Source organism: Rhinatrema bivittatum, chromosome 2, assembly GCF_901001135.1.
Source record: "Rhinatrema bivittatum chromosome 2, aRhiBiv1.1, whole genome shotgun sequence".
In the NCBI taxonomy this organism is placed as follows: Eukaryota; Metazoa; Chordata; class Amphibia; order Gymnophiona; family Rhinatrematidae; genus Rhinatrema; species Rhinatrema bivittatum.
Window position 1 is genome coordinate 440,334,846 of NC_042616.1, and position 72,089 is coordinate 440,406,934.

Genomic DNA, 72,089 nt, shown 5'->3' on the forward strand with positions numbered 1-72,089 from the left:
CTTTATCCTCCTCTCACTCCAGCATAATGATTCCCATAACTGGTCAACTATCCTCAACTGACTTAATTACTCTACCATCTCAGACTGCCACTGTACACCAGGAGGAGCTTGGACCTACTGCTGCGCCCTTGGAGGGGCTTGAACCAGTCCTGCTGCCGTCCCCGGAGGGGTCCAAACCGGGCCTACTGACAGACTTTCTTACTCAGCCATCTGAGCCTACTGAACCGGTCCTGCTGCCGCCCCTGGAGGGGCTCGATCAGGTCCTGCTGCCGCCCCCGTAGGGGCTCAAACGGTCCTGCTGCCATCCCCAGAGGGGTCCATACTGGTCCAGCTACCGCCCCTGGAGGGGTCCGTACTGGTCCAGCTGCCACCCCTGGAGGGGTCCGTACCGGTCCTGCTGTCGCCTCAAGAGGGGTCTAACCCTGCCTCCTTGCCCCAGGAGGGGTTATGGACTATTTTGCTGCCGCAGGTGGGGTTTGTGTCTGCCTTATCACCCCAGGAGTGGTTGTGGACTACTTTGCTGCCTCAGGAAGGTGTTGAACCTGCCGCCTTGCCCCAGGAGGGGTCTGACTTCATTATTGAGTGCCCCCTGCAAATATGGGACCCAGGAGGAGGGGGAGGCCTTGAGGGGGGGTACTCTTATGGCTATGGCTGCTGTGCAACTGCCTCACCACCAGGGGTCCCTTTAGAGCTGGCTCTACTGACGGGCCCAGTCCATCTCCCTTGTTCACTCTATGTTCAGGACTTCCCTTTATCTCCCTGCCTGGCAGTTCCCTCAGTGCTTCGGCATCAAGCTCGCCTGGGCTCCCTGCTCTAGCCTTCCTTGCTTGCTGTGCGTGTGGTCTTGGACCTTGCTTTGCCTTGCGCTGTGTGTGGCCTTCGGGCCTTCTATCCTGCTTTGCCTTGCCTTGCGCTGTGTGTGGCCTTCGGGCCTTCTACCCTGCTTTGCCTTGCCTTGCGCTGTGTGTGGTCTTCGGGCCTTCTGCCCTACCTTGCCTTGCTTACTGCGCGTGCGGTCCTCGGGCCCTCTGCCCAGCCGTGTGAGTTAGGCCTCCGGGCCCTCTGTGCTGCCGTTTGAGTGAGGCCTTCGGTTCCGCTGTCCTACTGTGTGTGTGTGGGGCCTCCTGGCCCGCTGCCCTGCTGTGTGTGTGGCCTTCGGGCTCTCTGCCTTGCCGTGCATGTGCGTGTGTGGCCTTCTGGCTTTCTGCCTTGCAGTGTGTGTGTGTGTGTGGCCTTCTGGCTCTCTGTCTTACTACTAGGTGCCCTGACCAAGGCTGGACTCTGACACTGTTGCCTTCCGCCTGCCTGGACCCAGCCTGGACCCTGACACTGTTGCTTGCCACCTGCCCTGACCCAGCCTGGACTCTGACACTGTTGCTTGCCGCCTGCCCTGACCCAGCCTGGACTGACACTGTTGCCTGCCTTGACCCAGCCTGGATTTTGACACTGCTCCCAGCCATCCCTATCTCTCTCCACCTGGAGCCACCCTTCTGGGTGGTGTTCACAACACCAGAACACAGCCCGAGCGTAACAGCCTGTTAAAGATGGAATTATTTGGTGCCGCTGAATCTTGCCATATTTCTTCTCTTTTTCCCCTCCAAATAACCATGATATCAAATCAGTATTATGGTTACTTTCTTTCTCATCACATGATACAGGGCCCATGATTAGGAATTAATAAAGAAATATCATTTGAAATGCTTTTTAAACCTTTCATTTTAAAATGTTTCTGCTACAATAATCACATTCCTCTAAAAGTTTAAAGATATTGCTTCAGTAATTTTTGTTCCACTTGAAGAAATATTACTGTTCCCGTGTGTTATATTAGCAAAGTTTTCATGCAGATCGTTCTGCATTTGAATTTAAGGTCCCTTAGTTTTCCCCTGTTAGCTAAAAAAAAAGGTTCCTAAATAAAAAATATAGCATCTCCAAATAAAAGGCAGGTACTGTAGAGAGAAAATGAAAGCTTCCTATAAAATAATGTTGAGCCTCACTGATGCAGAGCAGACTGAGTTCTACAGCAGGGTATTGAACCAATGCTTATTCCACTTTTAAGGGCTATATTGTTACAGTATCTCAAGCTACAATTTGCATTGGAATTTTTATCACAGGAAATTCTATTGTGTTATTTTCATGCTTGCATCATAAAAATTGCATAATGTATATATACAGGCAATATATACAGCCAAACTATGGTTTTTGTTTTTTAGTTTTGTTTTTTTTTTTGTACATGTAAACTTTTTGCTGTCTTTAGAGTTTAAATCTGCAAGACTAACATGCAATAAAATAATTATTTTTGCCTTTAACTCAATCAAAATCATAAATAAACATTGTTTTTCTTGTTGTATTGTTTTTTGGTTTTTTTTTAATATGTCCACTTCTGCTTTTATAAAGGATGTGGTCAAATATAGTATAGACTATATTTCAAAATAGTGTAATTATATATTTTCAAAATAAATAAATAAGGGAAAAAGTGGTACAAGAAAATTTGTCACACACCAAGTAAGTTAAAATTTAAAGGGGGAAGTCTATGGTGTTTTAAATGTACCTTTCTGGTCATCTTTACAAATATCTGGTTTCATAGTTACATTGTACTTAATTACAAATTAAACTATATGAACAATTCCCTCTTATCAAAAAGGAACACATTGTCTAACATTGCTAATATCACTCTTTGAGTGGATACTGTTATAGTAGTTTATAATAAACATCTCCAGATTAAGATCTGTTTCCAAATTATGCACTCTGTAGCATCTCAGTACAAAAACTCCTTAGAAGAAAAATCTGAAGTTATTATATATCAGTTTTTCTCAGTACATTTCACACTCCTTAATGACACATGCAATCAAATGCTTTGTTGTAGCTAATGATACAGAGAGACTTTTTTAAATATTATTTTTCCATTATTCATCTTTTAATTGTTGTTAGTATATTTACCTCTCCTGAATCTGGCTTGCTCATAAGGCTTTTCTCTTTCCATAAAAAGCTCAAAATTTCTCTGCCATGTGGGATCCATGCAATCATACAGTTGTTAGTACATTCTCTATCATCTCTATTCTTTGGCAATAGAAAATGCACTATTCATTTTTATTCTTTCTGCCAATAAAACATATAAGATTATTATGCCTAGATTCTTCATTTTTATTTATTATTTTTGTATACTGACATTTGATCTGAGATATCACATCAGATTACATTCAGGTATTTCCCTATCTCCAAAGGGCTTACAATATAAGTTTTTGTACCTGAGGCAATAGAGGGTAAAGTGACTTGCCCAAGGTCACAAGGAGCACCGATTGGACTCAAACCCTGGTCTGCTAGTTCATAGGCCACTGCTCTAACCACTAGGCTATTCCTCTCCTCATTTTTCTATAAATATACCAAAAATACTTCTCGTGATAAAAAAAAAAAAAGAGAGAGGCATGATTAGACTAGGCTAATTTTCCTGGTACTGCATTGGTATTTTTTTGCAAAAACACTTAAAGAGAGAGAGAGAGAGAGAGAGAGCCTTGATTTGGCCAATGTTCTCTCAACCTAGCTTGATGGACACTCTACCTGGGCAACAACAAGCTAGTTTGAGAGAACATTGGCCAAATCTCATTTTGGAGTGAGTTTCCTTACTCCGAAGGCCATCACATCTTCATAAGAGACCACTGTTCTGTTCGTACATCTCATGTTGAATGTGAAAGTGGCCCCAACCCCCTACACTAATACCTAATCCCCACCTCGAGTTACTAGGTGGGCCTCCCATAGGGATACAAATACCTGTAAAGTCGCATTAACAGCTGTTAGCGCGATTTGCAAACTTATCTCCTGCGGTAACTTCTTGGAAAATGACCCCCTTTGTTACCAATTGAACAGGATTATTTTGCAGTTTGGGCTGCTGGGGGGAGAGGGAGAGAGAGACCCTATGTACAAAGTCACAAAAAAAATTAACTATTAAGCCACTGTAAGAGGGGCCACTAGTAACTCGGGGTGAAGTTTGGGGGAGGAGTGGGTTCTGGGGGTAGTTTTGCATGCACAGTCATACGTACGGACAGAACAGTTACCATCAGTGAAGTTTTAATGTGATTTGGAGGGATGAAAGTTAAAAGAAGAGTAGATTTGTTCACTTTATTCTCTACCTACCTTGATTGCAGCTAGGTAGAGAGAGCATCAAGCTAGGTAGGAGAACATGATACAAATCTACCGGTACTTTTCTTTTACCTTTCATCATTTCAAATCACAACGAATCTTCACTGGTGGTAACTGTTCATGCATATGACTGTGCATGTTAAACTGACTCCCAGAACCCACCCTACCCCTGCAAACCTTACCCCAGGGTCATAATGTTCTCTCTCTTCGGTGGAATAAAAAGTTCAAATACAAGTGATTCTCCACAGAGGCTCTCTCTCTCAAGTGGAATACTAATTATAAATTTGCATATGCATGTCACAATTTGGTATTTATCGCATGCGTTACTGCATTATCGCAGGTGATAGTGCCCTAACAAGCATAATGCCCTAATGAATTTTGATAAATGACCCTGTTAGTGATGGATAACTGTGACAGTCACTATCTTCTATTGTAATTTCATACTGTTTTATGTATTTATATAGCTATGTCTTCAATCCCTGACACTTTTCTGTTTGTTATTAATTTCAGTTCATACCACACTTCACTCTTGTATCATAGGTTTGTAGCTTAACTCTTTTCTCAAATATTTCTGCGATGCAGCATTCTCGATTATAAAGGCTATCAGTATATTCCTTCCATCTTGTCTTAATCTAATTTTCTGTCAGAGAGGTGGCTCCAAATGTATTTGCTTGTTTTGCACAAACCATAGTATGGCTCAGTCTATCAAATTTACTGCTTGTCATCTTCCTAATACTTGCATTGTGCCAAAGAGAGTTTGCTTGGAAGTTTTTGGGTTTGTTTTTTTTAATCAAGTCAGTGGCACTCAGTATAATTGGGACTATTTCATATTGTTCTGCCTCATTTTCTTGGTCTCTGTTTGCATTTCTTGGTACTTGATGACTTTCTCTTTCTCCATATGTAGTGAAGAAAACTCACTTAGTACTGAAAATTTTATTAGTAATACCATTCTTGTGTTTTTTCCCCCTTTTTCACAAAGTCTGTTTTTATTTAGCATCAAGCTAGAAAACCAGACATTGAAATGGAAATGCCCAAGTGACAGCAAAGTCTTCATTTTCTACAATTATAATGGAGAAATAATCTCAGTGTGGGTTTGTTTTTTTTGTTCTGTTACAGTGATATTAGGGTGTCTTCATAGTTTCAGTTGATTAAACATTTTGCCTTATTTTGCCTTTCTGTATATAGATCTACTAATGTTTCCTCCAGTAATGAGATGCGTAACCATTTTCAATTATTTGCTACAAAATTTGCATTTCTCTCTTTTATGAGTTTATCTATATTGGCTGTAAATGATCTGTAGTCTACTGTCCTGTGCTTTAATTGTCAATATCTTATCTTTAGGTATAAGTTCACTTCTGTTTAACTATTCCTGTATCACATAATGAACTATCTGTGATTTTTGATGTAACGTTTTGCAATTCCTACTATATCTGTGCAATTGCCACTTGTTTCTCCTTACTTGCTAGTCCATCTTTTAAAAGTAATTTTTGTCTTGTTTTGAAAATTCTGCTTCTACTTTTTCAGTCTGTGCTAGTAGATCATTATGCATATCCTCCTTTAAAAAGGAGATAGAGCAGCTTTTAAATTAGAACAAAGTGAAAAGCTGACAGTCGCTCAGCAGCACATGGTTCAGAGAGAAGTATCTTCAAAGGATACAAATGATGCATTAGAGTTAGGGCATCCCCACAGTGTGGTTCCAATTAGGGATGTGAATCGTTTTAGGACGATTAAAATTATCGTCCGATAATTTTAATATCGTCTTAAACCGTTATGGAACACAATACAATACAGATTCTAACGATTTATCGTTATAAATCGTTAGAATCGTGAGCCGGCACACTAAAACCCCCTAAAACCCACCCCCGACCCTTTAAATTAAATCCCCCACCCTCCCGAACCCCCCCCAAATAACTTAAATAACCTGCGGGTCCAGCGGCGGTCCGGAACGGCAGCGGTCCGGAACGGGCTCCTGCTCCTGCATCTTGTCGTCTTCGGCCGGCGCCATTTTCCAAAATGGCGCCGAAAAATGGCGGCGGCCATAGACGAAAAAGATTGGACGGCAGGAGGTCCTTCCGGACCCCCGCTGGACTTTTGGCAAGTCTCGTGGGGGTCAGGAGGCCCCCCACAAGCTGGCCAAAAGTTCCTGGAGGTCCAGCGGGGGTCAGGGAGCGATTTCCCGCCGCGAATCGTTTTCATACGGAAAATGGCACCGGTCATACGCGCCGGAACCCTCGCTGAACGACCTCCTGCAGTCGATCTCCTGCCGGCGCCATTTTCCGTACGAAAACGATTTGCGGCGGGAAATCGCTCCCTGACCCCCGCTGGACCTCCAGGAACTTTTGGCCAGCTTGTGGGGGGCCTCCTGACCCCCACGAGACTTGCCAAAAGTCCAGCGGGGGTCCAGAAGGACCTCCTGCCGTCCAATCTTTTTCGTCTATGGCCGCCGCCATTTTTCGGCGCCATTTTGGAAAATGGCGCCGGCCGAAAGACGACAAGATGCAGGAGCAGGAGCCCGTTCCGGACCGCTGCCGTTCCGGACCGCCGCTGGACCCGCAGGTTATTTAAGTTATTTGGGGGTGGGGGATTTAATTTAAAGGGTCGGGGGTGGGTTTTAGGGGGTTTTTAATGTGCCGGTTTTTTCGATTTTTCGATTTTTCGATTTTTTAACGATTTTCACGATTTTTCACGATATTTTACCCCCCCAAACGGCAACAATACGATTCCCTCCCCCTCCCAGCCGAAATCGATCGTTAAGACGATCGAGGACACGATTCACATCCCTAGTTCCAATAATTAGAAAAGTAGTCCAAGTCCTGTAACTAAAAACTCACCTAAGCTAAAAAATTCTAACTTATCCCTATCAATTAAAAAGCAGAATGAAAATACAAACAAAAAACAAACTGAAATGTTTGTATGCTAATGCCAGAAGTCTAAGAAGTAAGATGGAAGAATTAGAATGTATAGCAGTGAATGATGACATAGACTTAATTGGCATCTCAGAGACATGGTGGAAAGAGGATAACCAATGGGACAGTGCTACACTGGGGTACAAATTATTTCACAATGACATAGAGGAACATCTCGGTGGCGGTGTGGCGCTTTATGTCCAGGATGGAATAGAATCTAACAGGATAAAGATCCTACATGAGACTAAATGTACAATCAAATCTTTATAGGTAGAAATCCCTTGTGTGTTGGGGAAAAGAATAGAGATAGGAGTATACTACCATCTAGGGATGTGAATCGTTTTTTGACGATTTAAAATATCGTCCGATATTTTTTAAATTGTCAAAAATCGTTAAAGAGTGTGATACAATAGAAATTCCCACGATTTATTGTGCAAAATCGTTAATTGGGTTTGTGTCCACTAACGGGAGTTATTTGTGTGTGTGTGTGGGGGGGGGGGGGGCGGGAAAACCGGCACACCAAAACAACCCCTAAACCCACCCTGACCCTTTAAAACTAATCCCTTACCTTCCCCCACCCTCCCAAACCCCCCCCCCAAAAAAAAACGTTTTAAAATCACCTGGTGGTCCAGTGGAAGCCCCGGGACTGATCGCCCGCTCTCGGGCTGTTGGCTGCCACTAATAAAAATGGCGCCGATGGCCCGATAAGCACTGGATGGCCGGCGCCATCTTTAAAGATGAATTGAGGATGAATTGATGAATTGAATTTAAATTTAAATTTAAAGATTTAAATTTAAAGAATTTAAAGATGAATTGAGGATGAAGATCTGAGACAAAACTCAGATGGATTGAGAATGAAGATCTGAGGTGGAACTCAGATGGATTGAGGATGAAGATCTGAGGCAAAACTCAGATGGATTGATGATGAAGATCTGAGATGAAACTCAGATGGATTGAGGTATAAGCAGGTACAAGTACTTTGAAGACCCAGGCAGGATATGAGAAGAAGGATGAAGCTCAGAGATGGAACTCGGAGCCAGGAACACCGAGTCGAAACCCAGAATAGGAACACTGAGACGAAACCCAGTACAGGGAGAATAAGAACCAGGGTCCTCAGCTGCTTGGACTGCCGCAGAGAAGGAGATCCACAGATGGACAATGAGGATGATGAGGATCTTCGATCCGTGAGATGGAGGAATCCCACCAGCACCCTACATACTACAGCCAGGGTGGTCGCAGACCACTGGACCACTACGCACCCTACCAGCCCAGCCGGGCTGGTCGTGGACCAGGAGGGATGGGAAGATGGAACCTCAGGAACCTCTGGACTGGAATGGAACATCAGGATACAGAAGACATCTGGACTGGAACAGAACATCAAGAGAAAATCTGGAATAAGGTGTTTGACAAAGTCCTACATGAGAAGCTTCTAAGAAAACTAAAAAGTCATGGGATAGGAGGTGATGGGATAGGAGGTGGATTTCAAATTGGTTAAAAGCAAGGAAACAGAAAGTAGGATTAAATGGTCAGTTTTCACACTGGAAAAAGGTAAACAGTGGAGTGCCTCGGGGATCTGTACTTGGACCAGTGCTTTTTACTATATTTATAAATGATCTGGCAAGGGGTAAAATGCGTGAGGTGATCAAAATTACGAATGACACAACAATATGCAGAGTAGTTAAATCTCAAGCAGATTGTGATAAATTGCAAGAGGATCTTGTGAGACTGGAAGTTTGGGCTTCCAAATGGCAAATGAAATTTAACATGGACAAGTTCAAAATGATACATATAGGAAAAAATAGCCCTTGCTGTAGTTACACAATGTTAGGATCTATCTTAGGAGTTACCACCCAGGAAAGAGATCTAGGCGTCAAAGTGGATAATACATTGAAATTCTCGGCCCATTGTGCTGTAGTGATTAAAAAAGCAGACAGAATGTTAGGAATTATTAAGAAGGAATAGAAAATAAAATAGAAGATGTTATAATGCCTCTGTTTCACTCCATTGTGAGACCACACCTTGAATATTATGTGCAGTTCCAGCCAACACATCTCAAAAAGGATAGAGCTGCACTGAAGAAAGTGCAGAGAATGGTGCCAAAATGATAAGGGGTAGGGGTGTGCATTCGTTTTCGCCGTATTGGCGATCCACAATGTATATTGCACAATTTGTAGTATTCGTGGGGAAGCGAAACATATCGCGATTCCCCACGAATACACAAATCTTCTCCGAATTATACGGCCACCTAAATAAAATTTTAAACAAACCCCCCACCTTCCTGAACCCCCCCCCCCCCAAGACTTACCAAAACTCCCTGGTGGTCCAGCGGGGAGTCCGGGAGCCATCCCCTGCACTCTCACACCCTCGGTGCCGGTTTCATCATGGCGCCGATAGCCTTTGTCACAGGGGCTACAGTGCCATTGATCAGCCCCTGTCACATGGTAATCGGCACCATCTTGTGCTCCTACCATGTGACCGGGGCTGAGCAATGGCACCGGTAGCCCCTGTGACATAATATGGGCAAAGGCTATCGGCGCCATTTTGAATACTGGCAGCAGATCGCCTTTACCCTCACTGTGTCACAGGGGCCGACCGTCGGTACCTGTGACATAGTGAGGGCAAAGGCGATCGGTGCCATTTTGAGTACTGGCATCGGAGGGCCGGCATGCAGGAGTTCGCTCCCAGACCCCCGCTGGACTTTTGGCAAGTCTTGTGGGGGTCAGGATCCCCCCCCCCAAGCTGGCCAAAAGTCCCTGGGGGTCCAAAGGTGGTCCCGGAGTGACCTCCTGCACTCCGGCCGTCCGATGCCAGTTCTCAAAATGGCGCTGATAGCCTTTGCCCATACTATGTCACAGGGGCTACCGGTGCCATTGGTCAGCCCCTGTCACATGGTAGGAGCACAAGATGGCGCTGATGACCATGTGACAGGGGCTGACCAATGGCACTGTAGCCCCTGTGACAAAGGCTATCGGCGCCATGATGAAAACGGCACCGAGGGTGTGAGAGTGCAGGGGATTAGAGATGTGAATCGTGTCCTCGATCGTCTTTACGATCGATTTCGGCTGGGAGGGGGAGGGAATCATATTGTTGCCGTTTGGGTGTGTAAACTATCGTGAAAAATCGTTAAAATCGTGAGCCGGCACACTAAACCCCCCTAAAACCCACCCCGACCCTTTAAATTAAATCCCCCACCCTCCGAACCCCCCCCCAAATGCTTTAAATTACCTGGGGGATCCGGCGGTGGTCCAGAACGGCGGCGGTCCGGAACGGCCCCCTCAATAGAATTGTGTTGTCTTCAGCCGGCGCCATTTTTCAAAATGGCCGCCGCAAAATGGCGGCGGCCGTAGACAAAAACGATTCGACGCAGGAGGTCGTTCCGGACCCCCGCTGGACTTTTGGCAAGTCTTGTGGGGGTCAGGAGGCCCCCCAAGCTGGCCAAAAGTTTCCTTGGAGTCCAGCGGGGTTCCGGGAGCGATTTCTTGCCGCGAATCGTTTTCGTACGGAAAATGGCGCCGGCAGGAGATCGACTGCAGGAGGTCGTTCAGCGGGGGTTCCGGACCACCGCTGAACGACCTCCTGCAGTCGATCTCCTGCCGGCGCCATTTTCCGTACGAAAACGATTCGCGGCAAGAAATCGCTCCCGGAACCCCGCTGGACTCCCAGGAAACTTTTGGCCAGCTTGGGGGGGCCTCCTGACCCCCACAAGACTTGCCAAAAGTCCAGCGGGGGTCCGGAACGACCTCCTGCGTCGAATCGTTTTTGTCTATTGCCGCCGCCATTTTGCGGCAGCCATTTTGAAAAATGGCGCCGGCTGAAGACAACACAATTCTATTGAGGGGGCCGTTCCGGACCGCCGCCGTTCTGGACCACCGCCGGATCCCCCAGGTAATTTAAAGCATTTGGGGGGGGGGGTTCGGAGGGTGGGGGATTTAATTTAAAGGGTCGGGGTGGGTTTTAGGGGGGTTTAGTGTGCCGGTTTTCCTTTCCTCCCCCTTCCCCCGATTATGATTTTTTAACGATAAATCGGGGGAATTGGTATTGTATCGTGGCCCTAACGATTTTTTGACGATTTAAAATATATCGGACGATATTTTAAATCGTCAAAAAACGATTCACATCCCTACAGGGGATGGCTCCCGGACTCCCCGCTGGATCACCAGGGAGTTTTGGTAAGTCTTGGGGGGGTCAGGAGGGTGGGGGGTTGTAGTTAATTTTAATTTTAGCTGGGACACGAATAGAAATCGCCGTATTAACGCATCGCTGTGCCATACGGCCGAATGCAACATATCTGCTCCCCGACGAATACGAATCATGAATGCAACGTATGGCGTCCCTCTGCACATCCCTAATAAGGGGCATGGAACAGCTGCCCTATGAGGAGAGGCTAAAGAAGTTAGGGCTGTTCAGTTAGGAGAAGAGACGACTGAGGGGGGGATATGATAGAGGTCTACAAAATCATGAAAAGACTTGAACAAGTTAATGTAAATTGGTTATTTACTCTCTTAGATAATAGAAGAACCAGGGGGTACTCCATGAATTTAGCAAGTAGCTCATTTAAAACAAACTGAAGACAATTCTTTTTTACTCAGTGCATAGTTATGCTCCAGAATTTATTGCCTCAGGATGTAGTTACAGCAGTTAGGGGTAGATTTTATAACATGCATGCAGGTGTACATGCGCAAGGGGGTGCACAATTGTGCACCTTGCATGTGCCGAGCCGCGCTGCCTTCCCCCGTTCCCTCCTCCCTAACCTAACCTTCCCACCCCTTCCCCTAACCTTTCCCCCCCGCCCTATTCTAAACCCCCCCCCCAAAAAAAAAAAAGTGTGTGTTGTACCTTTTGCACCTGCTTCCGGGCAGCCGCAAGTTGCACGCACCGGCCAATTGCTGGCACACGATCTCTGAGACAGCGGCAAATGGCTGCTGTGCCAGGAGCCGCTGATCCCGCTCCCGCCCCACTCCTGGACCGCCCACACCCTGCCCCCTCCCTGCCCCTTTTTTGAACCCTCGGACCTATGTGCATCCCGGGGCTTTATGCGCGCTGCCAGGCCTTTTGAAAATAGCCTGGCACAAGTAACCTTTTGAAAATCCGGCCCTTAGTGTAACTGGGCTTTAAAAAGGTTTGATAGGTTCCTAGAGGAGAAATCCATAAACTACTATGATGGTAACTAATAAGCAATAGTAGCTTGTGATCTATCTAATGTTTGGGTACTTGCCAGGTACTTGTGGCCTGGATTGGCCACTGTTGGAAAAAGGATACTGGGCTTGATGGACCCTTGGTCTGACACAGTATGGCGTATCTTATTTTCTTACGTTCTTATGTTCTTCATAATCTCCGACAAGTTTAAAGATGGACAATCTTTGTGATCATTTACCACTGTAATTCAGTACTTTTTGAGTACTGAATCAGTTTACTGCTGTTAAATATGTTTGGATGCTTATGACTGAAGGATATGTAGTCAATTTCTATAAGATCTTCACACCTCCTTCAGCTCTTAGATACAGTGTTAACATAACTGTTTCTAATTTATTTTCTACACATGGCATGGTCATGTATTTTTTCCATCCAAGTGGTTGAGACGTTTCTAGGTCTAAGCTATGATTCCAAAGCTGTATGGAATGCAGGGATTGAAAGTTGGTTAACTTGTATCTTTATTTCCTGCTATTAAAGCAATTTTCAGCATTAGTTTCTTTTTCCTGATTTCTCTCAGTGATTTGTGCTGGATTGTTTCAACTGCAACCACTCCTAAATATTTACACCCACCTGCTCAAGCTCCTTAATATTACAGTCTTCCATAAAAGAGAGATATTCAGCTTCACTTAGATTTCCTCAAATGAACATTTGTCCGGGCCGCATGGTTCTGCTTTAGGGATATATGCCTTTTATTTGGTTTGGCTCGTTTGTTTTCAACCCATTTTATGAACACATTTAATTTTCAGGCTTTTATTTTTTATTTTTTGAGATATTTGTTTCAGAAAATATCACATTCCACTTACGTACAATGCATGCTATTTGCAGATAGTATGCACTATTCTCAAATAGTGTCATTATTTGCAGGGCCGGTGCTAGCATTTTTGCTGCCCTGTACGAAAAATTGCTGTGCTGCTTTCCCCACCCCGTTCTTTGTTTTTTTTTTTACACAAAATTTTTGTTGTTTTCCCTAATAGCCAACATACAATGTAGTTGATAAAGTGAACTATCCTTCAAAGCTCATGCTTTAATACATTGATTAGTCTATAAGCTGCCAGCCGACTCCTGTCATTTCAGCACACAATAGAAACCAAACTGATAGTTTTACGCTCTGTTCCAATCCCCTTTCCACTGCCAAAAAAGCCCTGCTCCCTCTGGCAATCAAAACTATGAAAATTAACTCACTCCCCGAACCTATTTTACCCCATCCACAGGTCTAACATTTCTAAATTGTGCAGGAATGATCCCCATGTGCTCCTTCCCCAGCTACCGGTACATAAAATTGATGCTGACTGGGCCCTGTAGCCGGTACCAGTTTGTTGTACAGAAAAACATGCACTGCTGTGGTGCCAACCAGAAAACCCTGCAAAAAAAAAAAAAAAAAGACACTTGAAATCCATGTAGTACTAAGCCTATTGCAATGCATCATAGGTGTAGGTTGGTTTGACCCTTGGATAATCAACAATATAGTAAAAATCCCATACCAAAACAGTACACTGCAAGCTCTCAAACAGGAAAAACCTTATCTATGAAATATTTCATCAGGCCCTAACAACACCTCCTATTAAGAAAGCAGAACAAACCAGTCTGCTCTAAATTCCTACATAGAAACTATTCATACTAGAAAACACCTCACACAAACAGCACACAGACAGAACCTGTCCAAATAGAGAATAAATGGACCATAAATATAAATAGAAGGGTGTAGACAAAAACTGAACCGGAAACTCCAACAAGCTAGACTCTGTATATTACGAAGCAATGAAAAAACAGATAAGGGTTTAGAAAATAACCCCTATAGATTGTTGGAGGGAGCTGGGCTTTATGTGACAGGCCTGGAACAGAGACTGAATGAATTGGGAGGGGGGGAGGGAAGCACAGTATTTGTTTGCATAGGGCAGCAACAAATCTAGCACCGGCTCTGACCCAACTTAGGAATCCAAACAGTCTCCTTTTGCATAGCCATGCATATCACATGCCACCAGAGCCACTAGCTAGATTTACATTTCAGGGCTATGATGCTGTCGTTTTCTATTTTGTAACCTAATACTGAGTCATGCAAATTCATTAATAGAATTATTGCAACCCATTTATTTTTAATAGATGATACCCAATTTGAAATCATCCAATTGAAAATGACTCCTCTCTATTTGAGCTCAGTTATCTCTATGATTTACAATTTAGTTAATTTAATTTCCATACCAGTATTTATTCATTTGTCTTATATTCTACATTTCAACTACAAAATGCAAATATATTAAAACAAACAATATAGAAACATAGAAATGATGTCAAAAAAAGATCAGTCGACCCATCCAGTCTGCTCAGCAAGCTCCCACACTTATTTTCCCATACTTATCTGTTTCACCAACCACCAACTTCAGGGCTATTGTTGGTAACAGTTTGATTCAAATTTCCTGCCATCCCCTGTCATTGATGCAGAGAGTAATGTTGAAGTAGCATCAAACCTGAGCATAAGGCTTAATGGTTAAAGGTAGTAACCGCCACATCAAGCAAGTTACCCTGAGGCTTGTTTACCCAGACTGCACAGATCATTGCCTTGTTGGACGTTGTCTGAATGTAAATCCTCTTAACAATTTCAACCAAAAGCTTCAACAAATAGTGATTTCACCTTTTTTCGAAAGGTGAGGCTATCTCGTTCACAGCGTATCTCAAAACACAAAGTATTCCAGAGCTCTGGAACTAAAATTGAAATGCTTTAGTTCTAGTTGAGGTCAAATGAGCCACAGACAAGATAGGCACAGTTAGCCAGCATTGGGAAGCAAAGCATAATGAATGGCTTGGTACATAACTCTTTATCCTTTCTTTCAAACAAAATATTTATGAATTAACATCATAATTTTATATTTCACCAGCTATACAACTGGCAGCCAGTAGAAATCTTTCACATAGGGCATAATTCCCACACCTCCTTGTAAACCAAACAATATTCTGGTGGCTGCGTTCTGGATCAATTCCAATGCATGTACCAAATACTTGCGCAAATCAAAATACAAAGCATTGCAATAGTCAATGTGTGACAACATCAAAGCTTGTACAACAAGCCACAGATCATGAGATGACAAGCTCAAACACAACGGATTTAATAATCTAAGTTTAAAAACTGCTGATCTAGCAACTTTTTTGATTTGCATCTTCATTTGCAATTTGGAATCTAGAACTATTCCATTTTTCTCTGATTCATGCTTTTAATGCTCCATGGATGTATGTCGTTGTAAAGCAAGGAACATATCTTTTGCATCTGAAATATCAGTGTTCCATTTCCTACCCCATGTGAAACACAGAGCCACTGTGTATCTCATTGCTAATGAGTAATTTATTTTAAGAAATGTATAGCTTGCCTGTCTACTAATCCAGGAGTGCTCAAACTAGTCCTTGGTTTCCCTCCCCTCAAAGCTAGTGAGATTTTCCGGATATTCTCATGAAAGTGCATGAGAAATATTTTCATACATAGGAGGAAGAGATATCATGAACAAATCCATATGTTTTAAATGTAAGGGTTAAAACATGTCCTGTGCATATGGTCTATACTTATATTCGTGCTTGTAAGATCATGAGTGCAATGAATCGTTTTTCATTAGTAAAAAGTAAAAGTGGTAAATTGCAAAAGAAAACTTGTTCAGTAGAGAAAGCTACAGGATTTAACTGAAATATGGAGCCAGATAAGAAAATGTTCTCCAGTGACTGTGAGATCCAAGCCCTGCTTCAGATTATCGAACAGAGACAGAAGAACAGATATAATAACTGTGAGAAAGAGAGCTTGGTCACTGATTCTCAGGCCAGCTGTTACCATTGCAAAGATGCTATCAAGTCCATTATCACATTTTGCACTCTGCAGTTGTACAGTGGAATTGCCAACCAGATACAAGGTACTCAAGATAAGATTGCAGTGAAAAGTCAGCGATTGACTGGGTGAAGAGAAAGTATCAAGAAATACATTGCCTGTAGTTGGAGATGGAGAGAGAAAGCTTATGATGAGATTTTCATCCAGGCTCTGCCACTAGTGGATGCATATATTTCTCTCTGGAGCATATCAATGATAAGTAATGATAAAGCTACTTATCATGGTAGACTGCAGGTAATTGTAACTTTGTCTGTTTCATGTTTTATGTTACTGGTACAGCAGTTATTTCCAATTGCTGTTTGCATTTTTATGATTTGTTGTTTCTGCTAGTTGTAAGGCAAGATGTTTTAAAGCACATGAAATTGGCAGAACAATCAATTTGTGTCTAACATTTTTACCAGTGTATTTATTTATTTATTTGATTTCTATACAATTTATTTGATTTCTATACAGCGATCCCATTCCAAATGAACTGTTCAATACAAATATGATTCTAAGTTGCATATTTATGTATATTAAAAGGTATTTTATTAACATAAAATCTGACTTTGTATCTTTGAGGAATGATTTGATTTTAGAAAACCTTACTCTTATAAAGTAGTGTTCCAGGGTTTGTTTTTTTGGTTTTTTTTTACAACATTTTGGATTTAGTGGCATATTTAAAATGTTCAAAATACTCTTCCTTTTTCAGAACAAGATGTACTAGTGAATGAAGCATGATAAGCAGACACTCCTTTTCCCTGGAATAAGGGAACATATAAGTGTCCAAAAGTGTGTGGCACCGTCCTCACGTGCACAGGTTCCTCTTGTAACCCATTGCCCATTCCATGGTCATACCCCTTCCTCCCTCCCACTCCTACTTTTCCTGCTATGGAGGGGGAGGGTTGAGAAAAGCTTCCTCTTTCTAACTTGTGGCCTGATTTCCTAGTGTTTGTGGGTGATGTCATCAACCTGCATTGACCAGAGTAGCAAAGGAAGGGAGAAGGCTCACCGGGGAGCCCAGATCAACAGCCAGTGTGCCCCTAATGCCCCATTAGATTGAAGGGATCCACCCATCTTGCTCCTCTCTTGTTGGGGGCAGTAGGGAAAAATCATCTCTGCTCATTGGTGGCAGCTCACTTGGAGGATAAGGTTCAGGAGGGAGGATATAAGGCATTGGCAGTGACCAGCTCATCCTCTTTGGGAGAGGAAGATAAGAAGGGAGAGAATAGCCAACTCCTCTTTCAGGTACAGAAACATCTGTTCCAGCTGCTGGGGCACAGCAGCCATCACTATCATACCAGTGGGGGCTCCAGCAGTGAAAGACCAGCCAATATTCCCCCCCCCCCCAAAGGAGGCCCTGGACCACCTTCACCAGCCATCCCTCTCCCCTTATCTGTAGGGCCTCCTACTCCTTTGGCTCTGGGGCCTCAGAACATTAGCCCTGAGGCTGCCCAGCCCTTGCTGGAGGAAGAACATTTGCAGGTCCCTGGAGACCCTCTCTCAGATCCTCTGTAGTTCCCTTTGGCAGCAGAGGCTGCCTTTGGTGCTAGAACTCCTGCACCAGTGCCAGAGTAGAGCGTATGTACCATAGAGGAGGCTGTGGAGAATAGGCAGGAGGAATTCTGCAGCCTGAGGGCTGAGTTCAGGAGACTGGCTGAGGTCCTGGAGTTGCTTGCTGAAGCTCAAGAGATCATCACAGCTGCTCTTGAGCTCATTGGAATGAAGTAACCACGATAACTACAAGCCTCCCAGGCCTTTCAGGACCAAGCTTCCTGGACCTTTTATTTATTTTGTGGAAATAGTTTAATATTTAGATGTCTCCTCCCTTCATTTTTTATTTCTTTATGTAAATAGTTTAAACAATTTTAATGTTTTTATTTTCTATATAAATGTATATTTATATTTTCATTGCTATGTGTCTCTTTTTTGTTAGATGCATGTGTTGGTCCTTTTCCATCTCCAGTAAAGCCCCTTTCGGTACACCCTCTTGCAATCAATCTGTCATCCACATATTGCCATTCATGCAGCTGGTCGTGAAGGTCTGTTCAGTTATTTCTGTCCTCCACTCAGGTTAACCTTACAGCTCACTGCATGTAACTTTTCATTAAGATGTATACTTATCTCTCCTGAATGACCTTCCTGTAATGGACACAACATTACAGAGAGTTTACTCTCATTTACCTCTTAGCTCATGGTTTCCCAAACTGAGTGTCAGGGTGCTTCACTCAAAAAGGAAGAGGGGCAACAAGTAAGTACCCCAGATGGCTTAAGAGTTTACACAATATCAATAGTAGTAGTTCACGCTCTCAGATCCTTGCATAGGCTTCTCCCTTTACAGGAAGCCCTGCATGAAGAGCAATTGGGGTCACAGTAGAGCCTATGAGTTTGAAATGTTTTGATGGGCCAATACTGGTTTCAAGTACTAGTGCTTCTGGCACTTGCAAATCGCCCTCAGGCTTATGTGGTAGCTATAAGGGGAGGGACTTGCAATGAGGGCAGGGGAAGATTGAGTGTGCAAGGACTACTAGAAATTGCCAATGCTTCTCTCTCCTCACCCAATGTAGATCCCAGGGGTGGTGGAAGCACTAGGCGAACTAGGCCTGGGCCTAGGGCACTGAGTATTAGGGGGCGCCGCGAGCAGTAGTATCCCGAGGGGAGCCAATGCTCCCTGGGTGCAGGGAGGCTCATGCGGCTGCCAGTGGACTTCATCCCACTGGCGGCTGAGCAGCGACCCATAGCAGGTAGATTGGCAGGACCGTGGTGGAGCTCACGTCACCATGGCCAAAGAAAAAGGTTGCGTTCAAGCCTGCAGGTGCTCCTCCTCCTTCCTGTCTGCACGGCCCTGGAAGAAAATGTTGCTGGAGCCGTGCAGGCAGGAAGGAGGAGGAGCATCAGCGCATGAAAAAGAGGAGCAGCACTTACGGGCCACCGCAAATCCCAAGTCGTAGCGGCCCGAGAAGAGGAAGAGACCCGGTAGCAGGGCCACCGCGGCAAAGAAAATCAGGGCCGCTGCAGAGCCCAACCCTACAGCGACCCATGAAGAGGAGGCCCAGAGGTGAGAGAGAGGCTGAGGGCCTGTAGAGTGTGTATGTGTGCGTGTATGAGATAAGTTGAGAGATTGTGTGTGAGAGTGAGTTGAGAGACTGTGTGTGGAAGTGAGGACCTGAATGTTAGCAGAGACAGCATGTGTGTGTGAGAGAGACAGCATGTGACAGTGAGAGCCTGTGCTTGAGGAAGACAGCATGTGGGAGTGAGAGAGAGCCTGTGTGTGTGAGACTCAGACAGCATGTGTCAGTGAGAGACTGTGTATATGTATGTATGAGAGAGATCATGTGACAGTGAGAGCCTGTGGGTGTGTGTGAAAGAGAAAGCACATGAGAATGAGAACCTGACTGTGTGTTTGAAGGAAGAAGATGGAGAGAAAAGAAATAGAAAAAAAGACAATATAAAAGGAATTGCCAAAAAAATAAGAAAAGGAAGGTGGAAAAAATAAGAAAGGGAAGGTGGAAAAAAATAAGAAAGGGAAGGTGGAAAAAATAGCCTGTGACCAATCGATTAGAAAACTAAGATCAGACAGCAAAGGTAAAAAAAAAACAAATACTTTTTAGTGATTGGCACATGCAATCTTTGGAAATGTGCAAAACTAGCACTTTCTCTATGCCGATCTCACAATGTACGAGATCAACATGGAGGAAGTGCCACGGGACCTGCACAGAGGAGGCAGCAGAATGGGCTTCAGTGACGGTAGCAGCAATCAGTGCCTCCCCAATAGCCATGCGGCAGCAGTGACAGTGGCAGCAGAGGAATGAGAGAGGTTTCGAGGTTGCTGGCAAAAGAAAGAGAGGGGGGGTCTGCCTTTAGTGTGTGCATGTTTATGAATGGGACTCTGCCTGGGGGTGTATGTGTGTGAACGCATGGGTGCCTGCCTGGGGGCCGGTGTGTGAGAATGAATGTGTGCATGCCTGGGGGATGGGGAGGGAGTGGTGTGAAAATGAATGGGAGCCTGCCTGGGGGTCCGTGTGTGTGTGTGTGTGTGAGTGTGTGAATGACTGGGAGCTTGCCTGGGTGTGTGTGTTTGTGTGAGTGTGAGAGCATGAGTGTATATGAGAAAATCCAGGGGAGTAAGAAGTTGTGTGTGTGTGTGTGGGGGGGGGGGGGGGAGTATGGAGGGGGAGAGAGTGTCTTAGACCCTGAGAGTGTCAGTGTATGTGAGAGCGAGAGGTTATGGTGGATATAAGAGCATGAATGTGTATGTATGAGACAGTGTATGTGAGAGAGAGAGAGGATAACCTAATCCTCGACAATATCAGGGTGACTGACAGGAAGGTGTTTGTGCTGCTGTTACTGTGAGGTGACACCAGAATGTGAAAATATTTTTTACTACGATGAGCTGTAAGGGAAACATCCAAGCTCCATTGTTTGGGGGAATTTCAGTGGATGCACAGAGTTAGAGAACTGGAGGTGCAGGATTTATATTGACATTCTGTCCCTTCCTATATATTCCAGACTTCACTCTCATAGCCATATAGAATTAGTTGAATGAGGCTATCAAATAATTTTATAGTAGTTTTACTAGAAGTGTGAAACTGGCCAGCTTTTAAAGATTAAACAAAGACCCTTTGGACTTTTTTATTAACACTTTTTTTTGTAACCAATTTTAAAGCAGGATCCATGCTATAGAGGTATTACCTAATTTGTTTGGTTATTACCTGTGCTTAGAACTAGGGCATTATATTTGTCAAAAATTGTGCACTGTCTGTTACAAAGAAGCAAAATTGAAATTGAAACTTGTGAGAGCCTTCCTCCTCAGCCAGTGTTAGTGGGGCCACCCCCACTAACACTGGCTGAGGAGGAAGGCTCTCACAAGTAAACTGCTTTTGGCAGCAGCCTCAGTGTATTGCAGGGGGCATTGCAGAGGGCATTCAAGTCCTCAGTCTGATTTGAACTTGAAGGAGACAGACAGAAGCACAAACTCTTGGGGAGAGATAAGGAAAAAGCTTAAATTAGCAACATCTGCAGGAGAGTCTGTTCAAAATCAATAGCAGATAGTGTCCAGTGAACAGCCCTGGCCAAGTGTTAACTGTTTAACTCTCTCCCACCCTGCCTCTCTACCCACCCACCCCTAAGTTTGTTTTTCTGATATAGTCTGCCTGAATACATAATTGGCACCTAGATAAATTAGTATCTTGGTAATCCCTTAGGTGTTATCCATCAAATAAATTTACCAAAATGAGGACTATCCAATGTAACTATTGTGGAGCCTTTATCCTGAGGGAAATCATCTGGAAACTTGCCCCATTTGCTCAGAACTCTCTTCCTTGAAAAAGGAGTTGGCTGAAGTTAAAGCTGAATTAGCTTCAATGAAGAAAGTCTCACCCACTTTACATTATTCAGGAATTAATTCCCTACCACAGAAAAACCAAAAGTCAAGGAAAAAGAGATTTACAGTGGGCTTAGGTAGGATAAGACCTGTGACCCACAGACACCCATTCTTAACAGCTGTGCAGCACACAAGTCTACCCCCCACCCCCACCCCCACCCCACTCACACAGGGCATTAAGGAACTCAAAAAACAACATGAGTACAGTAGGCTCTGGTAGAATTAGACATGTAATGCAGAGACACACACTGTATCAAGTGCAACAAGTACTAGAGATGTGAATCGTGTGCCAGATCGTCTTAATGATCAGATTCGGCTGGGAGGGGGGGGGGATCTGATCATTAAGATATGTGAATTGGAATTGTTTCCGATTCCAATTCACATCGCTAATTTTTTTTTAGGGAGGCCCGCGCCGCTAAAAAAAAACCAACCCATCCGACCCTTTAAATCGACCCCCCCTCCCGACCCCCCCAAAACCTTTTAAAATTACCTGGTGGTCCAGGGGGGCCTTGGGGGGCCTTGGGGAGAGATCCAGGGGGGCCTCGGGGTGAGAGGAGAGATCCAGGGGGGCCTCGGGGAAAGATTTCCCGTTCCCAGGCATCAGCTGTTCTAAAAAAAAAAATGGCACCGATGCCCCTTACCATGTGACAGGGTATCCGTGCAATTGGCATCTTTACTCATCAGCCCCAAGCTGATGAGTAAAGATGGCCGGCGCCATCTTTAAAGATGGCGCTAGCCATCCAGTGCTCCTACCATGTGACAGGGGCTGGCTAATGGCACGGATACCCTGTCACATGGTAAGGGGAAAGGGGCATCGGCGCCATTTTTTTTTAGAACAGCTGATGCCTGGGAATGGGAAATCTTTCCCCGAGGCCCCCCCTGGATCTCTCCTCTCACCCCAAGGCCCCCCTGGATCTCTCCCCGAGGCCCCCCTGGACCACCAGGTAATTTTAATAGGTTTTGGGGGGGTCGATTTAAAGGGTTGGGTGTGGGGTTTTTTTTAGCGGCGTGGGCCTCCCTAAAAAAAAAGGGTCGGGAGGGTGGGGGAGGCTAAGGGGGGTCAATTTAAAGGGTTGGGTGTTTTGGTTTTTTTTATCGGGCCATCGGCACCATTTTAAGTAGTGGCAGCCAAAATGGCACCGATGGCCCGAAAGCAGGAGATCGCGCCAGGACCCCCCCCCCCCCCCACTGGACCACCAGGTAACTTAACATTTTTGGGGAGTTCGGGAGGGTGGGGGAAGGTAAGGAATTGGTTTTAAAGGGTCGGGGTGGGTTTAGGGGTTGTTTTGGGGTGCCGGTTTTCCCGCCCTCCCCCAAATAATTCCCGTGCCCTATTTAACGATACAATACAAATGCCCCTGACAATAAATCGGGGGCATTTGTATTGTATCATGCACTCTAACGATTTAGAAAGATTTTAAAATTATCTAACGATAATTTTAATCATTCAAAAATGATTCACATCCCTAACAAGCACAAAACACCTTCTCTGTATTAAATAGTGAAGAAGTTCTTGAGAAAAAGACTGAAGTGTTGTCTGAAAAGAGAGAAGGAACCCAATGCATACAGAAATTCCAGATCAGTAACCAAAAGAAAAAGCTCATTGTGCTGGATGAATCTGACATCAGAGGCACTAATCTTGCAAAGGGAAAGGATGAAGTGGATTACAAAACTCAACTAAAGTCACAAAAGGAGTCCAGGAACAACAGTAACCTGAATGATGAAAGCTGGAAAGCTATGTGCACAAATGCTCGTAGTTTGGGCAATAAAATCCCAGATCTACAAGTCCTAATGGAGGAGGCAGACTTGGACGTTGTTGCTGTCACAGAGACAAGGTTCACAGAATCACATGATTGGGATATGGCAATACCAGGCTATAACTTGTTAAGGAAGGTCAGAGAGGATAGGAAAGGGGGAGGAATGGCTCTTTATGTCAGAAACATCCAAGCATCTGAGCTGCAAGGAAGATGGAGCAATGAAAAGCTTTATGGGCCAACCTAAAAAAAGATGGGGCATCCATTTTTATTGGAGTGATTTACAGGCCTACAAACCAAAAGGAGGAGCTGGACAGAGATCTGGTTGAAGACATCCAAAAGATGGGAAAGAAGGGAGAAGTGGTGATCACTGGAGACTTCAATTTTCCAGATGTAGACTGGAGAATCCCATCTGCAGAATCTAACAATAGTAAAGAAATAGTGGATGCCCTGCAAGGAGCTTTATTCAAACAAATGGTAATGGAACCCACAAGAGAGGGGGCTATACTTGATTTAGTGCTCACTAATGGAGATAATGTCTCTGATGTCCATGTTGGTGCCTACCTCAGCACCAGTGATCATCATATGGTATGGTTTAATATCACAAAAAGGATACAGAAAAGAAGCACAAAGACCCAAGTTTTGCAGTTCAAAAACACAGACTTTTATGAAATGGGGAAGTACCGGGAGGAAGAACTAGTAGGCTGGGAGAACAAGAGAGATTTGGAACAACAGTGGACCAAACTAAAAGGAGCAATTGCCAAGGCAACTAATCTATATGTTAGAAAAGTAAAGAAAAGCAAAATAAAAATGAAACCTATCTGGTTCTCAAAGGAGGTGGCTGACAAAATAAAGGCTAAAAGAACAGCATTCAAGAAATATAAAAGATTCCAAAGGGAGGAGCACAAGGAAGAATATCTGGTAGAACCTAGGGAGACAAGGAAAGTAATCAAGACAGGAAAAAGTCAAGCGGAAGAAAGGATTACCAATTAAGTAAAGAGAAGTGACAAAACATTTTTCAGATACATCAGTGAAAGGAGAAAAGTCCAAAGCGGTATAGTGAAATTGAAAGATGAAAAGGATCAATGTGTGCAGAGAGATGAAGAAATGGCTGAAATATTAAACAAATACTTCAGTTCAGTGTTTACTAAAGAGGACCCTGGAGAAGGACCATTGCTAGTTAACAAGAAATTGGAGGGGAATGGAGTAGATATAACTCCATTTACAGTAGAAAATGTATGGGAAGAGCTGGAGAAACTGAAAGTGGACAAAGACATGGGGCCTGATGAGGCTCATCCCAGGATACTGAGGGAGCTCAGAGATGTGCTGGCAAGTCCACTGTGTGACCTGTTCAATAGATCCTTAGAAACAGGAGTGGTGCCGAGTGATTGGAGAAGAGCATTGGTGGTCCCGCTTCATAAGAGTGGGAACAGAGAATAGGCTGGTAACTACAGACCAGTCAGCCTTACCTCGGTGGTGGGAAAAGTAATGGAGTCACTGTTGAAAGAAAGAATAGTGAACTATCTACAGTCAGGAGAATTGCCGGACCAGGGGCAGCATGGATGCATCAGGGGAAGATCCTGTCAGACAAATCTGATTGACTTTTTTGACAGGGTAACCAAGGAATTGGATCAAGGAAGAGCGCTTGATGTCATCTACTTGGATTTCAGCAAGGCTTTTGATATGGTCCCGCACAGGAGACTGGTGAATAAAATGAGAAGCTTAGGAGTGAGTGCCGAGGTGGTGGCCTGGATTGCAAACTGGTTGACGGACAGAAAGCAATGTGTGATGGTAAATGGAACTTACTCTGAAGAGAGAGCGGTGTTAAGCGGAGTGCCGCAGAGATCGGTGTTGGGACCGGTCCTGTTCAATATCTTTGTGAGAGACATTGCGGACCAGATAGAAGGTAAGGTTTGTCTTTTTTGTGGATGACACTAAGATCTGCAATAGAGTGGACACACCGGAAGGAGTGGAGACAATGAGACGGGATTTAAGAAAGCTGGAAGAGTGGTCAAAGATATGGCAGCTGAGATTCAATGCCAAGAATTGCAGAGTCATGCATATGGGGTGTGGAAATCTGAAAGAACGGTATTTGATGGGGGGAGAAGAGTTGATATGTACTGTGCAGGAGAGAGACCTTGGGGTGATAGTCTCTAATGATCTGAAGTTGGCAAAACAATGTGACAAGGCGATAGCTAAAGCCAGAAGAATGCTGGGCTGTATAGAGAGAGGAATATCGAATAAGAAAAGGGAAGTGATAATCCCCTTATCCAGGTCCTTGTTGAGGCCTCACCTGGAGTACTGTGTTCAGTTCTGAAGATCGTATCTCTGAATGGACAGAGACAGGATGGAGGTGGTCCAGAGAAGGGTGACCAAAAAGGAGGAGGATCTTCATCGAATGACTTATGAGGAGAGATTGAAGAATCTAAATATGTACACCCTGGAGGAAAGGAGGAGCAGGGGTAATATGACTCAAACTTTCAGATACTTGAAAGGTTTCAATGATACAAAGACAACGACAAACCTTTTCCGTTGCAAAAAAATCAGCAGAACCAGGGGTCACGATTTAAAACTCCAGGGAAGAAGACTCAGAACCAATGTCAGGAAGTATTTCTTCATGGAGAGGGTGGTGGATGCCTGGAACGCCCTTCCGCAGGAAGTGGTGAAGACCAAAATTGTGAAGGATTTCAAAGAGGCGTGGGATAAACACTCTGGATCCATAAAGTCTAGAGGATGTGAATGAAGAGAAGAGGAAAGGGGTGGCTTGCTTGCAGGAATGACGGCTACTACCTGGAGATTAATATCCTTATTCAATAAACATACACACAGTTAATGCGATTCCAACATTGCTCTATGCTTCAACGGCAAGAGGAAATGTGGAAAAAAGGATTTGCATCCACAAAAAAGCAGGGGAGTAGCTTGCTTGTTACGGCGGTTACTACCCCGAATCGATTAAGCCTGATACTTCACTTGGAATACATATCCAGCGCAGCTCACTGCTTCAATGGCAGGGGGGAATGAAGTAAAGAGGATTTATATTCAGACAACCAACAAGGACTGAATTGCACAGGCAGGGTAAACAAGCGTGGGAGTAGCTTGCTTATTACAGCAGTTACTACCCCAAACCAATTAGCTAGATACTACACTTAGATGCAGCTCCAGCACTGCTGTCTACATAGATGGTGGGGATGGAAGGGAATTGGAACCAAAAAGTTACCAATAAGGGCCCTGACCTCAGCGGTCAAAGTAACAGATAAATATGAAAACAAATAGGTGTGAAAGCTTGCTGGGCAGACTGGATGGGCCGTTTGGTCTTCTTCTGTCGTCACTTCTATATTTCTATGTTTCTATGGGTGTGATGAAGAAATGTCATTTTGGCTCCCTCCCCCTAAAAAGTTCTTCTCTCTAGAGATGCCACTGATTTTCTGTGACCTTAAGCATTAGTACAAGAAGGATTAAGGGGGATGCTGGAGAGGCATACAAATGCATTAGCCCCCGGGTGCCGGAGACCCTTGGTGCGCCACTGGGTGCGAGCCATATGTGGCCGCAAGCAGCAGCAAAGAGGAGTGGAGATGTGGTGGGTCGCGAGCAGTGCCCAACCTGCTCGTGACCCAGAAAACCTCACAGTCAGTGGGCATGATCGAGAATGATGTAGGAGTCGGGGCCGAGACTGGGGGGGGGGTGCAAGGGAGAAGGCTCACCTAGGGCGCCTAATCTTCTTGTACCGGTCCTGATAGAACCACCTGATACAATACAAATCACTCCAGTCCTCAGCCTGTCATCCCTTTTCACCAGGTGTTATCCATCTTTGGCCTGGGAGATAAAGAAAAAGCTTTCAACTTACCCTGGAGAAGGGCTTTTTTTTTTTTTTTTAAAAAGAGGCTGTTCAAAGGGATGTGTCATGTGCCAGAGATGTTTGAGGGTAATATAAGCTGTGGAGGGTGGGAGAAGGGATATAAAAGAATGAGTGAATATGTGAGAGGATCTAAATGGTTGAATGGGGACCACCTGAGAGGATGAGAGAAAAGATTTGGAGGGGAGGGAAAAGGTGACAGCTACAGGATGATGGATGAGAATGAGAAAGGAAAAGTGGAGGGGTGAGATGGAAGGGATGACAGAAGCTGGCTGCTGCTGCTGCTCAAAGTTAACTACCGTAAGTCTCTTATATGTCTTAAAACCTGCACATGTGCTGGATAAGAGAAGCTATCTTTCTAACTCCACTGAGATGATGGCCTGCCTCAATGACTACATGTGTCTGAAGTCTCTATAGCTACAATCCTAACCTTTTCCTTGCTCACCCTGGCTATCTTCCAATGTAGTGCAAAGTTTTAGTCCACAAGGTTCACTGCTTCCATCTGGTAATGCAGTGCTGTGTATGTTATGTAGCACTATAGAAATGTTAAATAGTAGCAGTAATCCATTCCTTAGCCTGCCCACACTTACTGCTGTGAAAGAAAGACACCCCCCCCCCCCTATCGCTGGAGATCTGCCTGGAAGAAGACTGGTTTGCCACGTGCGTTACTTTACATGTACGATTATATCCTATTTAAAGGCTCTCAAACAATTGTTCCAAACTCTCAGGGAATCTTTGCTTTTTCCGTGACCTCACCCCGCAACTGAAGCTAATGTCCTTCCCAACAATAAGAACACCATGGAAAGTGTATAGGGTTAATGAAACCACAGATACCCAGTAGAAACCATTTATCTTATATATAGATGAATACACAGGGTATTTAAATATTCCTACAAGACATATTGGTGAAGATTTCAAGTTCTGTTTATTACCGATGAAATGTCTGGTTTAAAGATAGATAAATAAGGGACAAATAAAATGTATCCAGGTTTCAGAGGATGAGGTCATCATCCACATAAGCCTTTCTTTCCTACCCTTGATATAACATAAGCAGGTGGGATATCTGCTGAATCCATGCCAACAGTGCCAGGCTGAGCCAATCCAGGTCTTCCCCGCATTGAAATCTATAGGTATAAACATTGGACTGGCTCCAAAGGTCTGAGATGAGATGCTTTCTGCTGCTATCCTATTTATAGACCAACTCTGAAACTAGAAAAAGTACTCATGTACCATTACATTAAAGTGTTATATGTGCATAAAAGGAGCAAGTTTAGAAAGAATGTATGCACATAAAACTGGATTTTACATGTGTAAATGCACTTTACTGGTGTAAGTGGGCTTTTGAAAATTGCTATAATATATGCCATTGAAATGTCCATAAAATATTCATGTTTAAGTCTACTTTATACAGGTAAATGGGTTTTTTAAATTTTTATGATAGTATTTTATATTTACACGTGTAACTCCATTGAAAATTCTCCAGAAAAAATACAAATATATGTGAGTAATAACACGTGAGTATATTTGCTATCACATTAAAAAATACATGTGTGCAATATGTATTCACATAAATCCCACCCTTTTATATGTGCAAATATGTATCTTTACATGTATATGTGGTTATAAAGTTATTGCTCCTAGTGCATGTCTTCCTACATTCACCATGTCCAGAAAGAGTAAAGCATTACTGAGGAAGCTTCACTTCCTACTTAGAGAGGTGGACTTTCTTGTCTGTGAGGTCATGAATGTCCATAATAACATGTATGATCTCCAGGTAAGTGGGCTCAGACAGGAAGGAGAAGATGTGGGAAAAAATATACCATAGGCTCAAAACAGTCTTTCACAACGATCATAGTGTGAAAGACCTGAGTCACAAGTGGTAAGATCTCTGGTGTCTTATGAAACAGAAGCAAGCCAGGATGAGAGCTAAAGGACATGAAAGAAGGATCATCTTCTCCCCAGAAAAATGGATGGTGCTCAATAGGGATGGGCATTCAAGGGAAACAAAATAGGAAATGAGAATGGGCCCTGGCCCAACCAAGCCCTGACATCAGGACCGGGTCTTGAAACCTGGGCCTGGAGTAGGACCTAGGACAAGATTGAGGCAACCTACTACCTAGGCCTCAGCATCAGATTCTACCCAGACCGGGTTAGTTGGGACCAGGAAGGATCCTTGCCCTGACATTTTTTCGGATGGGAGGGATGGGTGGTGGAGATGGGAGGCCGCGGGAGGCCCCATTTCTTTGTTTATTCCATTTTTTAAACATTTATATATTTTTTAGATTAAATAAACATTGACAATAATTATGAAAGGTACAATACAATAATCTAAGTTGTCCATGTCCAGTGAAGGTCCTGGGCATGTGAGCACACAGTGAATACCAGTGGACCACCCAAGGCCTCATGGCCTCCCAGGGTTCTTGCACAAAAGGGAAAAGATGAGTAATTTATGTGCCATAATGCTTTTGTACTCAGAGACTTTTCCTGTTCATTAGTTAATTTTTCCTTTCCTGTTCATACCCAGATCAGTCCAGACAAGTGGGTTTATTCATCCCTACCAGCAGATGGAGGCAGAGAGCAAAAACTTTGAGGCACTGCTACATAGCCGAGAGTGCCACCTGCAGTCCCTCAGTATTTCTCTGTCTCCAGCAGATGGTAGTGGTGCAAACCTGCAGTCTGTTAGTTAAAAAAAAAGTAAAGTTAGTTTAGAGCATGGAAAATAAGATCTGAAGCTCCCAGAGGTGTTAGGTACCTTCATGTGCCATCCCTCTTGTCGAGCAGAGAAAGCGGGGGTTTGGATATCTCCAGCCAGGCTTGATCCTTGATTCCAGGGAAAGGGAAAGCCAGGGGTCCTGGTTCCCTCACTCCCCCTGAGGTCCTCCGATCGAAGCTGTCTTGTGGAAGCATCCAGGAGCCCAGAGACGCAGGAGAGTATCTTTTTCTGTTCCCTTTCTGTCCTCCCTTGAGGGGCTTGGGAGGCTGGGGCCTTTCAGGGATGTTGGTGCAGCTAATTGTTTCCCTTGCTATGGCTGTCAGCTCAGCGTCAGGAAGGAGGGGGAGGAGATACTCACATGGCTGGTGCTCTCCGTTCAGCACCTGGATCCCGGACAGCAATGCAGATGCAGTGGCTTTATTTTTTCTCCTGCTCGGTTTATTTTTAGCCGTGAGCCGCACTATGCATGCTAGGGATGTGAATCGGGCTTCGGACGATTGAAAATATCGGACAATATTTTCAAAATCATCAGAAATCGGGGGCTCCCGATAAGAGAATCCCCACAATTTTGTTCCTGGGGTTCTCTTATTGTTTTGAGGGAGGGCGGGAAAAACGGCACACCAAAACAATCCCTAAACCCACCCCAACCCTTTAAAACTGTTCCCTTAGCTTCCCCCACCCTCCCGAACCCCCCCCCCCCCCCCCAAAACTTTTTACAAGTACCTGGTGGTCCAGTGGGGGTCCCAGGAGCCATCTCCCGCTCTCGGGCCGTCGGCTGCCACTAATCAAAATGGCGCCGATGGCCCTTTGCCCTTACCATGTGACAGGGTATCTGTGCCATTGGCCGGCCCCTGTCACATGGTAGGAGCACTGGATGGCCCGCGCCACCCAAACACACAGACTCATACCAGGGGAATTCAAAGTATGCATATCCCAAAATGCCAGGTTGCCTTTCCTAAAATGCAAAAAGATTGGTGAATTCTAAATAAGTATTTATATTACATGCTTCTGCTGACTAGAACTTGATGCTATAAAATTATATCACTTGTTTGTTTACACTTGTTACCCCAAGAAAACAAACTGGTAATCGATCCAAGATGGCTGTCAGCAATGAACACAAGTAGTTGGATTGGTGTAAAACAGGATTTTATTGAAGCTTGCCCGACTCTGGCCGAGTTTCGCTCAAAGAGCTGTCTCAGGGGCTTGAAAGCCACTTGAATTGCCTTAGATCACCTCAAAGCTATCGCATAGCAAAGTCAGAAAAGTATTACACAGCAGGCTTTTGAAACGCTTTTCAGATCAAATACAGGTTAACCTGTGCTGAGCGGTGAGTGGGAATGCAATACCACTACTTTTAAAGCCTTTGCTTTTTAAAAGTATTTGATCTGAAAACCGTTTCAAAAGCCTGCCTCGGAGAGGCGTAACTTTTGAAACAAAGGTAGGAGGGGGATTTAGTTAGGGATGGGGGTGGGTTAGATAGGGGAAGGGAGGGGAAGGTGGGGGGGGGGGCAAAAAAAAAGTTCCCTCCAAGGCCGCTCCGATTTCGGAGCGGCCTTGGAGGGAACGGGGAAAGCAATCGGGGCTTCCCTCGGGCTCGGCACGCGCAAGGTACACATGTGTGCACCCCCTTGCGTGCGCCGACCCCGGATTTTATAACATGCGCGGTAGTACGCGCATGTTATAAAGTCAGGTTTACATTTGTTCATGCCGGGTAGCGCGCACAAATGTGCCCCATGTGAGTAATATTTAAAATCGGCCCCAATATGCCATTTAATGGGAAACCAATGCAACATTTTCAATATAGGTGAAACATGGCCCTGTTAGCCACAACTTTCTATTCTGGAGCATTCTGAATAAGCTATAATGCACAAAGTTACAAAGCAGGCAGGCCTAAATACAAGGAATTTCAGTAATCGATACGGCAGCACCGCTTTAAAGTAACTTTCAGAAAGAAAAGGATTCACTACAGAAAATCCTTAATTTATAAAATGAAATCTTCACAACAGCTTTAATCTGTGATTCCAAAAATAATTTAGAGTCAAACAATAATCCAAGTTTGTGAACATTATCCAAAACATGATATAAATCATCATTTAACTTCATCTTTCTTCGCTGCTCCCGGCCCGCGACAGAAGACCTGCGTGACCGGTGCCTAAGCCCCGCCAGGGGAAGGTCAGGTCAGTGCCCGCCTTCCACTCCGGAGAGGCCCCAGCGCCAGCCGCGCTCGATTCACTTAAAAAAACTACTAAAAAACCTGAAAAAGAAAGGTAGCCTACCGCGACAAGGCCCGCCCACGGGAATACCTTCGACCCAATCAGGGTCAGCCCGGCAGACCTTCAAATCTTCGCGCTCCGAGGCGCCATCTCCTTTCTTCGCCACTCCCGGCCCGTGACCGAAGACCTGCGCAACCGGCGCCTAAGCCCCGCCGGGGGAAGGTCAGGTCAGTGCCTGCCTTCCACTCCGGAGAGGCCCCAGCGCCAGCCTCGCTCGATTCACTTAAAAAAACTACTAAAAAACCTGAAAAAGAAAGGTAGCCTACCGCGACAAGGCCCGCCCACGGGAATACCTTCGACCCAATCAGGGTCAGCCCGGCAGACCTTCAAATCTTCGCGCTCCGAGGCGCCATCTCCTTTCTTCGCCGCTCCCGGCCCGTGACCGAAGACCTGCGCAACCGGCGCCTAAGCCCCGCCGGGGGAAGGTCAGGTCAGTGCCTGCCTTCCAGTCCGGAGAGGCCCCAGCGCCAGCCTCGCTCGATTCACTTAAAAAAACTACTAAAAAACCTGAAAAAGAAAGGTAGCCTACCGCGACAAGGCCCGCCCACGGGAATACCTTCGACCCAATCAGGGTCAGCCAGGCAGACCTTTAATCCACGCCCGTCTAGGCGTCGCGCGCCTTTGGTGCGCGCCGAAGGTGCACAACAAAGGGGCCCGCCCCTTTGCGCTCCCCTTCGTGCAGCCCCTGAGGACTGTGGACTGGACTGACTGTATCCCTCTGCAACGCTTCCTCCACGTCTACGAAGTCTCCTACGACTATCAAGCCATTGGTTAGACCGGACAGCAAACAACTTCTAAAACCACCTAGCCCCTTAGGATAGCAAACTCCCTACACTCACCGGCTGGCACCCTCCCTTCACCTGCCTCATCTCTCTCAGAATGCCTCCATCTCTCCCAATCCTAATCCTTCCACATTGTCTACCATCCAAAGGGAATTCAACTCGACAGGCCCAATACCAGAACCTTAAAACCCTCTCCCCAATCATGATCACTCCCATCACCCAACTGCTAGGCCTCACCCTATTTTCGTTAACCTTATTTAATGCACAATCCCTAACAAAGAAATCAGTAATACTAAACGACTATCTCATCGATGTGAAGCCTGATATATGCGCAATTACTGAGACCTGGCTCAAACCTTCAGACACCGCAATAATTAACCAATTACCTACAGCGACATACGACTTCTTTTCCATTCCACGTCAGGGGAAAAAAAAAAAAAAGGGAGGAGGAATCCTCCTAGCAACCAAAAAGGACCTCAGATTCACTCGTCACTCGACCAACTCAGATTCGAAACTCGAAATCGGCTTCTTCTCATCAGACAAACTCCAAATTCTACTTGTCTATGCTCCTCCAGGTGTCCTGGAAACAAACGCCTCTCCTCTGGTCGAATTAACCACCTCCCTTATCAAGTTGGACGCCCCAGCTATAATTTTAGGAGATTTTAACCTGCACTTTGACAACTCCATATTATCACCCAACTGCGAAGCCTTACTCACAGCACTCTCCGCTTTAGGTTTCACTCAACTAGTTAACAAACACACACACAAAGCCGGCCACACATTAGATCTTATTTTCGTCAACACTGCAATCAAACCTGTACTGCACCCCAGTTGCACGAAGGTCCCTTGGTCAGATCACTCCCTCGTAACAACCTCATTCTCAATAAAAGATATCAGCCCATCTCGCATACCCTCTCCCTGCTTCACATACAGGAAAACATGCTCCTTAGAAGATCTTAGCAATCACTTATCATCACATCTTCCCCAGGTAGACTTCACCAATCCGAACTCAGCTCTTCGATCTTGGAACAACATTACTGAATCCATAGCTAACAAGCTATGCCCTCTAACAACAAAAAAACCTCACCCCAATTCCTCCAAAAGACAGCCTTGGTTTACCTTAGAGCTAAGAAAGTTAAAACTACTGCTAAGACAAAATGAGGCTAAATGGCGTAAAAACCCATGCACCATCACTCTATCTACAAATCAACTCTTCATCAATATAAATCCAACACTTTAAGATCCAAGAGGAACTATTACGCATCTAAGATCCACGACCTGGTCTTCGACGCTAAAGCCCTCTTTAGCTATGTTTCCAACCTCACACAAATAAACCCTTCAGAGATTGCTCACAACCAAGCAAAATCTAAAGCTGAAGAACTAACGCTATTTTTCAGCAACAAAATCAGCAGGCTTCTAACTCAGCTCCCCTCTAACACCGTCTCACCATTAACCCCACTTCAGACCTCCCTCAACAATACTCGCTTAGAAGAACTCGAACTCACTTCCTCCATCGAGATCCAAGGTATTCTACGGAAAATGAAACCATCCTCTCACCCCTTGGATCACATCCCCACTAAACTTCTCCTATCAATTCCTGACTCCATCTCCAAATCCCTGACAGACATCATACATTGCTCAATAACACAAGGATCTTACCCAGATGACCTCAAACTGGCCTCTCTCAAACCACTCCTCAAGAAACCAAATCTAGATCCTAATGACCCAAACAACTACCGACCGATCGCCAACCTCCCCTTCATAGCCAAGATCATGGAGAAATTGGTGAACACACGTCTCTCAAACTACATTGAAGATAACAACCTCCTATTCCCATCACAATACGGATTCCGCAAAACACTAAGCATGGAGTCCCTCCTCATTTCCATGACAGATTACCTCATCCTGGGCCTTGACAAAGGACAAGCCTTCCTACTGATCCTACTGGACCTTTCGACAGCCTTTGACACCGTCAATCATTCCCTACTCATTAACCAGTTGGCCTCCATAGGTATCTCAGGCACAGCACTCACGTGGTTCATATCCTTTATCAGCAATAGAGGATACAAGGTCAAGATCCAGAACAAAGAATCCTCACACCACCCCTCGTCAGTAGGAGTCCCACAGGGGTCCTCCCTGTCGCCTACTCTATTTAACATCTACCTTCTACCGTTATGCCAACTTCTCACCGACCTCAATCTCAAACATTTCCTTTACGCGGATGATACCCAGGTCCTGATCCCCATTAAGGATTCCTTCGCAAAAACACTGGCTCACTGGGAAACATGCCTCCAAAAAATTAAACTCCTTCTCACCAGCCTTAACCTGGTACTAAATTCCTGCAAAACTGAACTCCTGCTCATTGCCCCAGAGAACAGCACCATCACCCCTACACAGCAAGCCACGCCAACAATCACACAAGTGAGAGACCTAGGAGTCCTAATTGATAATCGCCTGAACTTCAAAGCTACCATCAACAAAACTACCAAAGACTGCTTCTACCAACTACAAGTGCTAAAAAGAATAAGACCTCTTTTCCACGCCCAAGACTTCAGAACGATTCTACAAGCAATCATTTTCTCAAAATTAGACTATTGTAACACCATCCTACATGGTCTTCCCTCCTCTTACACCAAACCGCTTCAGATGGTGCAAAATGCAGCTGCTCGAATACTGACAAACACCAGGAGAAGGGATCACATAACCCCTATCCTAAAGGGCCTCCACTGGTTACCCATCCACTTCAGAATAATATACAAGGCCATTCTTACCATATACAAAAACATCCATCAACTGGCTCCTATTGACCTACAGATCCCTCTCCGACTACATAAATCATCAAGACTGACAAGAGATGCATACAAGGGATCGCTACAGGTACCGCCTTCCAAATCTACCAGACACATCACGCCAAGAGACCGGGCCTTCTCTACAGCCAGTCCACCCTTATGGAACTCCATCCCCCCAGATCTTAGACTGGAACCCTGCCTCTCAAACTTCAAGAAAAGATTAAAGACCTGGCTATTCATACAAGCATTCCCGGACTCCAATTGATTTAACACCTCAACTTCAACCCCCATCTTCATTTACACCATTGTTAACTATCTCCACTATCGTTAGCCATTATTAATTAATAACCTGTCCTTTCTCTTCCATCCTCGCCAAGTTCTAGTCACGCTGTTACATGTAACTGCCTTTTCCGCACCACTGTTCTAGTTATGTTTATTATGCACTCCTGTTTTATGTGAACCAGCATGATGTGACTGCAGTCTCGAATGCCGGTATATAAAAAACCGAAATAAATAAAATAAATAAAAATCTGAGCTGGAAGCATCACATTTCCAGGACAACTCAATTTTTTTTTTTAATATTCAATACTAAACTATTTGTTGACATCCAGATGTTTAATGCAGATAGAATTTAGTATAGGCATAACTATAATCAGCCAAATAAATAAACAGCTGGATGTCATCTGTATACATACAAAACTGTATACCAAATTAAACTATCAGCTTACAAGCTGGTTGCAAATAAATGTTGAAGAAGGCTGCTGACAAGGTCAAATCTTGAGGAACTCCAGCTAATAATAACTGCTTCCACTTAGATTGTCCAGAACCTAATCTAACCTGCTGCTGGCAGAAATTACTCAAACCAATTAACTATTTAGGGCCTATGCCTACATTTCTTCAGTGTTTTAATAACACACTTTCAATTTTCATGGTAATATTCCAGAAGACTACTACCCTTATCCGTACCTATGTGTACCTCATGAGACAATGACAACAACAAGGTTGAAATTTTCTAAAACCATGCTGATGCTGATCTAACCTCTTATATTAATTCAAAAAATCCCTTAGCTGTATCAACACATATTTCTCAATCACTTTACCTAAAAAACACAATTTAGAGATTGGTCAGAAATTAGCAAAATTAGGGGGTCATTTTTCAAAGCGATTGCACTCAAAAAGGGACTTTTCGTGATCACTAAAAATGGGTGGCGTCAAGACCGGAACAGGGAGAGTTGGGGTGGCACCAGGGCAGATGCCGCAAAGACAGCATGGATGGCGAAAAGGTAAGGAGCCTTTTCGCTGCCTATCTTGCGCCCAATAGCACCACCTTTTATGATGGTGCTATTGGGTGCGAAAGCCGGCAGTGATCGCAGGCCCGCCTCCAGCTTCGCCTCCCCCGCCCCCCTGCACCGCGCAATTCACGAAGCCGTGGTAGGTTAGAAAATCTAGGCCTTAGTGTGAGCTAAACTAGGTTTTTTTAAACAGTGGCTAAACAATGACCTTTTTAGGGCCAAAGGAAAATAACATTCACTAAAAGAAGTATTTATAATAGCAGTTAGAAACATACAAAAAGTTTCCTTAGCTATTTTTAGTAATCATGTTGAGCATGGGTCATGATCAGATGAAGCAACACTAATTTTGTTTTCAAAATCAATAATTATTCTTTAGGCGACACTGTGGAAAAACATTCCCATAACAATTCTTCAGAAAACACGACATCATTCGCATCAATGGAGTAATCTAAAAATAAACTGGCTTGTAATCACTCATTTTTATATATTTATTTCAGCATTTATTAGTTGTTTGCCATAGACTGCTCTAAGTTACGTAATTCATAAAATAATCATAAAAATAGCAGTAAACAGGGTATCCAGGACCAGTAATGCCCTTGCTTATGGCTGCTCCCCTCCTGTCCTCACAAGGGACTATCATCTGTATAAATGGCAAACAGAGACTGATTTGCTTTGATAATATTATGGCCATAGGCTTAAATTCATTAAACAACAACACTATTAGAGAATCCAGGTGCTGAGCCTCACAGGGGCAGCACCTGTTAACCCTCCAGCCCTCTCTTTTCTGGAGTACTGAGTCCACCTTCCAAATTCACAAAGTCATGAGGCCACGTTCACAGTCAGTTCATTATCCATATTGAGCAATAGGAATGTGAATCGTTTTTTGACGATTTAAAATATCGTCCGATATATTTTAAATCGTCAAAAATCGTTAGAGGCACGATACAATAGGAATTCCTCCGATTTATCGTCAAAAATCGTAAATCGGGGGGGGGGGGGGAGGGCGGGAAAACCGGCACACTAAAACCCACCCTGACCCTTTAAAATAAATCCCCCACCCTCCCGAACCCCCCCAAAATGTTTTAAATTACCTGGGGTCCAGTGGGGAGGTCCCGGTGTGATCTTCCACTCTCGGGCCACGGCTGCGTTAATACAAATGGCGCCAGCGCTACCTTTGCCCTGTCATATGACAGGGCAAAGGTAGCGCCGGCGCCATTTTGGTTCCTGTCCCCAGACGTCACGAGCATAGGAGATCGCACCCGGACCCCCGCTGGACCCCCAGGGACTTTTGGCCAGCTTGGGGGGGCCTCCTGATCCCCACAAGATTTGCCAAAAGTCCAGCGGGGATCCGGGAGCGACCTCCTGCATTCGGGCCGTATTGCAAAATGGCGCCGGCCGTATTGCAAAATGGCAATACACCATTTCTATTAACACAGCCGTGGCCCGAGAGTGGAAGATCACACCGGGACCCCCCCACTGGACCCCAGGTAATTTAAAACATTTTGGGGGGGTTCGGGAGGGTGGGGGATTTATTTTAAAGGGTCGGGGTGGGTTTTAGGGTTGTTTTAGTGTGTCGGTTTTCCTGACCTCCCCCGATTTACGATTTAAACGATTAAAAAAAAACAAAACAAAACCACGACGATCAGATTCCCTCCCCCCCCAGCCAAAATCGATCGTTAAGACGATCGATCACACGATTCACATCTCTATTGAGCAATGGATCAAACCTGCCCCTAGGCAGTACTCTCCCAAGGACTTCTGTGTCTTACAAGGACTTGCCCATGAAGTGCTAATCAGTAGCTCTACTCAATCTCTGTGTCCGGATAGGCAACCATTGACCACTCTGCCGGCCCATCTGGTTGCTCCTCATCCCCCAAGAGGCTCCGTTACCCTCTGCAATTAGAGATTTCAAGACTTTCAAAGAGAGCTTAAAGACATGGCTCTTTAGAGAAGCCTTTCCACAAAGAGAGCGAGAAAGAGAAAAATGCTGAAAGCTGTACACATAAAATCTTCATACAGCACTAGCACATTATATGTATGTACGTCATGGTTTGTCTATTGCACCTTTTAAATTAAATGTATAATCTAACAGTCTTTATCTTAAGTCCCAGGTCAGATTAATCATCACTGAACTTTTAGCCATTACTATGAAACAATGTTACCGAGATCATCAGGCACCTCCTTTACTAATAATAGGAACAGCTGCATGTACAATTTACTATATGTGCCTATATGTAAACCGTTGTGACTGTATTCTACTAAACGAAGGTATAGAAAAGATTTTAAATAAATAAGTAAATAAATAAATAATGCAGTCACTCAGATTGAATCATGGAGAGAGAGAGGCAAGGAGAAGACAGGCAGCGGCAATCAAGAGGATCACTAGTGCCACCATAAAGCGCCCCCCCCCCCCCCCGATGCTGGCTTCTTGCCAAACTAATGCCGAGTGCTGATGCCACATCTCCACACAGCTGTGCATGCTGTCAAGAAGTCATGGCAGGCCTCCGGCCTGAGCACATGGCAGCCACCATGTTGGGGATGGTGACTGAGGGTAGAAGTGGCCCTCATGGTGCCACAGATCGTTGTGCCCTCCCTATTGCCTGACCAAGTCCCCTCTCAGATCTGGAGCACATCAGTGGATGGGTAAGCTACCAACGTGCCTCTCCCTCACTGTCCCCCCTCCAAGAGCAGCCAAAGAAATATTCTGGACCTAGAGGAAGGAAGGGGGTGGGGGAGGCATGACAAAGGGAAGTGGCTGGGCCATGATTCACCAGAGGGGGAGGTCTCGGAGAACCTGTTACTGGCAGCGTCCGCCTACTCTGCACATTACTCATAAAAGCACCTGAAAAATAAAAACATGAAACAAACTTCATACAGAAAAATCTACATAACAGATCGCTGAAAACCTGCTGCAACAGAAAAGTCTTTGACATCAACTTAAAGGTCTTTGTGCAAGAGGGGAGATATACGTTTTCAGATAAAGAATTCCAAAAAGTGGGGACAGCTACCAAGAATTAGGGATGTACATCCGTTTTCCACGAATTTATAATCTGCAACTTATTTTTTGCTATCTGTTAAATATGTGGGGAGGCGAAACGCATCGCGACTCCCCACGTATAAAACAGATTTTTGTTTTATTCGGCGTGCCGCGAGGCGTGCGCTTTCCTTCGCCGCCATTAGCTGCGAGCTAGTACCCAGGATTACCACAAAATGGCGGCGCCCCTGCGGTAACCATGCCGACCTGTCTGACCCTTTCCTGTAAGTCGCAGTGACTCACAGGAAAGGATCAGACAGGTCAGCATGGATACCGGAATGCAACGTATCCGCACTGACATTTTCTGAGCAGCACTGAATGCAGCCAATTGCGATGTCATTCAGTGCTCTCTGTGGATTTTAGTGACGAGTCAGCAGTACATAAACAGCAGCACGAGCAGGCACGCAGTTATTTCCAGAGATTCTGTGGGGAGGTGGGCTGGGTGGAAGAGGCAGGCAGGCAGGCAGGCAGAAGAGATACTAGGCTAGCAAAGGAAAGAAAAATATTCCTTGTCTTGCTGTAGTGCCAGGGGTCAGCTACAGTCACTAGTATTCCTGTTTCTTTCAAGCAGTTTATTTTGGTCATACTCATCTCTGACTGAGAAGAGAAGCTGACTGTGCTAGGTCAGCCAGCACTGACCACCATTTACAATTGAGGGTGTTGGGCTGGCTTGGAGAGAGATATTATTTTCAATGTCATCCATTTTTCTGGAGTGACAAAAATTCCTGCTTTATTAAATTCCAATTACTTAATCTGTCAGTGCAGTGGGCGTTTTAAACAGACTGAACATTGTCATTGAGTGTCATTGAGTGGGTCTGTGCATCTGGGCATTTTAAACAGACTGAACATTGTTTGGACATATGGGCAGATGGGCAGTGGGCATCTGGGCATTTTAAACAGACTGAACATTGTTATTGAGTGGGTCTGTGCAGTCAAGTGCCCGGGGAGTACCCGCCTCTTTTGTGCTTACAAGCAAGCAGGTTCTGTGTGCACTCCACACACATTAGTGCACAGCCAGGCAGCGTGTCAGTGGGCAGTGGGCATTTTAAACAGAGAGAACATTGTTATTGAGTGGGTCTGTGCAGTCAAGTGCCCGGGGAGTATCCGCCTCTTTTGTGCTTACAAGCAAGCAGGTTCTGTGTGCACTCCACACACATTAGTGCACAGCCAGGCAGGCTGTTTGACAGTGGGCATCTGGGCATTTTAAACAGACTGAACATTATTATTGAGTGGGTCTGTGCAATCAAGTGCCCGGGGAGTAGTCCGCCTCTTTTGTGCTTCAAGCAAGCAGGTTCTGTGTGCACTCCACACACATTAGTGCACAGCCAGGCAGCGTGACAGTGGGCAGTGGGCATTTTTAACAGACTGAACATTATTATTGTGGGACAGTGGGCAGTGTTACCACTCAGTTACATAAAATCCATAATGTCAGGGAAAGAGCGATGCAATCGACTTATTGGGACTGGAAGAGGAGGCACCCCAAAAGACACTAGTGCAACACCACCAGTACAGCTAAAAAGGCAACTGTCGCAATCTAAACTCTTTGTAGGGGTGGCAGTTCCATGCCAAAAAAAACCTAAATCTGACCATGATACATCGCCACCACTTGTTTCTGGCCCTGTAATTTTGGAGGAGAGGTAAGGGGAGGCAGAGTCATGCCAGACAAAATGTAGACACACAAAAGCAGCAGGGGGACAGAAGTCTCTACTAACACTTAGCGTTCACAAGGTAGCGCAGTCACTGTTAGCTTCTGATTCAGATTAAGAATCTTCTTGGGTGGGATTCTCATCAGAAATGGAAGAAGTAATAGCTGACGAATCTTTGGTAGAATCAGTTAGTCCTGTCTTAGTCTCCTGAATTGTGCAGCAGGGGAGAGATGACAGTGATATCGAGGAGGAGGAAGAGCAGTCAGTACAGGGACAGAGGGTAACTGGTGCCCCCTCTGGCATTGCTTCTCAGGGTGCACCCACTACCTCAACTCCAGTGCCAGCATCCACCCCCAAGGTGTTAGAGAGGGGAGGATCACGAAAGACATCTCCAATCTGGAAACACTTTAAAGTGACGGAAGACCCGCGTTATGCTCGGTGTAATTACTGTACCAGGGATATTAGCAGAGGCAAGCAAATGGGACATCTATTTAATTTTGGCATGAACCATCATATGAAGAGGCAACACCCAACAAGATTACTGCCATCTGGGGATGGTGGCATTCTAGTCAGGGAACCCCTTCCAACCAGTGTGCAGTGTTAGGAAAGCAGCAGAGTCTGCCCACGCGCTCATACCCTTCTAGCAGGCGGGCAGCAGGCCAGCAACCCCCTGACATGTGGCATAAGCGACAAACCACCATGGAGGAAATGGGGTGGAGTGCGGTAACACTATCCCGGGGTAGGAGGCAGGCAGCTTCAAAAGTTGTAACCAGGAGCATTGGGGAAATGATTGCCCTTGATGATCAGCCCTTGCAGCTAGAGCAGAATGTGGGTTTCAAGCGTTTTTTGAAGGTCATACTTCCAAATTACAAAATCCCGTGCAGAACCACATTTAGTAGAAAGGTCATCCCCAGCCTGTACAAGCAGTGTCGCAGTCGCTTGCAAGCACTGCTAGGTAAGGCAGACGGAAGAGTGCATTTCACCTGCGATATCTGGACCACCATGAATGCTGCACACTCTTACCTCTCTCTGACAGCACACTGGTGGGACATGGCAGAGGCAGGGGCAGCTAGCAGCTCTATTACTGACGAAGTATCAGGGTGGAGGTGGGCTTTACTGCACACCCACCTGACGGACCAGGCCCATACCGCTGCCAATATTCTAGCATGCATCAGAAAGATGCTGGAGGGCTGGCAACTACACCAGCGAGACAGGAAAATACAGGCAGGGTTCTTTGTCACAGACAATGGTGCAAACATGGTTAAGGCAATAAGCGATGGGCGGTTTAAGAATATCCGATGTTTTGCACACACTCTGCACCTGGTAGTGAAGTCAGCTCTGGGCTTGGAGTCCAATGACAAGGAGAATGAATACCTGCATAGGTTAATACAGAAGTGCAGGAACATAGCAGCACACTTCCACAGAAGAGTCAAGGCGGGGCAGGTTCTCCGACAAAAGCAGACTGATTTGGATATGCCTCACAAGCATCTCATTCAAGACATTGCCACCCGGTGGAATACCACCTTTATGATGCTGGAGAGGTTACTGGAGCTGCAGACACCCCTTCATGAACTTTCTGGTACAATAGACATAGGTGTGCAGAATCCCCTAGGGCATCATGATTGGTTAGTCATGAGTCAGCTGGTAAAAATCCTGCAGCCTTTCAAGGATGTCACGGAGGAGCTGAGTTCCAGAAGTGCCACCTTGGCTGACATCATCCCTATAGTGAAATTCCTGGATGAACATTTGGAGGCCTTTAAACGGGAAGAGGGAATGACTGCTGAGGTGCTGCAGTGTGTGGACGTTTTGCAGCAGCAGGTGAAAGACAGATTAAGGCCTTTAACAGACGACCGCACATACATGCTCGCCTCTGTGATCCTCTGTGATCCCCGTGTGAAAGGTAAACTCGCCCTACAGACCAATTCTCTGTCATTTGTGAAGGAGCTGCTGTTAGCAAAGGTCCGTGAACAGGAGTGCCATAGGCAGAGACAGATTAGGCTTGAAGCAGAGGTGGAAACAGCAGGCATGTCAGAGAGTTGTGCTGCTAGCCCAGGCAGGAGCATCCCTGTGTCAGTGACAGATAGTACCTCCTCCTTCACGTCAGAACACCCAAGGCATGTTGGCCATAAAGATTCATCAGTTGTGCAACGAGCGAGAGAGAAAGTAGCTGGATTGAGTGACTCTGAGCCCTCCCAAGCACAGGAGGAGACAGCAGCACAGCTGTCAGTGACACGGTATCTCTCAGAGCCGATAGAGAAAATGCAGACAGTTCCGCTGGCATATTGGGCACACAAGTCCACTGTCTGGCCACACCTAGCCAAAGTGGCTCAGCGATATCTGTCATGTCCACCAACCAGTGTGCCCAGTGAATGTGTCTTTTCAATGACAAAGGATATCATGAGCTCTCACTGCTCAAGACTGGCACCAGAGTTAATGGAAATGCTAGTGTTTTTGAAAGTAAACCTGCCTTTGCTTGGCTTTCCAAATTTTCCCTGTGAATGGCAAGATGAATAAAAGCTATTCAAAGCCTTGCAGCAGCTCCAATTGCCTCCTATGCTCCAGATAATGTAAGCACTGCAGCACATGTACCTGACAAGAATCGCTGTGCCTGACCATGTACTGTGCAGGCCTTGTGTTCCTAAAAGTGTTTGACCTCGATTGCTGTGCCTGTTCATTCAGGCATTGTGTTCCTACCGGTGTTTGACCTTGATAGCTGTGCCTGTCAGTCCAGGCCTTGTGTTCGTAAAAGTATTTGACCTCGATTGCTGCGCCTGTTCATCCAGGCCTTGTGTTCCTAAAAGTGTTTGACCACGATAGCTGTGCCTGTTCATCCAGGCCTTGTGTTCCTAAAAGTATTTGACCTCGATTGCTGTGCCTGTTCATCCAGGCCTTGTGATTCTACCAGTATTTGACCTTGATTGCTCTGACTGTCAGTCCAGGCCTTGTGTTCCTTCTAGTGTTTGACCTCTATAGCTGTGTCTGTTCATCCAGGCATTGTGTTCGTAAAAGTGTTTGACCTCGATTGCTGTGCCTGTTCATTCAGGCCTTGTGTTCCTACCAGTGTTTGACCTCGATAGCTGTGCTTGTTCATCCAGGCCTTGTGTTCCTAAAAGTTTTTGACCTCGATTGCTGCGCCTGTTCATCCAGGCATTGTATTCCTATAAGTGTTTGACCTCGATTGCTGCGCCTGTTCATCCAGGCATTGTGTTCCTACCGGTGTTTGACCTCGATAGCTGTGCCTGTCAGTCCAGGCCTTGTGTTCCTTCTGGTGTTTGACCTCGATAGTGGTGCCTGTTCATCCAGGCATTGTGTTCGTAGAAGTGTTTGACCTCGATTGCTGTGCCTGTTCATCCAGGCCTTGTGTTCCTACCAGTGTTTGACCTCGATAGCTGGTCCTGTTCATCCAGGCCTTGTGTTCCTAAAAGTCTTTGACCTCGATTGCTGTGCCTGTTCATCCAGGCCTTGTGTTCCTAAAAGTCATTGACCTCGATTGCTGTGCCTGTTCATCCAGGCCTTGTGATCCTACCAGTATTTGACCTCGTTTGCTGTGCCTGTCAGTCCAGGCATTGTGTTCCTTCCGGTGTTTGACCTCGATAGTTGTACCTGTTCATCCAGGCATTGTGTTCGTAAAAGTGTTTGACCTCGATTGCTGTGCCTGTTCATCCAGGCCTTATGTTCCTACCAGTGTTTGACCTCGATAGCTGTGCCTGTTCATCCAGGCATTGTGTTCGTAAAAGTGTTTGACCTCGATTGCTGTGCCTGTTCATTCAGGCCTTGTGTTCCTACCAGTGTTTGACCTTGATAGCTCTGCTTGTTCATCCAGGCCTTGTGTTCCTAAAAGTTTTTGACCTCGATTGCTGTGCCTGTTCATCCAGGCCTTGTGTTCCTACCGGTGTTTGACCTCGATAGCTGTGCCTGTTCATCCAGGCCTTGTGTTCCTAAAAGTTTTTTACCTCGATTGCTGCGCCTGTTCATCCAGGCATTGTATTCCTATAAGTGTTTGACCTCGATTGCTGTGCCTGTTCATCCAGGCATTGTGTTCCTACCGGTGTTTGACCTCGATAGCTGTGCCTGTCAGTCCAGGCCTTGTGTTCCTTCTGGTGTTTGACCTCGATAGTGGTGCCTGTTCATCCAGGCATTGTGTTCGTAGAAGTGTTTGACCTCGATTGCTGTGCCTGTTCATCCAGGCCTTGTGTTCCTACCAGTGTTTGACCTCGATAGCTGGTCCTGTTCATCCAGGCCTTGTGTTCCTAAAAGTCTTTGACCTCGATTGCTGTGCCTGTTCATCCAGGCCTTGTGTTCCTAAAAGTCATTGACCTCGATTGCTGTGCCTGTTCATCCAGGCCTTGTGATCCTACCAGTATTTGACCTCGTTTGCTGTGCCTGTCAGTCCAGGCATTGTGTTCCTTCCGGTGTTTGACCTCGATAGTTGTACCTGTTCATCCAGGCATTGTGTTCGTAAAAGTGTTTGACCTCGATTGCTGTGCCTGTTCATCCAGGCCTTATGTTCCTACCAGTGTTTGACCTCGATAGCTGTGCCTGTTCATCCAGGCATTGTGTTCGTAAAAGTGTTTGACCTCGATTGCTGTGCCTGTTCATTCAGGCCTTGTGTTCCTACCAGTGTTTGACCTTGATAGCTCTGCTTGTTCATCCAGGCCTTGTGTTCCTAAAAGTTTTTGACCTCGATTGCTGTGCCTGTTCATCCAGGCCTTGTGTTCCTACCGGTGTTTGACCTCGATAGCTGTGCCTGTTCATCCAGGCCTTGTGTTCCTAAAAGTTTTTTACCTCGATTGCTGCGCCTGTTCATCCAGGCATTGTATTCCTATAAGTGTTTGACCTCGATTGCTGCGCCTGTTCATCCAGGCATTGTATTCCTACCGGTGTTTGACCTCGATAGCTGTGCCTGTCAGTCCAGGCCTTGTGTTCCTTCTGGTGTTTGACCTCTATAGCTGTGCCTGTTCATCCAGGCCTTGTGTTCCTAAAAGTCTTTGACTTCGATTGCTGTGCCTGTTCATCCAGGCCTTGTGATCCTACCAGTATTTGACCTCGTTTGCTGTGCCTGTCAGTCCAGGCCTTGTGTTCCTACTGGTGTTTGACCTCGATTGCTGTGCCTGTTCATCCAGGCCTTATGTTCCTACCAGTGTTTGACCTCGATAGCTGTGCCTGTTCATCCAGGCATTGTGTTCGTAAAAGTGTTTGACCTCGATTGCTGTGCCTGTTCATTCAGGCCTTGTGTTCCTACCAGTGTTTGACCTCGATAGCTGTGCTTGTTCATCCAGGCCTTGTGTTCCTAAAAGTTTTTGACCTCGATTGCTGTGCCTGTTCATCCAGGCCTTGTGTTCCTACCGGTGTTTGACCTCGATAGCTGTGCCTGTTCATCCAGGCCTTGTGTTCCTAAAAGTTTTTTACCTCGATTGCTGCGCCTGTTCATCCAGGCATTGTGTTCCTACCGGTGTTTGACCTCGATAGCTGTGCCTGTCAGTCCAGGCCTTGTGTTCCTTCTGGTGTTTGACCTCGATAGCGGTGCCTGTTCATCCAGGCCTTGTGTTCCTACCAGTGTTTGACCTTGATAGCTGTGCCTGTTCATCCAGGCCTTGTGTTCCTAAAAGTCTTTGACCTCGATTGCTGTGCCTGTTCATCCAGGCCTTGTGTTCCTAAAAGTTTTTTACCTCGATTGCTGCGCCTGTTCATCCAGGCATTGTATTCCTATAAGTGTTTGACCTCGATTGCTGTGCCTGTTCATCCAGGCATTGTGTTCCTACCGGTGTTTGACCTCGATAGCTGTGCCTGTCAGTCCAGGCCTTGTGTTCCTTCTGGTGTTTGACCTCGATAGCGGTGCCTGTTCATCCAGGCATTGTGTTCGTAAAAGTGTTTGACCTCGATTGCTGTGCCTGTTCATCCAGGCCTTGTGTTCCTACCAGTGTTTGACCTCTATAGCTGTGCCTGTTCATCCAGGCCTTGTGTTCCTAAAAGTCTTTGACCTCGATTGCTGTGCCTGTTCATCCAGGCCTTGTGATCCTACCAGTATTTGACCTCGTTTGCTGTGCCTGTCAGTCCAGGCCTTGTGTTCCTACCGGTGTTTGACCTCAATTGCTGTGCCTGTCAGTCCAGGCCTTGTGTTCCTAAAAGTCTTTGACCTCGATTGCTGTGCCTGTTCATCCAGGCCTTGTGTTCCTACCGGTGTTTGACCTCGATAGCTGTGCCTGTCAGTCCAGGCCTTGTGTTCCTACCGGTGTTTGACCTCGATTGCTGTGCCTGTTCATCCAGGCCTTGTGTTCCTACCGGTGTTTGACCTCGATAGCTGTGCCTGTCAGTCCAGGCCTTGTGTTCCTACCGGTGTTTGACCTCGATTGCTGTGCCTGTCAGTCCAGGCCTTGTGTTCCTACAAGTGTTTGACCTCTACGGTACAAAGTCAACATAGGTTGATATTGCAGATTTGGACTTGAGTAGCAGCATTCTTATTTCTGAGAGCTCTTCCAGTTCCTTTGTCATCAGCTGAAGTGCGTATGTACAGTCGGAATTCACTAGACGCCAACGGAATTCACTAGACGCCATCGATATTCACTAGATGCCAACGTAAACACCCCACTCTAGGGGTGATCCTGTTACAGGGAGTCCTTCCCTGCACAAAGGAAAGGGAACTCTCTCCTGGGCCAGCCTGTCTTTCCCCTATCAAAACCACAGGGACCAGACTACCTTCACTCTGCCAGCCTGTGCCAGCCTGTCTTGCCCCTATCAGCTTTCTGCCACTCTGCTTTGCTGCCATACACCAGATGACTCACTTAACTCCTTGTGGTGTGCTTGCCACTCTCATGGTTCCTCAGTGTGTTGGTGCTAGTCTTTCTGCTTGCTATGTTCCCCCTTCATTGTGCTGTTGGATGTCAATGCCACTTGTCTTGCCGCTTTGCCTGTCGTGCTGCCTTCGATGGTTCATGCATCTGCTATCGGTGCTCTGTTTTGAAGCTGTGGTGTGTTTTTGACATTCTCACTGCTGCTTTGTGCCTCTGTTAAAGCACTCTTGCCACTTCTGGTACCCCTTTGCACCTTTACAGTGCCTTAGGCTATTCATGCCACTTTGGTGCCACTTTGCCACAGTCTAAGTACCTTGGAGCTCTTTTGTTGTTGTGATGATTGCTCCCCAGAAGTTTCATGAAAATTGATAAGAAAACCCCAATTCTGCAGCCAAAAATAGGTTGGAAATCCTTCCCCCATTGACTTTAATGGGAACCAGGAAACGTATTGACAGATCGACAACTTATGGAATTCTCCATACTTCCGTATAAAATGGAATCGACCCTCCACGAATACATATCACGAATGCAATGAAAACGTTTTGGCTGCACATCCCTACCAAGAATGCTCTGTCCCTGGTTTCCACAAGACAAACTTAACAAACTGAATGAATGTCAAGTATGTAGTCCATTCTGTGTAGCCAAAGCATTGCATTCACCCACACATATGAAACAAGGCCCATCATATTGTGTGCCAGTAAAGTTGCAATTCAACATTTTACCCACCACTAGATTGTTAACCAATGTAATTCAAACAAACTGGGGTAATATGATCCTTCTCCTCTGTCCTGAAATCAGGCAGGCAGCAGCATTTTGCAGTAACTGTAATATGCGGAGGGCACAAGCCAGTAATCATACACAAATAGATTTACAGTAGTTTAGTAGTGAGAGAAGCATTTCCTGGACCGCTGAAGAAAAAACTGAATAGCTCTACAATGGTTTAAGCCCATGAAGCAACCACAATTTGAAAACACAAAAAAAAAACCTGATTTGACAACAGCCTTGATATGCTTTGAGAATTTCAAGTTAGTATCAATCAGCACACCTAGGCTTTTAGCACATGATTGAATTGTTAAATCAAATTCTCAATACGAATGGAAGAAAGATTTATGCCAGTGTTCGATATGAAAACTTTGGCAATCACCTCACAGTCTGCCCTCTCCAAATAACATCTACCAGCACTAAGTGAAACTACATCTTTTCCTATAAAAAAATAGTATATTTGGTTCATTAATACCGAACTCCATCTTTTGAAAAATAATTATTTTTCACCATGTCAACCACAAGCCTATATTCCTTTAAATTCTCTTTAGATATTAACTTTGCTTGCACATACCTCTGCTTTTGCCATTTACATTCAGCCTTCTCAATATTACCTTTTGGTCCCTCACCTCCTGTGAAGTATATAGAACCCGTTTTTTACGTATTTGCCGCATAGACTTAAAAGGTACAAGCACATCAAATGCTTGCACAATAGAATAATTCCATGACAACACCATATGATAAAGAAAAAACAGGTCCAAATTCTTACTAGGAGAGAACCACACATCTATAAGCCTAGTAGAAATAATTTGATCTCTCCCTGGCTTCTGTATGTTATGAGATAGATATTTGCTGTACAGAATCTGGCTTGTATCAGAACAAAAACTGTTATCATCTGATGATCTGACCAAGGAATGTCCTTCATTATCAAATTTGCAGCACATAATCAGTTAGCATGAATTAATGCACTGAAAGCACATTTTTTTTGTATTTCCTTCCCTAAACTGATGCAGTGCTAGTATGATAATGAACTGCTTTGCATACAAATGCATTCAAAAAAAAAGTCAATGCTATGTGAATCAAATTATACAGCATATGTTAAGTTTCAAGGTTTTCAGGTGTTAACTTTTCCCCAGGAGCATCTAAACAATAATGCACATTCCAATGCTCCTGAGGCTGGTACTTAAAGGGTCCACCTCATCCCAGAACAGCCCATCCAGGCCTAAAGTCTAATGGGACCCACTGTGCCAACTTTCCCCTGATCCTTGAGCAGATTTGTAATGTAAATGCCCTCCAGATCCCAGTCCCTCAGTAAGCAAAGACTACCACCCTGATAAAATAACCCCCCACCTCTTAGATTTCCTCCCATTCATGATGCCCTCAAAGCTTACATCTAATCCCTGGTGGTATAGTTGTGGCAGACGTACCCGCTTACTAGCTCCTGGCTCTTAAGGTCCATTTTCAAAATGATGCCAGCCAACCCTGGGTTCACCTTTACCACATCATATGAAATAAAACACTACTAAATGAAAATTTACTGCAGGATTTACAGTGCATTGCAGTTTAATAAATCCTGAAGTTGCCAGCATACAATTATGCTGAGTGGTGAAAACCTTCAGCAAATTATAAATCACTTATTAACTTGTTGGACATAAGAACATAAGAAATTGCCATGCTGGGTCAGACCAAGGGTCTATCAAGCCCAGCATCCTGTTTCCAACAGAGGCCAAACCAGGCCACAAGAACATGTCAATTACCCAAACAATAAGAAGATCCCATGCTACTGATGTAATTAATAGCAGTGGCTATTCCTAAGTCAACTTGATTAATAGCCATTAATGGACTTCTCCTCCAAGAACTTATCCAAACCTTTTTTGAACCCAGCTACACTAACTGTACTAACCACAACCTCTGGCAACAAATTCCAGAGCTTTATTGTGCATTGAGTGAAAAAGAATTTTCTCCAATTAGTCTTAAATGTGCTACTTGATAACTTCATGGAATGCCCCCTAGTCCTTCTATTATTCGAAAGTGTAAATAACCAATTCACATCTACTCATTCAAGACCTCTCATGATCTTAAATACCTCTATCATATCCCCCCTCAGCCGTCTCTTCTCCAAGCTGAACAGCCCTAAACCTTTCAGCCTTTCCTCATAGGGGAGCTGTTCCAACCCCTTTATCATTTTGGTTGCCCTTCTTTGTACCTTCTCCATCGCAACTATATCTTTTTTGAGATGTGGTGACCAGAATTGTACACAGTATTCCAGGTGCGGTATCACCTGTATGTAAAGCAGGACTAAGAGCAAAGAAAGGCTATGATGCTCACCACTGCAAGGCTCCAGAATTCAAGCCTGGTGACAAAGTCTGGCTGTCTATGAAACACCTAAGACTTAAGCTACCATCACCTATTTTGCTCCACACTTCGTCAGACCCTTCCCCATTCTCCAACGACTAGGTACTCTTACCTACAGTCTAAAACTTCCACCAGCAATGAAGATTCATAATGCATTCCATGTCTCACTATTGAAACCACTAGTCCTTAGCGAGTTCTCATCAAAGACACCAGAACCAATACCTATAGATGCAGAAGAAGACATTGAATACAAAGTAGACGTAATCCCAGATGGCTTCGACTCTTGTGCCTCACCTTTTTCTCTGCTCTCCCCACTAGCCTTGGGAAGATGGCCACCGCCACATCTGCAAGCCACTCTCTCCGGCATCCCCAGAATGGCTATGGTTTTGCCTCATGCCATGTTTCTCCTAAGGGCCTCCTAGGGTGCGCGCGTGTGCGCTACCCACATCTTTATTCCAGCTATGGCGCGAACCTCGGGGGCATCCCCCTCAAGTGACATCATGCCATCTGGATATTTAGGCTGCCCTTGGTTGCTAGCTCATTGAGTTAGCAAGGATTGGACTCGTCCAGTCAACGCTAATCTGCCACTTCCGTACTGCCGATGGAAGCCCTCTCTCTGCCTTTCTCTAACCTGGGTATTCTCTAACCCCCACTCCTCAGAGGCCCTTTGCGTTCTTTCATAGGGATGTGAATCGTTTTTTGACGATTTAAAATATCGTCCGATATATTTTAAATCGTCAAAAATCGTTAGGGCCACGATACAATAACAATTCCCCCGATTTATCGTTAAAAAATCGTAAATCGGGGGAAGGGGGAGGGGAAGGGGGAGGGCGGGAAAACCAGCACTCTAAAACACCCTAAAACCCACCCGACCCTTTAAATTAAATCCCCCACCCTCCCGAACCCCCCCAAAATGCCTTAAATTACCTGGGGGTCCAGCGGGGGTCCGGAAAGGCCTCCTGAAATCGAATCGTGTTGTCTTCAGCCGGCGCCATTTTGCGCCACCATTTTGCAAAATGGCGGCGCAAAATGGCGCCGGCCATAGACCAACACGATTCGACTGCAGGAGGTCATTCCGGACCCCCGCTGGACTTTTGGCAAGTCTTGTGGGGGTCAGGAGGCCCCCCCAAGCTGGCCAAAGGTCCCTGGGGGTCCAGCGGGGGTCCAGGAGCGATCTCCTGCCGCAAATCGTTTTTCCGTATGCCATTTTGGCCGCCATTTTGCAAAATGGCGGCGCAAAATGGTGCCGGCTGAAGACAACACGATTCGATTTCAGGAGGCCGTTCCAGACCCCCACTGGACCCCCAGGTAATTTAAGGCATTTTGGGGGGGTTCGGGAGGGTGGGGGATTTAATTTAAAGGGTCGGGGTGGGTTTTAGGGTGTTTTAGTGTGCCGGCTCACGATTTTAACGATTTTCACGATAGCTTAAACACCCAAACGGCAACGATACGATTCCCTCCCCCTCCCAGCCGAAATCAATCGTTAAGACGATCGAGGACAAGATTCACATCTCTATTCTTTCAGGTGCCTTACTGGGATCAGGTACTCACTCCTCGAGGGCCTGTTCTCCCTGCCTCGGTGCCTGTTACCATCTACTTCTGCCTGGTAGAATCGCCAACCTTACAGCTACCATCTAGTGAGTAATCAACTTCTCAGTCTGTATCATCTACAGCTTGCCGTGCTGGGAAACCTTCACTGGATCTTCCTATACCATCGTGGCGAGACGGGTTCCCTCTGCCGAGGGTACCTGGACTTCTACCTCTGGATCACTTCACTACTGCCACCTCTGGTGGCACATATCAGCTGTACAATAAAAGAAAATACTCTGTATTTGTTCATCCTGAGTCTAGCCCAGTACTCTGGCTACCCACAGGGCTCCTTCCCGTGGGCATAGTCATCTTCCACAGTACCCAAGAATCCACCCAAACACCTCAAAACCATAACAATTTCAGAATTTCTGTACTTTAGAAGTCTGAACCAGCAATATGCAACTGAAGAATTTCTTTTTTTTTTAATTAGTAATTTTTTTACAGTCCAATAATAGAAAACAAATGGTACAACAGTGCACCAAGTGTTCTGAATAAATAAATTCCAAGGACAGCATTTCAATTTTGTAAATAAGAACATAAGAAAATGCCATACTGGGTCAGACCAAGAGTCCATCAAGCCCAGCATCCTGTTTCCAACAGTGGCCAATCCAGGCCATAAGAACCTGGCAAGTACCCAAAAACAAAGTCTATTCCATGTTACCATTGCTAATGGCAGTGGCTATTCTCTAAGTGAACTTAATAGCAGGTAATGGACTTCTCCTCCAAGAACTCATCCAATCCTTTTTTAAACACCACTATACTAGCTGCACTAACCACATCCTCTGGCAACAAATTCCAGAGTTTAATTGTGCGTTAAGTAAAAAAGAACTTTCTCCGATTAGTTTTAAATGTGCCCCATGCTAACTTCATGGAGTAGCCCCTAGTCTTTCTACTATCCGAAAGAGTAAATAACCGATTCACATCTACCCGTTCTAGACCTCTCATAATTTTAAACATCTCTATCATATCCCCCCTCAGCCGTCTCTAATCCAAGCTGTAAAGTCCTAACCTCTTTAGTCTTTCCTCATAGGGGAGCTGTTCCATTCCCCTTATCATTTTGGTAGCCCTTCTCTGTACCTTCTCCATCGCAATTATATCTTTTTTGAGATGTGGCAACCAGAATTGTACACAGTATTCAAGGTGTGGTCTCTCCATGGAACGATACAGAGGCATTATGACATTTTCTGTTTGATTCACCATTCCCTTTCTAATAATTCCCAACATTCTGTTTGCTTTTTTGACTGCTGCAGCAAACTGAACCGACAATTTCAATGTGTTATCCACTATGATGCCTAGAACTCTTTCTTGTGTTGTAGCACCTAATATGGAACCCAACATTGTGTAACTATAGCATGGGTTATGTTTCCCTATATGCATCACCTTGCACTTATCCACATTAAATTTCATCTGCCATTTGGATGCCCAATTTTCCAGTCTCACAAGGTCTTCCTGCAATTTATCACAATCTGCTTGTGATTTAACTACTCTGAACAATTTTGTGTCATCTGCAAATTTGATTATCTCACTCGTCGTATTTCTTTCCAGATCCTTTTTAAATATTTTGAAAAGTAAGGGCCCCAATACAGATCCCTGAGGCACTCCACTGTCCACTCCCTTCCACTGAGAAAATTGTCCATTTAATCCTACTTTCTGTTTCCTGTTTTTTAGCCAGTTTGCAATCCACGAAAGGACATTGCCACCTATCCCATGACTTTTTACTTTTCCTAGAAGCCTCTCATGAGGAACTTTGTCAAACGCCTTCTGAAAATCCAAGTATACTACATCTACCAGTTCACCTTTATCCACGTGTTTATTAACTCCTTCAAAAAAGTGAAGCAGATTTGTAAGGTAAGACTTGCCCTGGGTAAAGCCATGCTGACTTTGTTCCATTAAACCATGTCTTTCTATATGTTCTGTGATTTTGATGTTTAGAACACTTTCCACTATTTTTCCTGGCACTGAAGTCAGGCTAACTGGTCTGTAGTTTCCCAGATCGCCCCTGGAACCCTTTTTAAATTTTGGGGTTACATTTGCTATCCTCCAGTCTTCAGGTAAAATGGATGATTTTAATGATAGGTTACAAATATTTACTAATAGGTCTGAAATTTCATTTTTTAGTTCCTTCAGAACTCTGGGGTGTATACCATCCGGTCCAGGTGATTTACTACTCCCCCTCCCCCTCCCTCCTTCATGCTGCAGGATCTAACATCTTGATATAACTACCAGATTAAACAACAGTAGGCAAAGGTGTTCACACATAGAGGCCGATGCAATACAAAGCGCTCAGCCGAGCGCACAGTATAACCCGCACTCGGACGCGGGTTAAATAGGCCCTAATTCACCCCCTAATGCAATAGGGGGATTATCACCTATTTAATGCGCGTCTGATGCAGAGTGAATGCAATAGCGCTCATCAAATGCAAATACATGTGAATGACGATATTGCTCATTCACTCCTCTTAAAAAAAAAAGTGTGCATCTCAGACACACATTTAGCTCTCAGTTATTAACGCTTGCCTGAAGCAGGCGTTAATAGCTGAGAGCATGTAAAAATAATAAGCTAAAGCAAATTATTATTAACAAAGCTGAACGAGGTAATCGATAGAGGTGATAATTAAAAGTCCGAGTTAAGCACCCAAGTGGTGGATTAGGCATGATGGGCTTGTCTCCAAATCAAATATGGTGACCAAATAGATTTGAACTTAACCAGTTTATGGTGCTTCGCCGCCGTGATTTTATACATAGTGCATGTTTTATCTATGCGTCTCAGCACATCATATATAGTTGGAGAGCGAGGTGTTTTTTTTCCATGTGGTGGCAATCTCTATATTTATAGCTATGCAGGACTGTTGGGTTACAATTTGAGCATGGGAGGGGGGGGGGGGATGTGCAAATCATTGTGGGTATTAAGAAGTGCCAGTTCTTAAGTTAGATGAATGGGGTTTTTTTTAATATTTCTGAAAGCACAGTGGATAATTGCTACCAAACGGCCTGAGTATAGATACAGTCCCACCACATTTGAATGTAGGATCCTAGTAGAGAACTATTGCACCAGCAAAGCCTGCTAACTGTGGGATACTACTTGTTTAAGCGAAGGGGCATGAGATGCCATCGATATAATAATTTATAACTGTTCTCTATTATAGAGGAGGAAAATGAGGCAGACTTAATCTTCACAAATATCAGAGACCACTTCTCCTCGGAGAGCTGTATTCCAAGATCCTGTTCCCAGGCAATTATATGTGAAGGCTTATTCTTTACATGATTATTTAACAGCTTATACATTTTTGAGATCAAGCCTTTCATAATGTGAGGGTGGGAACAATATCCCTCAAAGGGAAACCTCTCAGGAGATATAAGAGATTTCTTCCTTATGGCTGCTAGAAAATGTTCGATCTGAAAGTATGAAAAAAATCAGTCTATGGGAGTCCAAATTTAGCACGGAGAGTGACAAATGGTATAATTTTGTCATTATGAAGATTTGATCTACCTGAGAGATACCTCTAGATTTCCACTGAGAAGGAGTGGGCAGGTATGCATGAGGAAAAGATTACATTATGAAAAAGAGAGGTGTATTTATTATTTATTTATTTAGTACTTTTTTATACCGACATTCATGATACAGATCATATCATATCAGTTTACAAGGAACAGGGGGATTTAACATTAACCATAACATTAACCACAATGAAGAGGCAAAAGTTACAATAAAACAAGGGTAATGGAACTCGGAAGATGAAGCAGCTGTAGTAGATAGGAACTCGGTAACTATAACAAATCATTTACAATGTTTGAGATGGCGTGTTTTGATCAGTTACAATGTCTGAGATGGCTTACATTAAATAGAAGTCCTTAGTACATGATCTGAGGCATAGATGATGTGGCATAGCTGATGTAGGTCTGGGTTAGGGGAAGGCTTGTTGAAAGAGCCAGGTCTTAAGTTTTTTTCTGAATGACAACAAGCAGGGTTCCTGTCTAAGATCGGGGGGATAGCATTCCAGATGGTTGGTCCCACTGTTGAGAAGGCCCGTTCTCTAGTGGTTGACAGATGGGTGGCTTTGGTAGGGTGGGTGTGCAGGAATCCTTTGTAAGCTTCCCTGATAGGTCTTGAAGAGGTATGGAGTCTGAGTGAGAGTTGCAAGTTTTATGAATGATGGTAAGGGATTTGTGAAGGATTCTGAAGCTTATAGGTAGCCAGTGTAGATCTCTAAGGATGGGCGTAATGTGCTCTCTCCTGTTGGTGTTTGTTAGGATTCTGGCGGCTACATTTTGGAGCATCTGAAGAGGTTTGGTGGAGGAGGCAGGGAGATCTAGTAGAATGGAATTGCAATAGTCTATCTTGGAGAATATGATGGCCTGGAGGACAGATCTGAAGTCGTGAAGGTGTAGAAGGGGTTTAAGTCTTTTTAGCACCTGTCGTTTATAGAAGCAGTCCTTGGTTGTGTGGTTGATGAACTTCTTTAGGTTTAGATGGTTGTCAACTATTACTCCGAGAGTAAAAGTAAGACATGGGTCCTGCCAACTTATGTTTCCAAGAGGAACATACATTTAGTGTATGCCTAGTGGTGGGGGCTATGTTTGGACATGGCCACCAGGATCGGCGAGGTTACCATACCATAGCTCATAATGGCATATCCCTTATCCAGGCCTGCTCAATTTGCACCCAGAGCTTTGCTGCTGAGGTGTAATGCCAATCAATAAATGGGCATATCTGAATTGATGCAAAATACCAAATGAGATTTAGTAATCCCAAACCCCCATCTACTTTGGATTGATATAGGATGGACCTAGCCACTCTTGGGGGGGTCTATGTTTCCAAATGAAACACAGCAGTTTCCTCTGCCATCTTTTTAGGATAGAATTATTCAATGGGATTGGGAGGGTTTGAAATAGGTATAGTAGCTGCGGGAGAGTATTCATTTTTATGATGGTGACTCTGCTGAGCCATGTAAAGGAGAGGCAATCCCATTTGTCGAGATCCTGTTGAATTTTTTTAAATAGAGGGACACAGTTCAATTTGAAAAGGTTTGATACGTATTTATCAATGTTCACCCCTAGATATTTGATCTTGGACGAGGTGCACTTAAAGGGATGGTGGGACTTCAAGGATAGTTCGAGATGAGGGTCACAGGAGATGTTCAAAAACTCAGACTTTTCCCAATTAATTTTAAAGCCAGAAACTGTGCTAAAAGAGGCAAGGTCAGACTCAATGGCTTGCAGAGATGTGTGTGGATTGCTGACAGTGAAGAGGATATCCACAAATGACAGTTTATAGGTCTTGGACTCCATTGTAAAACCATCGATAAGATGATTATTACGTATAGTAATGACCAAGGGTTCCAGGAAAATAGTGAATAAAATAGGTGATAATGGACTCCTCTGTCTGGTGCCCCTTTGTACATTGAAAGTGTTGGTTTATCCCCATTAATTTTCAGGCATGCTTTGGGATTGCAGTATAAAGTGTTTATCCAATTTTGGAAAAAGGTGCCAAAGTTCATGGCCTTCAAAGTAGAGAATAAAATGACCATATGGAAAGCCTTTTTCGGCGTCTATGGCTAAGAGGAGGGCTGGTATTTGTTATTTATGTGTCCCCCAAATTATATTAAGAATTTTTCAAACATTGTCGCTGGCCATCCTGCTCAGGATAAAGCCAGCCTGATCCAGGTGAATAATTTGAGCAATAAAGCAATTTAGGTGGTCAGCAAGAACTTCGGCCAATAATTTCAAATCTAGATTAATCAAGGAGATGGGTCTGTATGAGCCACAATTAGCTGGATCTCGGCCTGGCTTGGCAATAATTGTGATGCCCGCCAGGTTGGAATCTGGGAGCAATGAACCCCCCATCTGTAGATAGTTAAATAACTTTTGCAGATGACTTTCCTGGAGGACTCAAGATGGCCGCCTGGTAAAGATGCTGGGAGAAACCTCTTTGGCGTTTTTCTTGAATTTCTTGCAAATCATGCCCCACACAAAATGAAAAGCGAAGCTGAGAGGGGTAACGACGAGTTAACTCTCTAACAACCATCTTCATACACGTATTGAAGGCTTCTTCGTAGCGGACACAACCTCAAGGCTGGGAAGTGCAGTCGCTGAAGAGAGACCTGAGGAGTGAGGTTTCTCCCTTCTGACTATGGAAACAACGTTGAGCCCCAGTGCGCCGGACAGACCCGTTCCCCCAGGCCAAGCGATGCTGAGTACTGAGGAAGTACGTGCAGGCCTTTTCAAATCCACCCCATATTGTGTTTCTATACCTGGAACCATCGCCACTTGGTTTAGCTTATATGAGTTGCATAAGTACATTTTTCCTGCTGTACTGATAGCACACATGTTGGAAAGTATACTGAAAAAAATGTTTTTCCATATTGTACTAAAAACAATTTCAATAAAGAAAATTTGTAAAAAAAAAAAAAAAAAATCTATCTTGAACTTGTTCGCTCCCATTGGAAGCAGAGATTTTGACAGATTCTTGCATCTCTAACTTTTGACTTGCTGTAATTGAAAATTTGGAGCTCTGGGTTCTACCATGTAAGTAAATGCATTTGTTCACAAGAATTATGACTGATGTCAAAAACTGCCTGTGATCGGATTTGAGTCCTTTAATATTTTTGAAGTCTACCAGCAGTATGTGGTTCCACAGGAAATTGTCTTTGAGGATGACATGACAATGCCCTTCAGAAAAGTTTGCAAGGATGTCCAAAGCTTCTGAATTTTCCTACAGTCTCTGAAGTAATGCATTAAAGAACCTGTTTCAAACTTGCATTTTAAATATGTATTGAACTTTAATAACCTATATGAAAGCCTTTTCATGCAGAAATAAAATATCTATATACTAGCTAAAAATGCCTTCATTTCATGCACAGGTGCTAACATTTTATTATGGAAACTTGTTTGTAATATATGTTGTAATTTCTAATTACCTGTGAGAACCATTGATGCCCAAAATTATAAAACTGTGTTTTCTTTTACAATAAACATAGAAAACTAAGTCTATGGGTGTACAGCTTAAGTACTTTGACATATTTTGATTTTGATCTATAAATAATTGATTCTCTCCCAAGGGTTTTAATCTCTAGGAGGCAAATAATGGTCAAATCTACTTTTGTAAAAGGAGCTGTTCAGTTGCTATTCAGTGTGTTTTCAAGCAATCCAAAAATTATTCATTAAGCCCTAAATAAGAATATTTAGAGCAAGCAGGAGGCAGATCCCACCAATGCTCTCTGTTATTGGAATCCTCTCTACTTCTGCTCCCTCCTCAAATGATAATTCATGCATTTAGGTACATGCTTGTATTTATCAACCCCAGGGCTTCTACTCTAAATATATTCACTCAAATTCAAATCATAGTTTTACCATTTTCTGGCCTGACCAAGGCCATTTAAGAGCTGCTCCAGCAGACAACCTCTGGTCTAGTCTTCACTTTGGGTTTCAGCCATCTCTCAAACTGTAATAAAATGATAGGGGGCTTCCTTTGTGCCAGTTGTAACTTTCCCTGGAAACCCTGGTAGTAAGTATCTGCCCTGTACACCATCATGTCTAGAATGGCCCCTTTGACATTCAGGTAGCAGCTTCTTTCATGTGTTGGCTACCTGACAGGTATTCTGGGGTTCTTTCATCCATAAGTTTCCTATCTAATGTCTCAGCCAGCCATATTGCCATCCTTCCCGTCCTTTAAAAGTTGTTTAGAAAGGAGTCTACATCCTTTTCAGGAGAACTCTTGGACCGTACCATCACCAGGCAGGCAATGATGATCTGCACAACTTGTACTAATTAGGTGAGGGTGGTTTGCTGCAAGTCCAGGTATTCTTGAAAGGCCTGCTGTTATTCTCACTAGCTCTGTTCCTCAAATTACCGCTGCTATTCTTTAAGGCCAAACCCAGAAAAAAAGATCAAGGAAGAGGGAGAGGAGAAAAATATCCTTCTTGCTTTTTTTCTATGCAGCACTGATGTTTATCATCCATCTTTTCTCAGAAGCAGGCCCCTCCCACCGCTGTCACCAATTGTAAGGATCCTCTCTAGGACTTCTCTACCAACTGCCTGGGTTTGCTTTATCTCTTGTCAAAGGGTTCACATACAGATGACGCGGACTCAATTTGTGGTTCTATCTCTTTGATTTCCTTTTCCTCTCACAGGGTATATGGCTATAATAGACATCAAATAAACATTCCACTATTAGTTTTTTAGTCTGTTATGGCTCCTAAGCAGACTTCTGAATCTTGAGCTTTCCTTCCCATAGTGCAAAAGAGATTTTTCTTTTTTTTTTCTTTTTAATTTTCTTTTTATTAAATTTTACAAATCTTAAGATACAATACACAGATGATATACAGAATATTCAAACAGCAATTATATCATCCACAAATTTGTATTAACATTCAATGTATTTTATCTAAGAATTACAACATAAGATAATTGGGATTTTGGAGAAAAGAAACTAAGAGCAGTTATACACTTGCAATACAATATTTACTCGATTTGTGTCTTTCCCTGACTAACTAATTTCTACCAGCTGATAATTCAATGGAGAATCTAAGAATGTGAATTCAAATAAGAACGCAGTTGTTCCGGTTGATTTTTCTACTTTGCTGCCTGTTGAAACAGTCCGGTCCAGGGCAGACTGCTTTTCATAGTGGATGCTCTCTCCTGCTGATGGTGGGTCTTTCTCTCTGTCAATCCTGGCCCTCATTTCTCCTTTCTTCCTCATTTTATTTTTATTTTGGAGAGGAGCAGTGAGTCAGAAGATTTCCATTTTTCTCTTTCTCCCTGTCTTAAGGTGGGCCAGGGATACCTTAACTTTTTAAGATGTTTGGACCTTTTGGGATATAAATTCCCTTATACACTCATTTGAAGACTAACTCATTTAGCAGTACAAATTCAACTACAAATAATTACCAGAAAATAACCAGCATAAGATGCAATATTAAAATAATTTGCCCCAACTCATATTTTTAATATTATGATTTCACCTAGCTTAGAGTTTTCAAATATAAGAATATAATAAATATGTTAATTGAATAAATACATATTTCACATTCTACACATTTAAAATGTCCTTGTTTCTTCAGAATTGTGTTTTCAAGCCACCTAAAACAGACTGAGTGTTGCGCGTCCCATCCACGCTCGGCCCGCACCCGGGCCTGCTCACATCACCAGCTCCTCCACGGGTCCTGGGTCGTCCTCCCCTGCAGCAGCAGCAAACACAGCCAGGCCTCAGCATCCTGCGGCGGTGGTCACCAGGCTTTCCACTTCCAGCCAGGCCTCACGGTGGGGCTCGGCGTCCTCCATAGCATCGACCCTGCCCCTAGGCATGCGCGCAGACTACCCAGCCCCTTCAAGGGCCAGGGGCGGATTCCAGCTCCGCGGCGTGCCCTGATTGATCTGCGCATAAGAAGAAGTCCCTGCCTTCACTTCCATCCCTTGGCAATCGTGTCGATCACATCGTGATTTCTAGTTTGCCTCTGCGTTCCTAGTCATTGTTCCAGTCTTGTTCCAGCCTTGTTCCAATCTAGTTCCAGTCCTGTTCCAGTCTTGTTCCAGTCTTGTTCCAGCGTCCTTCTGTTCCGGCGTCCTCCTGTTCCAGCTTCCTCCTGTTCCAGCGTTCTTCTGTTCCTTCGTCTCCCCAGGTAGTACCTTTCGGACTGTCTTCTCGGTATTGACCTCTGCTTTGGCTGTTCTTGACTACATTGATCACCGCCTGTTTGACCTTTTGCCTGTTTCCTTGACCATATCTGCATGCTGCCTGGAACTGACCTCTGCCTGAACTCGACCACGTCTGACTGCTTCCTGGAACCTGACCTCTGCTTTGGCTGACTACCCACGGACTGACTTCTGGTATTTGACCCCTGCATTGGTTGACCACGTTTCCTTGACTCTGGCTTTGATCCTAGCCATACATTCAGAGACTCTGTTTTGGCCTTCTCTGGCACCCCGGACTCCTAGTCTGAATTTCAACCGCGCACCCATGATCCTGGTGGGCACACCTCTGAACTTTTTCTCAAGGAGACCCTGCGAGGCCCACCTAAGACCAGGTAGCCCAGGTAACCAAGGGCTTAACCCAAGGGAACCACGGGTTGCTAGTGGCGAAGCTCCAGCTAGCCTCTGTCTCCTATTGTGCTCCGCCTCCTGGTGGCAGGCGCTCTCTGGGTCCGACCAGGGAGCCCACCAATCTTGCACTAGGCCAAGGGTATACCTCCTGGTGCAATACTGAGCTTGCCTGGTTTTCAAGAAATGTGCAATATTTAACAGTAGATGTTTATATACAAATTCAGTACATTTGCACAGTGTTTGGAGTTTATCAAATTATTTTGACACCCATTTTGTTTTAAAATAATATTTACTGATTTGGTGAGTATTCCTGAAAATCAGTGGATTAATGTGAAGCCACAAGAAGCAAAATTTACAATCCAAAGGTCTGATGTATTTTTCAATTAAATCTTTATAAAATCCATAGATTTTGTTAAAAAATTAAATGAAGCTGAAATCTGCCTGATTTGAATTTGATTCACAGTAGCTTACATATCCATGCTGACTTCAGTCCATTGAATTATGAAAAAATCAGAACTATGAGTTGATAGATGCAATGAGGTGAAACCAGGAATGACTCCGTCTGTCCCTGGTGATCTAGAACAATCTTGTAAACCTTAGGCAGCCCTGCTACTAGCGCAATGGGTAAAATTTCAAAGAGCTTCTGAGCAACAAAATTCACCTATTAATTTTAACCAATTAACTTAAATGTCCAGGTTTAAGTTTGTTTATAATTTTGCTTATCTCCAGTTTTGATACTCTGTCAAATGATAACCATTTATCTTGTGGAGATACATCTTCTGTTACTATTGCAGGGTGGTAGTAAGTTATTTGTTGATCCAGCATCTTGATGTTTTCTGTTAGTGCTGTTGCATATTCATTTCATGAAGTTTTTGTAAAATTGATATTTGTTGTATGATGTGAAGAAGGGTCTTTAATTAGACGTGTAACTGTTTCAAATAAGTGTTTTGAGTTGGAGATAATTCTATATATTTTTTTGTATAATATTCTTTTTTTTTTTATTGTTCACTAGTATTCTGTAATGGGGTAGGTAATATCTTCCAAGTGATTCATCTGTATGGTTTTTTTCTCCATCTTTTTTCTAGTTTTCTTAGTAGTTTTTTTGGACTCTTTCAGTTTTTCATTATACCAGGGGCTCAGTTTTCTCTGATTTATTTTGTTTTTGTTTATAGTTATTGTTTGTATAGAGCTATGTTCATCTGCAATTTCTTTAATCATATTTCCCATGAATTAAATACATCATAGCAGCTGTTTAGGTTTAAATCATTAATTTTGATCTCTAATTATTGTACATTAGTTGTATATTAGTTCACAATTATTATAAATTTTTGTTTACTTTGTCTCTTGTAATACCTTTTAACTTTAATTTTTATAGTTACTGTTCCATGTAAAGGCTCCGCCTACTATTTTTTAGTTAAATGTACACCGATACGATGTGCAAACGGTTGTCGGTATATAAAAACGTTAAATAAATAAATAAATAAAGCAAGCATTAGTTAGTGTTTCTTTTATTATTTTCTTTCTGAATGATATGGTGTTTTTTATCTCAGTTTTTAGTTATTAGTTTTTTTATATATTAGCTCTTCTTTGATTAGATGGTGGTCAGACCAGGGAATGGTCTTGTGTTTAGTACTTATATTGTACTTATACTGTAGTAGTTAGGATTTGCGAATATTAAATCAAGAGTGTTACCAGCTTTGTGTGTGGCAAATGTGTTGAGTCCATCCTAAGGACTCCATTGCATCAAGGAACAAGTCACAAGCGGGATAATTTTATGAAGCATTTACATATAGATTAAAGTCTTCTAAGATTATTGTTATTTCCTGGAGTACAGAATTCTTTTGTGAAGAGTTCGATAATGGGTGAGCAATCTTTTTGGAGTAAGCCAGGTGGGCAGTTTATTAATCCAATTTTAATTTGCTTTGATTTTAAGATGGCAAATTCATAAGGTGGCCAATTTTCAATTTCCTTGTCCTTGTCATTTAGCCAGGTTTCAGTTATGCAGAAAATTGTAGATTGTTGTTCATCTATAATTTTCTTGATAAGTGGTATTTTTTTTAGATTGAATGTTCAGTAGTAGTAGCAGCAAGATATGAAGTTTTGGTTTTTGTAAATTGTTGTGCGTTGTAGAATTAATCATACTTATTATGGTTTTTGTTATTGTTTTTGTTGTTCATTAGGTCACCGTTCCTTCCATTACCTGTTATTGGATCTATTTAGATAAATGGGGTGAATTTTACCTGTTAGATTTATACAGTGGAAAGCGTATTTTAAACACATATTTTGAATATCAACCCCATGTGCTTAAACAATTCCTGGTGCACTCAGTGGCACTTCTCTGAAGTAAAGAATGATGATTGCAAGCTACCAAGATTGATTAACTACTTAGAATTAGAATTACAAGACTTTTTTTCCCAGTCTGAGGACAATTTTTAAAGTTGGGGCCTGCAGTCCTATGGGTACAAAGTACCAGCGGAAATGCAAGCACATTTTCAAAGGGAAACGTCTCAAAGAGTTTTCCTTTAAAAAGCTGGGCCAGGCACTCAGCTCCAGATACTTTGTATCCACTTATTTTTGACCTGCTTTGAAGCAGGTGCAGAGTGCACACTAAAAGTAAATATTGGCAGGTCAATATTCAGTAAGCCAGCTATTGGACAAGTTATCCAGCTAAAGGTACCTGGATAACTTATCCCATATTCAGTGAAATAAACGACCTGCTGAATATACGTGCCTAAAGTTATTCAGCTACATGTAGATAGATAATTAAAATATCTAATCAGCTATGTTAAAAAAAAAAACAGTGTTGTTTTGTTTTTATTACCTAGCCTTGGATGGCTGGATAACTTGCTACTTAATTGGATATCTTCTGTCAAATGCTGCATTTCCAGTGCAACTTCTCACCGATGCCAGGAGCTGGTAAGGATTGTATATTGCTCCCAGCAGTGGTTTATAAGTGCTGGGGGAGATGGGAGATGGTGAAGGATGTGGTGGGCCTGGCCATCATAGTAGTTAGCTACTACAGGAAGGTGGGGACAAGGTCTGGGATTGTTTTGTTAAAGAAATCAAGTGAATGGAGGTTGGGGAGGGATTTCGATCTGTGGACCTTGGAGCAATGTTAATATTTGGAAGAAATATAGGATGATAGGTGCATGACCCAAGAGGACCATCTATGAGACTTGGTGGGGAGGCAGGTAAAAATTGGGTCATGAACCCCTTTATTTATTTATTTTTAATTATTATTGTTCAGTACTCTTTCGCTGGCTACCTTTTGAAAATATCCAGTTAAATAGCAAGTTATCTGGCCACATAAGCCCAGATGACGTTTGGCCTGCTCTGAAGTAGGCCTAATGTTATCTAGCTATCTTAGGGAGTCATTTATCAAAGTGCTATATGGTGTTTTCACATGCGTTAAGGTGTTTTTGCATGAAAAAAATATCTTTAACGCATGTGAAAACACCATAATGCCTAGTGCGATGCAAATTAGAAAAAGGGAAAGAGTTTCAGGTGGGATTTGTGGTGAAGTGGGCTGGCTTCATAATTTGCAAAGCCCTATTGCACAGCATCATCATGCTATGTGATGTTTTTGCAAATGCCATTTTTAGTAGTTTTAAGCTGCTGGAGATCCAGCCTAGCTATTAGTCATTCGAGGTGAGGTTTAGGTATTAGTGTAGGGGTTAGGGGCCACTACCTAGGTAGAGAGTTCATCAAGCTAGGTTGAGAGAACATTGCACAAATCTTATCTTTGGTTGAGTTCCTCACTCCGAAGGTCATCAAATCTTCATAAGAGAGCACTGTTCTGTTTGTACGTCTCACTTTGAATGTCAAAGTGGCCCCTAACCCCTACACTAATACCTAAACCTCACCTTGAGTGACTAGGTAGGCCTCAGGTAGAGGTAAAAATACCTACCTACCTAGTCTCTCTCTCTCTCTCTCCCTTTCTCTCTCTCTCTCTCTCTCCAGCAGCTTAAAATGGTTCCCCCAGTGGTTGTATGTAGGAAATACAACAATTCTGGCACTTATTGCAAAGTGCAAAAAAGTTATCACAGTTTGCGCTAATACCTATGTGAATTGTTAAGATAGCACACTTTGCGATAAACTGCTTATTACCATAAAACATGACCCTTTTCCTATCGTATGTGATATTTATTGCATTTTGATAAATCCAGGCTTTAGCAGGTTCTAATGAAAAAGTGGTTAAGTTAGCTGGATAACTTACATACCCCCAGAATGCCTCTGTTTTTATCTGGCTAGATTTTATCCAGTTAAAGACTTCTCAGAATAAAATTTAGCTGGATAAGAGGTTGAATATATATATACTTACCATTTAGATGGATGAATATTGACCTCTGGGATTTCAAAATGAAGTGTATACTTTTGTATTTCCAACCTTAGAGCCATCCACATACAGATTGTCTAAAATCATGAATGTTGTAATCCAGGACACATACTTTTGGCCATGCTTATGAGAATCAATAATCAAATCACATTTTTATGCAAGTGAACATGATCAGACACACACACAAAAAAACCCTTTTGGGTTGCTGCCCCCTTTGTGTCTATGCTTGAACAACTCTGAAGGTATCAGATGCAGAAAACTGTTATAAAAAATATATTAGCACAAATAAACAGACACAGTGAGACAGAGGCTATGGAAGAATATTGTCATAATTGTTAAACAGTAACATAATAGAGCTATACGTTCCGCATGGCTGGAGTTCTTACTCTGAGGTAATAAAATCACACAACAGAGATGGCAATTTCAGACTTGTCCACATTGGGACCATATCAGCAGATGTGTCTAACCCATGGACTTTCCAGCAATTTTCCAAAGAAAACCCTGTGCATGCTTTCTGTTTGAAACTCACCACTGGTAAAAACCTTAACTCATACTCAACTCATAGAACTGTGAACATTTCCACCTGCTTTTGGTGCAGACTCCTTGTTTTTTTGTTTTCCCCGTGGAAAATAACATGTGTGGAATTGAAAATGCAATCTATGAGCATTATTTTCCTTCCTGACCCAAAAGCATACCCATCCTCTTTTAAATGTGGATGAAACATATAAACAATGCGTATACATTTAGCTGCATTGAGGGAGGGCAAGTGTTAGACAGCGAATGTGTGCACAAAAATCATTATTATTCTGCAGTCACTGAGGAAATAGCAAGACTATAAATAGCAACAATTGGGGAGAAATCCATTTTTTATTCCCTGTCATAAAGAGAGGGAAGAATAAGAAAAGCTCGAGAACTGATGTCATTACTGAATAAAGTGATAGGTATTAAAGAACTCTACAGATTTTAAAGATAAAACTCCAAAATGTAATACTGCTGCCTGTAATTATCAACTATTACTAATGGGCTATTCTTCTGCATCTGTGTGTCTGGGAGTATTTTACCAGGTGCAATCAGTTTTAAAGACCAGTGCGCTAATGAAGCATAATTACACTTTTTTCCATATCATGCTGACAGCATCTGCAGAACTCTATAATGTAAACATACATATGTCGGCACAGATGTGACAGCAGCAGGGCTTTTTACCTAGTCTCTCTGAATATTTCTGTGTATGGGCAAGACATTAATTTAATTTTTACTGCAAGTTCAGCAGAGCTAGCTTGGACCTGCTGCAAAATAGGGGGATGCAAATTTATTTTGGCAGGTATTTTTTTTTTTAGTTCTATTCTTTTCATATATTTGCAATGACATGAACATCAAAAGGATCAGGAAAAATAAAAAAGACATCCAAACAAAAGAAACCCAAAAGGACATTAAGGGGGTCTCTCCCCACCAAAACAAAACTCACCACCACAGAAATTTAAAAATTCTCCTCCCATTACTCCATGGACATATCTTACTTCTTATGTGTGGTCTTCAAAGCACAAAGTATGAAGCAGTGACCCCCAGCAGCATTTCATTCTATAACCATTCTCCTGTATAGCTTTTTAAATAGAAAAATGTTTTCTTTTGCCTAAGAAATGAGAAGTCCTTTCTTTCTTATCTTCATCCATTTCCACCTTGATTCCTAGGGAGTAGGGTCACATGAGTACTGTAGGCCATATTTAAATGAGGCAGTTTGGTGAATGAATTGTAGAGAAGTTTTTTTGGTTTCCTTCTCTTAGGGGCCCATGCACTAAAAGTTAGCGTTCTCTAAATATAGCATGCCATACAGTAATATGATAACTTTCAAACAATTCCACGTGGGCCTATATACACGCATACATGGGTCTGCATAGATTGCATATGGGGTAGATTTTAAAAGGTTGTGCGCGTGCTACCCGGCGTGCACACATGTATGCCCGATTTTATAACATGTGCACGTAGGCGTATTCCCTGTGTCAGGGCTCACAAAGGTTTCTCTGGAGGACATACTGTAGAGCAGGCAGGCACTTGCCCATCACACTATGAGGTAGCATTTTTTTGGCTAGTATAGGTGTGGCAGCTCTTATGTATAGCTTCAAGGTTGGCTGAGTGCCACACACCAGTAGCCTTAGCTCTACTGCAAGGGCCTGACACACATTTGTTGGAATCCCCAGACGTGATTTAGTTGTCCAGAAGAACAGAGCTACATTTGGCTACTGCTATCCTGCACATATACTGCCCTGAATAATGAGGCATGCACTTAGGGTATTGAAATTGGCCTTTAAGGCTCTGGGAAAGCTACAGGCTACCTTCTATTGACTTACAGCATGCAGTGGTTTGCCAGCCAGATCTGCAAGTCAAAGTGCTATGATTGATGCCTTAAATCTGTTCTTCCACAGGAGATTCTGGGTATGATTGCAGGACCTAGCTTCTCACCCCCATTGCAATTCCCAGCACACCGACAGAGATGAGATACAATGAGGCCTTATGTTCAACCTGCTGGGTCATTGAATGCACCTTTGGAGTTCTCAGAAGTGAATTTTGCTGTTTGGACAAGACAGGTGGAGTTTTAATGTATGCCCTACCCAAAGTTGTACTGGAGATATAGTACTGCTCTGCTGTGTCTTCCATAATCTTGTTCTTTGATATGGACTACCAATGGAGATACTTCTTCCCCATGTGCCCCGGCACGAGCTGCACACCATGTTGAGTGGCAGCCAACTTCAGCAAAACCTTATACAATGGTACTTTGCCTGATAGGCCTCACCTACCCCATCCCCTTCCAGGGAAGAGGCCAGTAGAGTGTTAGCTACTGCTTTCTTCTTTATTATCTTTCTTCTCTCACTGCTTCTCTGTTGGGTCAGTGTATAACAGAAAACAGGTATGTCAAATTAAAGCTAGCATCAAATACATGTGGCTGCCATAATGTGTTCTGCCTGAAATTGGCACTAAAAGAGGCATGTGTGGCAATTGAGTTTGTGTATGACTGCCAACATTGTGTTCATAGCTTCACTAACTAGTGCTGTTTGGCTTGCCGGTCTTCCCTAGCAGACCCTCATCCTAGCCCTCACATGTGGTTGAGATAGTGCCATAAGTGTTATAGGATTCCATATGGGCCTTGATCATGGAGAGCAACTGCTCTAGAAATGCTGTAAATCTCAAATAGCTCTGAAGTTTAAAAGCACAGCCTAAAAGTACAGGTAGACAGTTTCAGGTTTCAATGACAGAGTTCCTACTTTACTGCCTCATTCCGTAGCTGAGAAATGTATGCATGTGAAGTTAAACATGTGTACCGGGGAAGCTGAGTGTCACATGGGCAAGTCAAGACACAGTTGACACCACTGCCTCAGCAGTGTCAGAACCACTGCTGACTAGGTTTTCCAACTGGATCCAGATTTACAGGACATATTGATCCAGTCCTGGTCTTACTCCCATGCATGCAGTCTTTGTTTTGCTAGGAAAAGCTATAGGGAAATCAGATAAAATCCCAGCATGTAATGGCTTCAAAATCAGGATTAGATCTAAATAGGAGCTAGTTGGCAACTCTACTGCTGACATCAAAATGTTCAAGTAGCAGGCCTTCACTTACAGCCTTGGGTAAAGTGCCTGTGCTACCTGGTGCCATTCCCACAATACTCACAGGTCCTTCCAAGCTAGCATACCTCTTGGTGGTTCCATGCACCCCCCACAGATGACCCTACTACAACTAGCTATGCCGTTTCTAAATGATAATGTGCAGAAGGTGAGGGCCTTAGCCATTGGGATGTCATGTATATTTGGTTACTTTCTTGGTGAGCCTACACAAGGATGCACGTCCAGCTCAGTGAAGGTAGGATTGAGATTCAAATGGTGTCCTGCCTTCTAACGTCACTCCACATGTTTCTGTGGTTTTATGGTTGTAGGCCCTTGCTGATCGACATGGCTGCAATGACTTATGGGCAATCAGCAAGAGCTGCTGTCCTCTAGGCTGTGCCTCAGATGGTGCTAGTCACTTTTACAGTTAGTGGAGAGCAGGGCAGGTGTGCTGATACACTTTCAATGATATGTTCTGTGTGTAGCATCAAGGCTAGGAAAACTGTTGTCAGCTGATGACTTCAGGAGCCTACAAGCTGCCTCCATAATAAATGAGCCTCAGCATATGCCTACTTCTCCCAGAGGTCTCTGGTGGTTGGCATGATGTCTCATGGCCTTTCTGTGTTGTTCTCTTCCCAAACATGAACTTAAGGCCTTGAGGGGCCCATGTCAGTACTTCAGACAAAGTAGGTGTCATATATGCCTCTGACAGATGTTATTTATGTGGCCAGGTATAGATTTATCTGTGCCAAGTAAGGGCTCAGACTTTCTCATTATCAGTTAGGGACAGGCAGTCACAGACATCAATATTGTTTGATGACTAACAGTCCAGGAATATACACATTGACCATGTGTAGGTGCACGAAGTGCTGCAGGTAATCAGTACTCAGTGTGCGACTCAGTGAGTGACATGCCTTGTTACCCTCTGTCAGTCTCTGTCTCTCTGGGGGTGCTGTTGCACTCGGAGGTACCTTCCTTACCACACCAATGCCCCAGAGCAGGTAGTGTATGTGCATTCATTTTGCATCCA